The sequence below is a fragment of the Chenopodium album genome, chromosome 21 (assembly GCF_948465745.1).
Source record: "Chenopodium album chromosome 21, dcCheAlbu1.1, whole genome shotgun sequence".
Taxonomy (NCBI): Eukaryota; Viridiplantae; Streptophyta; class Magnoliopsida; order Caryophyllales; family Amaranthaceae; genus Chenopodium; species Chenopodium album.
Window position 1 is genome coordinate 35,972,697 of NC_137854.1, and position 59,820 is coordinate 36,032,516.

The window sequence follows — 59,820 nt, forward strand, 5'->3', positions numbered from 1 at the left end:
TGATTTAGTACTTAGCCTAGCTTATACTTAGTTCAAACATTTACTTAGCTTCATACATATGGGTCGAAAGCCTTTCAAAGTCCTTCATGTTTAACATGGTAATTTCCTTTACTCATTTAAACATTTTAATTAAGTCTATACCATAGAACTTAATTCCCAACATGTACTAAGTATTGTCTTTAGCTCGGTCCATTGTCGAAAATACTTTCAAATCTAAGCATTTAGCATTTGATAGTTGTTTCACAATAGAGTTTGTAAACATCTTGTTGGACCATTACTTTTGCTCCCACTAAACTTCTTGTTCATCAGAATTTCTATGTTTCTCCATAAGTCAATCCTCTTATTAACTTTATGAGAAAACACGTTCCAATTTCTTCATGCAATGCTTTCTTTAATCCCATGACGGATTCCATGTGCTTGCTTTCAAATCTAGCATTATTTAGATTTTCAAAACCCTTAGACTATTCCATAGTCACTTCCAAAATTCCATTTTGGGAAGGCGGTTTTGGTATCTATTTTGCCATATTTCATATGCGCAATTTTGCTAGATCAATCACGAAAAGACTTGAGCATTCCGATTGGTGAATGGGATTTTATTAAAATCAACTCCTTGAAATTAATTATATCCTTTACAACCAATCTAGCTATGTATGCATATACATTTCCACATTTGTTAGTTTTCTCCTTGAAAACTTATTTGCAATCGATGGGTCTTTCACCTTTCATGCAGATTAATCAAGTTTCAAACATGATTTTCAAACATGGAGTCTATTTCGGATTTTCATGGCTTTTAACCATTATTCGGAATTTGGATTTGTCGTAGCTATCTTACAAGACATTATTCCTTTACTATCTAATAGTAAATAGTATGCTTGTAAGTCTTAGGTTTGTTTCTAACTTAATAGAAAATTTATAGGATTCAATCCAAGCCTTTGGTGAATTCTATACCTATACGAGGTAATTGCATCAAACACTGAGTTTTAAGGCGCTTTCAAAGCCCTTTTATTATGTTGATCTTACTCCAACATCTTTAATGTTTTGTGAGTAATGAATTCTATTTTAAGGCACTTATAAAGTCCTTTTGAGTATTCTTGATCAAGCATTATCACGAAGTCCTTTAAGGTCTTCCGAGATTCTCAGTTCTAGTTTGTTGCTAAGCTCGATGGTCATCGAGTTCATTTTCCTCCCACTTGTCGTTTTGGAAACGTGTTACTTTCCAGAAAGACACTACTTAGAGCAACAAACAATTTTTTTGTCCTCAATTAGGATGTGGAGGTAATACCCGTAGTCTCACTTGAATGCTTACAAAGAGACATGTATATTGTCTTTGGGTAAAAGTTCGTTGTGAAGCAAACAGTTAGCTCCTACTTGAGCTATCTTAGTCTTTATTGAGCCATTCAGCTCCCACTGAGCCACTTTGCTCCCACTGAGCTAGTGAACTCCCACTGAGACTAAGAGCCTTAGACATATACTTGAAAAGACTTTTAGAAGTTATTTCTATCCGTAACTAAATGTGGCGTCCTTTCTTAGCTTCGACATTTTGTTTAGTGTAACATTAGTCATTTGTGCAAATCTTTAAGAACTTTATAGGAAGGGTTGTGAACCATCATCGTTCGAGTCATTTTCAAATGACACCGAGGTCTCCGTGAAGACACACCATGTTCTTTGTAGAGTTATTTATGAAATTTTCCATTCATAACTTTGAGATAGTCACGCTTGGCTCAAGCAAACATCGCTCGATCTAATCTAGACGTTTTGATATCTTGCCAAGTCGATTCTGTACTTCACTGAACTCTTGAGCTACTCAAGTCAAGTTTGTTCACATTTGATGAATATAGCCATATCCTTTCAAATTCTTTGTGAAACGTTGAAGTAATTGAATCCTCTTTAGCCTTCGGAGTCAATTGTCTATACCGAGAACAATAGCTCTCTGCTTTGTCGGTTTCAACAAGTAAGACTTTCTTGTCTTAGAACGATTCCAATTCGAGCAACTATCAAGAGCCTATCTAATAGAGCCTTGAGTACGTTCTTGTCGATGTGACATTTCTAAAGATGTTTGGAACGCAAATCAAGCCCATAACTTGAGCTTAGTGAGTTTATCATGTTAGGGAAATGTTTGTTTATAATCAAGCATTCTTGACTCAACGCTTGGATAGCCATGCCATTCAAATAAATCTGGCAACTATTGCTCATTATTTTGAATGTGAGTCTTTCCGTGTGTAAACGGATCAATTGCTGATTATGGAACATAATAACCATTACTTGTTCCAGCCTTTGGCTTAAAAGGTCTTTAAACAAAACATACGACCTTACAACTGATGTAGCTCTTCTTGCTTCATTCTAAGCTTGTAAGTCGATAACTTAGCTTAACTTCAATAGTTTGAGGTCACTATCATAGTGGAACACTCAAGCAGTATCCAATACTTGTGAAGATAACGAATTGCTAAGTAAACTACAATAACATGAACTCATGAGTTGAAATGAAATCTAATTCCTTTTCTTCGTTCCTTCTTTCCTATATTTCTTATCATACAATATCTCATAATCTTACTTTAAGAATCATTTCTTTAAGTACCTTGACTCTTATACTTTGTTGGGCATAATCAAGCACCTAGTGCGCCGTAAAACAAAGTTCCATCTTTTCCAAATTCTTACTCGAATTACTACATCAATGAGTCCTACTCAATTATGTATGATGCGAAAAGATACGTTGGTTGTCAAACATTGACAATCTTGAGTTTTCAACTCAATACCTCATGTTTTATCAAAACTACCTAGTATTTTGATTACATGATGTCCAACCGTCCTTTCGGACTTAGTTATAAAAGTCATTTATGAGAATTGTATTTTAGAAATGCTTTTCCTGTCTTAGAGAACTATTCTCAAGGATTTCCTTTACCAATCATGGAAACAATATTATTTGATTTAGAGTACTATGAATATAAGTGCAAAGTATAACCATTTATCAAGAACATAATAAGTTTGAAATTTAATAGCATTCATGCAAACTTCAATCTTATTAAACGTCTTATTTACACGTAAAATTGTCCCTATTTGGTGAAAATAAGGCGATTCCAAGATCCGAAGAAACAAAGAGTGGTTAAGCATGCTTTGGCTTGTCTTAAACACTCAATTTTCTCGGTAAGCATTGCATTGCTAATGGCTCTAAGCCACTCTTGGTTAGACAATCGTCGCATCTAGTGCATCTTTGACGATGTGTCTCTTTTGCCACGGTATGTGAGGACTCCTCTCTCATACCGATGAGTTAAACCAAAACCAACGTGCACATCCGGTGTGCCTTATGCCCCTTAGAGGAGTGATGACACCTCGCTTTGGCGTAGCCTACCATCACCATCGTCCGGTTAGTAAGTGTTGTTTCGGAAAGGCAAGTTTTACTCAATATTATTAGGGACCTAGGATTTCTATGTTGGTTGATTTAAGTGAACTTAACTAATCATCGCAACATCAAGAAAACCTAAACATGCATCTAACGAATATTTCACACACATATATATAACTATAAAATATAAAGCGAAATAATAGATGCATATTGGCAACTAGCATGACCCCTTGAAATCTTCATATCTTTAAAAGGTCTTCATTTGCATTTCAAGGCTTTGTCTTCCAAGATATGTCGTCTTCAAGACTTAACCAAAATATGCAAAAACTAGTGTCTATAACTAGGAATAATCTAAATATTAAAGTACAAAAATATTTAACGGTGCGTAGACCGTATTTAGATTTACAAAAATACATAACGGCACGTAGTCCGTATTTACTATCCTAGTCGGGTCCCACTAGTTGCCATTTCATAAAACCTGTGAGAGAGAGAATATATATATATTCCATTCATCCATTCACTATTTGTGAATGGCCCATGCAATTTACAAAATTAACAACAAGTAAAATGCATTCAAACAACGCGCGCACTAGTAACTAATCTAGGTGGTTAATCCGATTAACACGCCTAATTAAAACTAGTCAAAGTTGTTTAACCGATTATATAAATTATGTCATTAATAATTGAAGCTCCCACTAAATTCCGTATTTCCTTAATTAATCCAATTAATTAAGTCGGTAGCACCCAAACTTGTCAAAATGAAATTTTGCCAATGCCGCTCAAAACCCGAGGCCTAGCCTCCCAAAATTTTAATTAAAATGAACAAAATTAATTAAAATAAATAAACGGAAAAATAATTAACATCAAGCCTACTACGGCTAGTCACCTCACCGCACCAAGCATACGCACATGCCAAGACCACGAACACACGACCCACGGCACACGGCCGCGAGCCGCTGCCACAGCACAGCTGCGCGTGGCTGCTGCTGCCGCGTGTGAGCTGCTGCTGTGCGTGGCTGCTGCCGCGCGTGTGGCCCACCATCGAGGCGGCGCAACCACCGTGGCAGCCACATGCGGGCTGCTGTGCAGCCCGGCTCGCCATGGTGGTGCATTGCCTCGTTTTGCATGCCACTACCTTGGGATTTGATCCCATTTCCGCGAGACAAAAATAATTAATTCTAAATTAATTTTAGAACTAATTTAGTGAGCAAAGTAAAATTTTAAACAAGTCTAACTTAATAAAATTTTCAAAGTGGAATAACCAAAATAATTCCAAGAACCATCTTTAATTAAATTGGTTTAGCTTGGTGCAAAATAAAATTGAGGCAATTTCTCACTTTCAATTTAATCATTTTAAATTAAACTTGAGAATTTGACACAGTAAAGGGAGTTGGAAAAATATGAACTTTAATGTTCAAATGAAAATTCCAACATCTAAAATTTGTGAATCCTTGAAAATTATATCTTCCAACATGAAGATAGCCAAATTTCTATCACAAAAATCGAAACTTTATGTTTCTAATCAACTCAAAATGATTAAAACAACAAAGTTCAACTCAAAATAACATGGAATTTAGTGGTTTTCAAAGTTTCAATCACTTATCATAAATAAAGATTGAATCTTTAACACTTAGGAAGCCTCAAAAATAAAATTTTCACACTAAAAAGCAATTAGTTTGCAATTATGTGAAAATAAATCAACCTTTAAGCATCAAATACTACCAAGTAAGTGTGCTTTAAGGGGACATAAAAGTGCAGAAAATTATGCAAATAATTAACCATATAATCAACAATTTATGCCATTGATTTCAAGGTTAGAAAAGACTTAAATTTTTTCGTCAAAAACGAAAAACCCCTCGAAAAAGACATTTATGGTCAGAATTTGGCTAAAATCACAGCTCCAAAAGGGAAAAAACCTTTCCAGAACACGTTTTCCACCCAAAATTCACTAGTCTTGGGCGAAAATCTGGGTTCTGGGCCAAATTCGACATTAAAAACGGGATTAAATAAATAAAACCGAGCTACTAATCTAATTAGCAACATAAACCAGAAAATTAAGCCAAAAATAAACCTTGAAAAACATGATTATAAAAATAAACGAGCGGGGCTTCGATACCGCTGTTGGGGTTTGGTGAGTCCGACTCACCGCGGAAACAACCCCTCCCGAGGAACCACTCGCAATAATTAAAATCACAAAGCATAAATAAATATTCACAAAGAAAAGATAACGAATCTTACCCTCGAAGCGAGCTTCGCCCAAAACCCGGGGCTCTTACTTGAAAGCTACTAGCACGTCAAGCGCCGCGCCTCCGACGGTATCCACCCACAAATGTGCGAACACAACTTTAAGGTCTACTACCTTGGGGTTAGCAAGGTCCGACCTAAACCCGAGTGTTATGTGAGTTTAAGAGTTTTCCCAAAAATTATGGAATGCTCTTTTTAACTCCCACTCAAGCACTTTACTCTAAATCCCAAAGTTGGTATTTATAGAGGAAAGTATGAGTGGGAATTTCTATCCCATCAATGTGGGATCATGAAATTCCACAAATTAATTTAAAGCTAAATTAAATTAAAATTGCAAACTAATAATAAATCTACAAGTGGCATTACCATGTGAGATGGGTTGGTGAGGACCACATGAAGAGTAGGGGACCATACTTGCTCCCCACTCAATACTCTCCTTGTGCCACATGTCCTCTCCCACTTACTCCCATATTCCAAGATTCCCCTTATTCATGGCCCTATGGCCCGAGCCAAGCCACGAGCCAAGGCCGAGCCCGGCCGCGCCAGCCCGCACCTGACCCGAGCCCAGCCCGCACCAGCTGCTGCGGTTTGGTGCGGCTGCGGCTGCTGCCGTGGCACGATGCGGCCTAGCCGCGGCTGCTAGCACGGTGTGCTAGCTCGTCTTACCCCTAGCATTCGGATGCTCGGGGCACACCGATGCTAGGGGTATTTTCGGGAATATGGTCGATTTATTATTATTTTGCGCGTCTCGTCTTTTATCATTTTAGACTCGACTTCCGACGATCGGTTTCGACGCTCTAAGCTCGAATTACCGACGTCTAAATATTTAACACTCAGGCGACGAATTAATTTCTTCCGAATTAATTCGTCGAGTTGGTTCGCATATATTTGCTTGGGTGTGACCCGAAGGGTTCAGTCAAGATTAAGCTGTAATATTAATTATATTAATATTACTGATCGGAAGTGGCCTCCACCCAGGCATTCCGATCACTTGACCTTACTGAATATATTAGCTTTCTAATAATTCTGAACCCGCTATCAGAATAATACACTTGTTCGAAGGACACCATTCCTTTCAATCTCCCACTTGTCCTTCCGGGCAAGTGTGCATTTAGTGTATAGCCCTTATCCTATGTCTCTTCATGAACTATAGAGTAAGATTACTAGTCATCTCTGTTACGTCCAGAAGTGTTTCTCGAAATCTGAGTTTGACTGTCAATAAGCAGATGATTTCTAAAATCCATCTGAGCACGGCCATGCATTTTTCACAGTCTCGCTCTTCGAGAGGCCTTGTAAACAACAAGACATGTTCCCTATTGTTAGTAGGGGGACATTTCCAGTCTTGTAATGTAGCTTCTCTTACTAAGAGGACTCACCCGCCCGATATCCGTCTTTATAATCCCCAATTACGGCAGACGTTTGGCGGATACCAAAGCGGTCCAGTACTCAAACAAGAGATCTCCCACTACTCATGGTCAAAGGAAAAGAGTTTCGATAGTAATAATGAGAAAATACTTATGACGATTTTTAATCTCTTAAAGCATCCTCATAGGTCTGTCCAGTATGGTTCTAAACCAATACCTGTGCAAATGACTTGTATCCTCATAGCACAAGAAACGGTGCTACAAATCATACTACACACTAATCTCTGATGGTCATTATTCGTCCACAAAATACGACCTTGATTAGGGATAATTTTCGATTAAAATATTCAACGTTCACTTAATAGGTGTTTCTTTATCCAAGCCATTGACTTGATACCCTATTTTGAATATTTATTAAAATCGAATGGAGTCATTATTTAATTCTAAACCACAACTAAATAGTTTTGTGGAATATTTAGAAATATTTTATTCCACTATGAAACTTCACAATGTTTCATCTTATAATAAATGGTTTTTTTTCAAATGTTTTAAGAGTAGTACTCTTCATAAAACATTCATAGAAATCACACTCATATTTGATATGCTTGATTTCTTTCATGCAATTATGAATGTTGTCGTTCACTTATTGCATAGGTTTAGTTATAATTACTTTCCAAACCTTAGCATCTTCATTATCCACCATTTCCATAATAAGATGATAAAATTTTGAGAGTGTTAATGAATTACATGTGATTCAGGATTTATTGTCCAAGCAATGGCTCCCACTCATTTTCATGATTTGAGACCTTCTACTTGACAACCTACAATCATTAATGTTCAACAACGAACCTTTCCATTTAACATCTATCTTATTATTGCCTTTAAGGCAACAATATTCTCAACATATATTTTAGTAGACTCCCCGATGATGCCTTGCTTGGGTTTTACTCCAAGCGACTCACAACGATTTGAGATACCCTAATCACTTGTGATCATGGAAATTTTCCTTAAATTCCCGCACATTATACATGGATGCACATCCATGTTACCATTCTCAAGCCACGACACTTCTTGCCTCGTGCTTATAAATGGCTTCCTTGCTAAGGAACTAATCCTTGTTAAGGTTTGTGCTTGCAACATCAAAACTCAAATTATATTTGTTTCCATGCGTCAAGAACTCATCCAACTACTTATCTAAGTTCTTTGGATGTTCTTGACTATAATCTAATGATCTAATACTTAGATTAATGTTGATTGGTATTATATACGTACTTCACATGCTCTAAGCATGTAAGTCATTTGACGATTCCATATCATAGCTTTACATGATGGATTTAATTCTAGAATTATTCTCAATTTTATTCCATCCATGTGACATTTAGCTCATACAGTTACACCGAGTCTTGCCAAATTGTTCGCTATATGATATGATTGAAAGTCTCTTACTAGAGTCTTTCTTGTTTGATTTAGTACTTAGCCTAGCTTATACTTAGTTCAAACATTTACTTAGCTTCATACATATGGGTCGAAAGCCTTTCAAAGTCCTTCATGTTTAACATGGTAATTTCCTTTACTCATTTAAACATTTTAATTAAGTCTATACCATAGAACTTAATTCCCAACATGTACTAAGTATTGTCTTTAGCTCGGTCCATTGTCGAAAATACTTTCAAATCTAAGCATTTAGCATTTGATAGTTGTTTCACAATAGAGTTTGTAAACATCTTGTTGGACCATTACTTTTGCTCCCACTAAACTTCTTGTTCATCAGAATTTCTATGTTTCTCCATAAGTCAATCCTCTTATTAACTTTATGAGAAAACACGTTCCAATTTCTTCATGCAATGCTTTCTTTAATCCCATGACGGATTCCATGTGCTTGCTTTCAAATCTAGCATTATTTAGATTTTCAAAACCCTTAGACTATTCCATAGTCACTTCCAAAATTCCATTTTGGGAAGGCGGTTTTGGTATCTATTTTGCCATATTTCATATGCGCAATTTTGCTAGATCAATCACGAAAAGACTTGAGCATTCCGATTGGTGAATGGGATTTTATTAAAATCAACTCCTTGAAATTAATTATATCCTTTACAACCAATCTAGCTATGTATGCATATACATTTCCACATTTGTTAGTTTTCTCCTTGAAAACTTATTTGCAATCGATGGGTCTTTCACCTTTCATGCAGATTAATCAAGTTTCAAACATGATTTTCAAACATGGAGTCTATTTCGGATTTTCATGGCTTTTAACCATTATTCGGAATTTGGATTTGTCGTAGCTATCTTACAAGACATTATTCCTTTACTATCTAATAGTAAATAGTATGCTTGTAAGTCTTAGGTTTGTTTCTAACTTAATAGAAAATTTATAGGATTCAATCCAAGCCTTTGGTGAATTCTATACCTATACGAGGTAATTGCATCAAACACTGAGTTTTAAGGCGCTTTCAAAGCCCTTTTATTATGTTGATCTTACTCCAACATCTTTAATGTTTTGTGAGTAATGAATTCTATTTTAAGGCACTTATAAAGTCCTTTTGAGTATTCTTGATCAAGCATTATCACGAAGTCCTTTAAGGTCTTCCGAGATTCTCAGTTCTAGTTTGTTGCTAAGCTCGATGGTCATCGAGTTCATTTTCCTCCCACTTGTCGTTTTGGAAACGTGTTACTTTCCAGAAAGACACTACTTAGAGCAACAAACAATTTTTTTGTCCTCAATTAGGATGTGGAGGTAATACCCGTAGTCTCACTTGAATGCTTACAAAGAGACATGTATATTGTCTTTGGGTAAAAGTTCGTTGTGAAGCAAACAGTTAGCTCCTACTTGAGCTATCTTAGTCTTTATTGAGCCATTCAGCTCCCACTGAGCCACTTTGCTCCCACTGAGCTAGTGAACTCCCACTGAGACTAAGAGCCTTAGACATATACTTGAAAAGACTTTTAGAAGTTATTTCTATCCGTAACTAAATGTGGCGTCCTTTCTTAGCTTCGACATTTTGTTTAGTGTAACATTAGTCATTTGTGCAAATCTTTAAGAACTTTATAGGAAGGGTTGTGAACCATCATCGTTCGAGTCATTTTCAAATGACACCGAGGTCTCCGTGAAGACACACCATGTTCTTTGTAGAGTTATTTATGAAATTTTCCATTCATAACTTTGAGATAGTCACGCTTGGCTCAAGCAAACATCGCTCGATCTAATCTAGACGTTTTGATATCTTGCCAAGTCGATTCTGTACTTCACTGAACTCTTGAGCTACTCAAGTCAAGTTTGTTCACATTTGATGAATATAGCCATATCCTTTCAAATTCTTTGTGAAACGTTGAAGTAATTGAATCCTCTTTAGCCTTCGGAGTCAATTGTCTATACCGAGAACAATAGCTCTCTGCTTTGTCGGTTTCAACAAGTAAGACTTTCTTGTCTTAGAACGATTCCAATTCGAGCAACTATCAAGAGCCTATCTAATAGAGCCTTGAGTACGTTCTTGTCGATGTGACATTTCTAAAGATGTTTGGAACGCAAATCAAGCCCATAACTTGAGCTTAGTGAGTTTATCATGTTAGGGAAATGTTTGTTTATAATCAAGCATTCTTGACTCAACGCTTGGATAGCCATGCCATTCAAATAAATCTGGCAACTATTGCTCATTATTTTGAATGTGAGTCTTTCCGTGTGTAAACGGATCAATTGCTGATTATGGAACATAATAACCATTACTTGTTCCAGCCTTTGGCTTAAAAGGTCTTTAAACAAAACATACGACCTTACAACTGATGTAGCTCTTCTTGCTTCATTCTAAGCTTGTAAGTCGATAACTTAGCTTAACTTCAATAGTTTGAGGTCACTATCATAGTGGAACACTCAAGCAGTATCCAATACTTGTGAAGATAACGAATTGCTAAGTAAACTACAATAACATGAACTCATGAGTTGAAATGAAATCTAATTCCTTTTCTTCGTTCCTTCTTTCCTATATTTCTTATCATACAATATCTCATAATCTTACTTTAAGAATCATTTCTTTAAGTACCTTGACTCTTATACTTTGTTGGGCATAATCAAGCACCTAGTGCGCCGTAAAACAAAGTTCCATCTTTTCCAAATTCTTACTCGAATTACTACATCAATGAGTCCTACTCAATTATGTATGATGCGAAAAGATACGTTGGTTGTCAAACATTGACAATCTTGAGTTTTCAACTCAATACCTCATGTTTTATCAAAACTACCTAGTATTTTGATTACATGATGTCCAACCGTCCTTTCGGACTTAGTTATAAAAGTCATTTATGAGAATTGTATTTTAGAAATGCTTTTCCTGTCTTAGAGAACTATTCTCAAGGATTTCCTTTACCAATCATGGAAACAATATTATTTGATTTAGAGTACTATGAATATAAGTGCAAAGTATAACCATTTATCAAGAACATAATAAGTTTGAAATTTAATAGCATTCATGCAAACTTCAATCTTATTAAACGTCTTATTTACACGTAAAATTGTCCCTATTTGGTGAAAATAAGGCGATTCCAAGATCCGAAGAAACAAAGAGTGGTTAAGCATGCTTTGGCTTGTCTTAAACACTCAATTTTCTCGGTAAGCATTGCATTGCTAATGGCTCTAAGCCACTCTTGGTTAGACAATCGTCGCATCTAGTGCATCTTTGACGATGTGTCTCTTTTGCCACGGTATGTGAGGACTCCTCTCTCATACCGATGAGTTAAACCAAAACCAACGTGCACATCCGGTGTGCCTTATGCCCCTTAGAGGAGTGATGGCACCTCGCTTTGGCGTAGCCTACCATCACCATCGTCCGGTTAGTAAGTGTTGTTTCGGAAAGGCAAGTTTTACTCAATATTATTAGGGACCTAGGATTTCTATGTTGGTTGATTTAAGTGAACTTAACTAATCATCGCAACATCAAGAAAACCTAAACATGCATCTAACGAATATTTCACACACATATATATAACTATAAAATATAAAGCGAAATAATAGATGCATATTGGCAACTAGCATGACCCCTTGAAATCTTCATATCTTTAAAAGGTCTTCATTTGCATTTCAAGGCTTTGTCTTCCAAGATATGCCGTCTTCAAGACTTAACCAAAATATGCAAAAACTAGTGTCTATAACTAGGAATAATCTAAATATTAAAGTACAAAAATATTTAACGGTGCGTAGACCGTATTTAGATTTACAAAAATACATAACGGCACGTAGTCCGTATTTACTATCCTAGTCGGGTCCCACTAGTTGCCATTTCATAAAACCTGTGAGAGAGAGAATATATATATATTCCATTCATCCATTCACTATTTGTGAATGGCCCATGCAATTTACAAAATTAACAACAAGTAAAATGCATTCAAACAACGCGCGCACTAGTAACTAATCTAGGTGGTTAATCCGATTAACACGCCTAATTAAAACTAGTCAAAGTTGTTTAACCGATTATATAAATTATGTCATTAATAATTGAAGCTCCCACTAAATTCCGCATTTCCTTAATTAATCCAATTAATTAAGTCGGTAGCACCCAAACTTGTCAAAATGAAATTTTGCCAATGCCGCTCAAAACCCGAGGCCTAGCCTCCCAAAATTTTAATTAAAATGAACAAAATTAATTAAAATAAATAAACGGAAAAATAATTAACATCAAGCCTACTACGGCTAGTCACCTCACCGCACCAAGCATACGCACATGCCAAGACCACGAACACACGACCCACGGCACACGGCCGCGAGCCGCTGCCATAGCACAGCTGCGCGTGGCTGCTGCTGCTGCGTGTGAGCTGCTGCTGTGCGTGGCTGCTGCCGCGCGTGTGGCCCACCATCGAGGCGGCGCAACCACCGTGGCAGCCACATGCGGGCTGCTGTGCAGCCCGGCTCGCCATGGTGGTGCATTGCCTCGTTTTGCATGCCACTACCTTGGGATTTGATCCCATTTCCGCGAGACAAAAATAATTAATTCTAAATTAATTTTAGAACTAATTTAGTGAGCAAAGTAAAATTTTAAACAAGTCTAACTTAATAAAATTTTCAAAGTGGAATAACCAAAATAATTCCAAGAACCATCTTTAATTAAATTGGTTTAGCTTGGTGCAAAATAAAATTGAGGCAATTTCTCACTTTCAATTTAATCATTTTAAATTAAACTTGAGAATTTGACACAGTAAAGGGAGTTGGAAAAATATGAACTTTAATGTTCAAATGAAAATTCCAACATCTAAAATTTGTGAATCCTTGAAAATTATATCTTCCAACATGAAGATAGCCAAATTTCTATCACAAAAATCGAAACTTTATGTTTCTAATCAACTCAAAATGATTAAAACAACAAAGTTCAACTCAAAATAACATGGAATTTAGTGGTTTTCAAAGTTTCAATCACTTATCATAAATAAAGATTGAATCTTTAACACTTAGGAAGCCTCAAAAATAAAATTTTCACACTAAAAAGCAATTAGTTTGCAATTATGTGAAAATAAATCAACCTTTAAGCATCAAATACTACCAAGTAAGTGTGCTTTAAGGGGACATAAAAGTGCAGAAAATTATGCAAATAATTAACCATATAATCAACAATTTATGCCATTGATTTCAAGGTTAGAAAAGACTTAAATTTTTTCGTCAAAAACGAAAAACCCCTCGAAAAAGACATTTATGGTCAGAATTTGGCTAAAATCACAGCTCCAAAAGGGAAAAAACCTTTCCAGAACACGTTTTCCACCCAAAATTCACTAGTCTTGGGCGAAAATCTGGGTTCTGGGCCAAATTCGACATTAAAAACGGGATTAAATAAATAAAACCGAGCTACTAATCTAATTAGCAACATAAACCAGAAAATTAAGCCAAAAATAAACCTTGAAAAACATGATTATAAAAATAAACGAGCGGGGCTTCGATACCGCTGTTGGGGTTTGGTGAGTCCGACTCACCGCGGAAACAACCCCTCCCGAGGAACCACTCGCAATAATTAAAATCACAAAGCATAAATAAATATTCACAAAGAAAAGATAACGAATCTTACCCTCGAAGCGAGCTTCGCCCAAAACCCGGGGCTCTTACTTGAAAGCTACTAGCACGTCAAGCGCCGCGCCTCCGACGGTATCCACCCACAAATGGGCGAACACAACTTTAAGGTCTACTACCTTGGGGTTAGCAAGGTCCGACCTAAACCCGAGTGTTATGTGAGTTTAAGAGTTTTCCCAAAAATTATGGAATGCTCTTTTTAACTCCCACTCAAGCACTTTACTCTAAATCCCAAAGTTGGTATTTATAGAGGAAAGTATGAGTGGGAATTTCTATCCCATCAATGTGGGATCATGAAATTCCACAAATTAATTTAAAGCTAAATTAAATTAAAATTGCAAACTAATAATAAATCTACAAGTGGCATTACCATGTGAGATGGGTTGGTGAGGACCACATGAAGAGTAGGGGACCATACTTGCTCCCCACTCAATACTCTCCTTGTGCCACATGTCCTCTCCCACTTACTCCCATATTCCAAGATTCCCCTTATTCATGGCCCTATGGCCCGAGCCAAGCCACGAGCCAAGGCCGAGCCCGGCCGCGCCAGCCCGCACCTGACCCGAGCCCAGCCCGCACCAGCTGCTGCGGTTTGGTGCGGCTGCGGCTGCTGCCGTGGCACGATGCGGCCTAGCCGCGGCTGGCCGGGGCTGCTAGCACGGTGTGCTAGCTCGTCTTACCCCTAGCATTCGGATGCTCGGGGCACACCGATGCTAGGGGTATTTTCGGGAATATGGTCGATTTATTATTATTTTGCGCGTCTCGTCTTTTATCATTTTAGACTCGACTTCCGACGATCGGTTTCGACGCTCTAAGCTCGAATTACCGACGTCTAAATATTTAACACTCAGGCGACGAATTAATTTCTTCCGAATTAATTCGTCGAGTTGGTTCGCATATATTTGCTTGGGTGTGACCCGAAGGGTTCAGTCAAGATTAAGCTGTAATATTAATTATATTAATATTACTGATCGGAAGCGGCCTCCACCCAGGCATTCCGATCACTTGACCTTACTGAATATATTAGCTTTCTAATAATTCTGAACCCGCTATCAGAATAATACACTTGTTCGAAGGACACCATTCCTTTCAATCAATACCCAAGCAATCAAATTTACAGCAATACTTACTTACTTAAACCTTCAAAATCCAATTAAACAACACTTTAAAACCTTCCCTTTAGTTAAAATTAAAGGCTTATATATAGTTCTTTAAATTTTCTTCATAAAAACCTTAAAATAGACTCTTATACATGAAATTACAGCAAGTTTAAAGTTTAATATAAATCTTAAAATTATTTAAAAACCCCTAATAATCTTCCTTTTTAATGGGTGATTAAACCCTCTTTATAAAACATCAAAAGTAGTACTTAGAAACTATTTCCAGCACTTTAGGATAATTAAAAACCCTTTAAAACTTTATCAACACATCACTTTTATACTTATTAAAAGTCTCTTAGGAATAATCACTTCCTAGAAAACAACCAACAATTAATATTACTAACCCAAGTAATTTCCAACAATATAATATGATGAAAAACCTCTTAAAACTTCAATAAAAACATATATTTATGTTTAATTAACTTTAAACATAATTAATTTTATTAATCAAACTCAAGGATAAAATTTTAAGCATAAAAAAAAACTTCGTTAAAAATCAAAAACTGCCCAAAAATCATATTTAGCGGCTGAATTTGGCCACGAGAGGGTGAGTCTTTCTTAAAACGTTGTTTCCACATGGAAAACACTACTTTTTTATCATCAAAATCGGATGAGTTCAGAACCTGATCGGATTAAAACGGGATTAATATTAACGAAAGGATATCTAAAAATTAAAACATGAATTTACGTGTTCAAAATAATATGGAATTAAGTTAAACTAATCATTATTTATAATCACCAAAATTTCAAAATATCATTACTATAAAAGCCCTAAATCAATTGTTCATAAAAACCCTAAAATCATGAAAAATCAAGGTTTAAACCCTAATTTATACATTATATGAAATCTGAAATTTTGTATAATAAATAAAACATATTAATATTCATAAATTTTATAATCTTTTGCAAATTATATGCATAATCAAATCATAGTAATAACAATTTAAGAACAATATTGAAATAAGGGTTAATACTTGAATCAATTTAATCAAAACAAAAGAGAAAAGAGAGAAGGAGAGAGAGAAGGGGCGGACTGTCGAGGTGGCTGGTGGCGTGCGGTGGTCGGCGGGAGCAGAAGGTGGCCGGAGAGGTGGGGCGTTGGCTGGCAGCAAGCAGTTTCGATTTTTTTTTTTTAATAATCGTGAAATAGGAGGAAGAAAGGGAAATTGAGGTTTCTCCTTTTTTTTTGTACGTAGAATAGGTGAGGGTTTAAGGAGTGTTATATTTGGACCAAAGTCTCATAATTTTATTGGAATTGTGTGGTTTGGGGCTTGAATAAAAATTAAGCATCGGGCTACTAACTTAAAAGGAGTTATGATTTAAATTAAAACTTTATAGTTTTAGCTTACTAATAATGAAAATCTTATTACTTTTACATCAAAATAATTATACTATAAAATTGAAATATAAATATTTGTATAAATAATAAATAAATATATTTTAATTGGATTGAAAATATGGGAGTTACATTATATGCAATATGTTTGGTACTTTCAGATATTAGTTGTTGGATGTAACTATGTAAAATGACTTAAAGGACATGATTATGTGTCCTTGCATATATTATGAGTATTTATAACTAATTGACAATGCATACTTATTTATTAAATATATACTACATCTGTATTTTTTAGTTGACACATTTTGACTTTAGCACTATTCACACACTTCCCTTTGACCATGTTTTGTGCTTAATACGATATGAAAAATATAGTCATGTGGGATCTTGTTAGATCGATTCGTCACAATATATAGTTTCAAAATATCAACTTTTCATAATTTTTGCTTATTGGTAATTATTGATATGAATGGTTGAAGTTGTGCACCGGCAAAACGTGACTAAAGAAACATGTCAACTAAAAAGAAACGGAGGAAGTATCTATTAGGTCATATCAAATTAGTTTTTTATTTTTTATTTTTATTTTTTATTTTTTGAAAAGAATATCAAATTAGAATTATTAACGATTATTTATCTATTAGGTTATATCAAATTATAGTTCTTTAAAAAAAAATATAGTTATAACTAATTATTTATAAATCTTTTAATATAGTTAATCTATTATTGTAAAATGATTAAAAGAGAGTATTAAGCATTTATATAATTCCCTAAAAAAAAAAGCATTATTGTATAGTTATTAATAATAATTAGCAGTTATTAGTGAATATTAATTATTTATGTAATTAGTTTGGAGTAATTAATTAGTGTGTTTTTTATTAATTATTATTAATGTATTACTAGTTTACTACTAGTTTTTAAGTACTTTAAAATTTTATTACTTTGGTATTAATTAATTTTTTTTGAATAAAGATTGATTCATAAATAAAAAGTCATACGACATCTACAAAGAGATTTAAATATAATAAATTCATGACAATTGAATCAAATAAAAACATCTTTTTTTTTTTGAAACAAAAGATAAACATTCTTTCAGCAGAGCTATGATTTTTGTTAAATATAATTTACTAATTACAGACTATTAATCATTAATTATTAATTATCAGTAAAAAGTAAGGACATAAAAGTAGTTTCAAATAATGAAAGTCAAAAGCCAACTCCAAAAAGCTAGCCTTTGACTTTTTACCAAATACATAAAATGGCTATTTAATTAAATAAAAAAGCCAAAAGCTATTGAAAAAGCTAAGAACCAAACATTTGCCTATATATACCAATTAAGGGTCTTTTTTTGTTCACCTTACTTTCACTTATTTCAGGTGTAATAAGTTCAGATAAGTTCAGTTAAGTACATATCAGATTTAATAAGTTTTGATAAGGGTTATCCAAGTACAAATTACAACTAAAATAAGTTTTTATAAAGTCTAATAAGTTCAGATAAGTTCAGATAGGTTCATATCTCTGTCAAAAAAAAAAAGATAGGTTCATATCAATAAAAATCAACACACCCTAAAGTGTCAACCCTTATTAATAAAGAAAGGATTGAATGGTATGAAACTATGAATTTCCATAATCAAATCTTGGGTAAAAAGCTCACAACTCGCAAGTTGATAAGTAGAATTGTAGAACCATTGAAATAAACGAACGTATAAATATTTTCAAAAAACGCGCGCGCTCAGATTCTCTCTTCTTCATTTCTCCCTCACTCACAAACTCTCCCTCCAAAGTTGAACAACACAGCGAAAATCCATCAACAGCAACTTTCGACGAATTGAGAAATCGGAAAATCGGATTAGGGTTGGTAAATCGGCACCAATTTCTGCTCCTACTCTTTCTTTAATCATTTTTCCCAAATTTTTCGTTGTTAAAGAGCTTCTGAATTATGCTAAATTCAATGTTTTGTGATAACGGGATTTTCTAGGGTTTGATGTGATTTATTTGTGATAGTTGGATGATTTAGTATGTTATTTAGTAATTTATTTGGTTCACCGTTCAATTTGTTAATAATTTCGAACAATGAACTTGTTTAAGAGTTAGGGTTGTCTTTGCTTTATTAAATAAAATCAGTGATTGATTGAGGTGATTGTGTGAATTAGTATTTAGTGAGTTAATTGTTAATTTTTTTTTTTTGAAGGCATAGTGAGTTAGTTGTTAATTGAGTTGGTGTGATTGTTGGATTTATTTGGTGATGAGCTATTTATGATTTGATTGGTCAATTTTTCCCCAATTTTATGGTAAATTAAGGGATTTCATGTTAGCGATGATCGATTATTTTGAAATTTGCTGTGGTTTTGCAGTTGCAAATGTGGAATTCTTGAGGATTAGGAGTAATGATTATTATGAGATGAACTTTTACTATGAGATGGAAACTGTCACCCATTGAAACAGCCAAGAGAAGTATTACTTAGGGATAGTTGTGTTAAGAAAATCAAATATAAAATCACATGAGTTTGATTGAATTATAGGGAGAACAACCAGAAAACTATTGCAGGGTAATTCTACTTTCTACCATTTGCCGGTGATGTAAAATGGTTGATTGCATTAGAATTAAATGGCATGATTTTCATCCTCATAGAAACTCAATTTTAGTGTGGAAATGGCAATAATTTTAATGAGACTATGAAAATTCAGCAATTTGTATTGATTCCTTGAACATACATATCTTTCATTTTTCAGTCCCTCTGTGTGTGTCTTGCTATGGTTAAGATTGATGATTTGATTTTCTGTATGATTGTTTCTGATAATGTACTGCTTCAATGATCAGTGCTTGAGCTAACCAACTCCTTACTATTCGCAGTAGCAATGCAACTCAGCACGATGCCATACCTCAGAAGGTCTCTATGTCAAAGACTCCTGGGTTTAAGCTCTGATTTGAACAAGATTAGGGCAACATGGAGTAACATCGATGATATTCAGAAAGCAAAGGGAGAATCCGCTTCAGTTGAAAGGTATACACAATTAGATTCAACTCAGGAAGCCTGATTGCCTACACTTAGTTACAGGAAGGTAGAAACTAGCGGACTATCATTTGTTAATCTTTGCATCTATGTTGTGCCTGCAGGATTAGGTGGAACACATTTGACTGTGTTTGGAGTTGAGGGCTCATTCGCTGCTAATCTGCCACTTACTGTCGTTTCTCAAACGATATTGCTCAGTGATAAAGGAGGCACAAGTACAGCTTCATGCGCACATGGTTTCATTTACAATATTGGGGAGGATAGATATGGTGTTAATGTTGTTCTAAAGTCTCAAAATGGTGGTAAACTACTCGTACATAATGTAAGTAAACTACTACATATTTAGCTTGGCATGAGATGCATAAATTGACATATGGAGTATTATGTTTGGAAAAGAACTTCATACTAAAAGATGAATATATTGCCAAAAAAGGTAAAGATTTTTAAAAAATGATGAACTAAATAAAGGTGAACAATGGAAAATCAAAAGATGTAATTGTATAATTTGATAATAAATGTGAACAATGGTAAATCAAAAGTTATAATTGTATATTAATAATATCATTGGAAAGATTTGATGAAGAAAACATCAAGGCTCCCAAAGATTAGAAATACAAAAGCTTGAAGTGCTTGAAGATTGAACTAAGAAAAGAAATATACGTGTTTAAGAAAACTAAAACTAAAACTAGAAACTAAAACTAAACTACTTGAGGTGACTTGTGTTAACCTAAAAAATTAACACAAGTGAAAATGTCTAAAGAGGCTCTCCTTTAACCCTAGAATACACAATGGTATTTATAGGGGAGGGGGAAAATCCCAGAAAATATAAGTAGCTGTTGAAGAAGCAGCAGTATGAAACGATCTTTTTATGAGAAACAACTGTTGAGCTTAGTGATTTCTTCAAAGACAACCAACTCCTCTGAAAATGGTTGTTTTCTTTAATAGTTAGCTCTGTTTTTCCAAATTGGCTCTCGGAACGGTCATTTTTCTCTTGGTCATCTCTTCTTGGTTTCCCTTAGGCTAAGGGATTTTCATTTGGTTATTTGGACTGCATATGGGCAGGGATGACCTGATGGTTCTCTTCTCTTTTTTCCTCCTACTTATGATGAGATGATGATGATGAGGTAACTCCCATGAGCTCCATTTCTTTTTCATCTTCCAATTTGACTCCTTAAACCTCCAAATTTCTCCAATGCATGACTTCTTATAGCTTGAATCTACACGAGGACGAAAATTTTCTCCAAGAAACAAATACAAGGAAAACCAAAGAAAATAAAAAGTATGCTAATATGCCCTGAATGAGTTAAAATGATCTAAACTACATGACTCCTTATCCTAATGAGCCTAAGTGAGTATAAAACACACATTTCATTGCCACTGAGAAGTCGTGGTGAAGTTATTGTGAAGTTCTGTTAGAAAGGTAGTGGATTAGTTTGTGAGAAACTCTTCAATTCCTGGAGGTCTTATCTTCTGCTATCTATTAATTTAGTGTGCAGCTGAGTAGCTATCATGGCTGAGGAACAAGCTGTTCATAGTCTTTCAAGACTTCTAACTGTCAGGATTTTTATAGGTGGAGCTGTGGATCCCACACTTGAATAAAACTTAACTTTGGACCATCTTGATGAAAACATTTTGGAAGTGGCAGGACTCTTCATTTTCAGTTAAGACTGCATAGCTCTCAGAAAGGTTTGAATAGAACCCAAACAAACTATTGCATTCAGGAGTTTTGACTGGAGATAACACTTAAGATATGGTTACATCTCAGTGGATGATCTAAATGACAGAAAATATATTGTCTATTGTTTGCTGATCCGTCTTATGACAGAATTTAAAGATTAGAATGTTATTGTCTTTTGTGCTTTGGATTACATCAAGAACTCTGAATTTTGGTTTATCTTGTCGAACTGCAGATATGTTAGGGACTGAAAAAGAATACAACTTTTTTTTTTTGAAAGAAAAAAAAAGAATACAACTAGTATTGCTGGAAATCGGAAAGATTTTATATTTGCTTTTGTACTCTTAAGGATCATAAAAGTTATAGAATGTTGCTTGTTGTACTTGCATTTCTGTGGAAGTGCTTTCCTCTTGCTCAATTTTGAAATTTTGTCGTATTTTGAAGATACATAGCTGTTGATACTTCTATTCTGTATCATTGTTGCTTTCAGCTCACTGAACACAGTGAAGCTCACAGAAAGTGTAGGCAGATATTTACTGGACTTTTGTATTATTTATAAAACATCTATATCAAGCTTTATGTAATATCTTACACCGGGATAATGCCCAAATAAAATGACAATTCCTGGTAAGTTATAATCACACTGGAATGTAACTGATATAGCCCTACTAAGTAGGGTTCTAACCTACTAAATTTAATCTATATAGTTATATACTCTTCAGCTATCTAGCCAATAGTGTGAAAACGGTCAGAACAAACAATCATCTGACCGACCACAAAAGGAAAATTGGAGTACTTTAAGAGTAGCTATGATGTCCTCAACATATATCATAATCAGTCTGAACCCTATTCTTCAATGGCTTTCCTATTTGTAAACAACCAAGTGGAGGGACAATCGGAGCCATAAGCTCACCAAACGATTGCCAGCAGTATGGATCGTACAAGTGATAACGTGTTTTCAGTGGCTTTAATTGTATGGTATTTAATGATATGTCTGTGCATGGTAGCTCATCACTGCATGCCAAATGTACAGGCTTTACCGTGTATGTGCCTTTTATATTTTGATATGTGACACCTGATACAGCAACCGCTGTTGTTTGATTCTTGCATGTGCTTTTGTCACAATAATATTGGTCGATTACAATCGGAAGCTGAACTTCACTAATTTGAATGTTTGAAAATGATACACCTTGCACAGATCCCGAACCACCCTGCAAAATACAGCAGCCAGAGGCATATAGATTAACTTTCTTTGCATATGGTGATTGTCTTGCTCAAGTAGAAACCAGATATAAAATGCTATTTGGGTCTACTTTATAAGCTACATTTCTTTTTAAAGCTTTGAAAAATCTGATATTTTTTTTCCATTTGTGAGTCTCGAGCCTTGTTTGAGAAGCCCTGTTCTTTTCACTTGATTATTATTGAAAGTTGATTTTTGTTGATTAAATTGGATTAACTTTTTCATAGCTGGTTTTCTTCGAAATTTAAGAGTACAAGGCCTTTAGTAATAATACAAAATTACTCTGCTATGTTGTCAACAATTGTGTAAATGTAATTTTACCTGCCATGTCTTTATGCGAACTCCAGTCATTGTGCCTTGTATGTTTACGTCTCGGACAGTGACATTCGAGACACAAGCTTTAGTGTTAAACTTTCCAAGACTTCCAATACTAATGCCATGTCCAGGTCCACAATTTACACTGTGGATGTATACATTCGAACATCCTGTTTGTATGGATATACAATCATCACCTGCATTCAGTTGTCCGCCGTTAGATACAGTCAATTTACCACGTGAACCTGTTTCATATTTAGTTGTAACTAGAATTAATTTTCTTGTTTGAGCTATCTAAAACTTTTATGGCAATTGTTCATGGGCTTTGGTTGGGCAGAAGGATTAATTATAAGGTTCTAGCAGATATCTTTTTTTGTGGGTTTCTTGTTGTGGTCCTGTATTCATTGGTATCCTATCCCTATGGATGTAGTGGTGGTGAGTGGTGACAATTGTTTTTTGGTACATGGCTGTAGGTGGTTGTAGCCCCAGAAGGCTAGAACATATTTTACACGGAAGATGGCACTTGCTAGGTGACAATGGACTAATGGTTGAACTCCATTGCCAGGTTGGTAATTTGGAGGTAACTCTCAGATTTAACCCCATGTAATCCCATTTGCTGATTTTATTAATGCCAAGTTTTCTCTATAATTAATAGGTTTAATTTTCTTGATCAATTTTTGGCTACTAATAGTAAATAGTCGTGATAAAGCTACTATTGATCCAGAATAATAAATTTACCACAGGCAAGGCTGCTAGAGTGAATGAGCACATCTTTTGAATTTTGGAGGTGGATTCCATCAGTATTAGGACTGTCACCGGGTGACAAGACACTAAATGAATAAACCAAGACTCCATTGCAATTGTCGAACTTGAGATGACATTGAGGACTGTTCTGAATTCTGATCCCTGTGACTGTCACGTTAATGCTGCCATAAAATCTTAGCGCCTGTGCAACATGAGAAATGGAGTTAGGAGAATCTGGTGATCGTGAATTACAGAATTATTATTATATACAAAGTACTTAGCAATACGAAGTTTATAATTGGTCATTACCGTTGGCTTGTTACTAGGCATTTTTCCACTGAGATCATTTCTCTCCTATAACAAGGTTGGCATATATAGTCAGTTTTAATGGACTATAAACATGGTTGGGCAGAGAGTGAAAGAGTGTATATAATTACCGGCATTGGGGGCCTTTTTAAGACTGTGGCATTTAATGGGTTTATAATTTGCAATTCATGTTCCTTTTCTGGATCATCATATGGAGCGTCAGTCCACCAAACAGAGCCACTTCCATCTATTACGCCCTTCCCCTGTATGGTAAGTCCTACCAGCTTTGTGAAGTCCATCCACCACATCAGATTAGCTTTCCAAGCGTTAGGACTTGTTGGAGCAATGATAGTCCCGTCAAGCTGGAGCATATTTTAAGAAGCCAGGTTAGTACAACTCGTCAACTCCTACAGATTATTACTTCAAAACTTAAGTGTCTGTTCTATAGTGTTGCTTATATATTCGTCATAACCTGCAATACCTGAAAAAAAGAGAACATTGTTAAGCTGTTAGTGATTACCTGAAATATAATGTTTCGTTGGCAGTAAGGACCAGAGAATGAAATGGGTCCCACAAGGAACTGATATCCTGATGGAATCAACATTGTTGATGATTCAACTTTACAAGCCGCTGCCCACGCAGCTTCGAATGCCTGCAGTGCACAATAACAGAACATATACAAGTAAGCATTAATACATTCAGTGTATCCGTAAAATATTTTTTTAAACATAAACTTTATGGTTGGTTCTCGTGTGGCAGTTTGTGCATTTGCGCATATAATTATTGCTGGAATCTATAGCCTAACTGCCATAACTAGAAATTTTTTCCTTTTACTTTACAAATCTTGTCCTTTTTTCCTTGGCCCTCCTCTCCTCTCCACCCCCAAAAAAGCTGAGTGACCTATAGTTTTCACGATTTTCGAGGAACATGACGGACTGTTTTGCAGTAAACTTAATCAACTATCTCACTAAACTACACTTAAATTTTTGTTTGCTATAATTAATACTTCCTACTATCTTTGTATCTCAATAGATGCATCATTTTTTACTTTTTTACACCCATGTATTGATGTAAAAATTACATAATAGTAAAAATTATAGAATTTTGATAATTTTTTGAAAATATGCATTGTGAATATCCTAACAACAAATAAAAATTATGACATTTATCATTTCATGTAAGTAATTAAACGGAGGTAGTAGGTTCCTGTGAAGGGTCTTAGCAACAAAACTATTGTAATTATGGAGGTAAAGTTATCTCTGCATTTTTTTTTTGGAGAAATATTTATTTGCCATTGTGATTTTTTTCTTTTTAACCTTTGAAATTTTATATTCTATATTGATTAAATATACAAAGTGATATAAATCATCGTTATTTCTAATGTAACATACAGATGATACTCTGTTTTACCTAGATTAGGTATTCTATATTGTGCATAATGGCATTTATGCTAATGTGAAGGCAATAGTGATACAAACAGGGATAATTTTGCTACATAAATACATTTCACACAAAAAAATAATTAAAAATTGATTTTTTAAAGAAAATTTATAAAATTCCCTGTTATAGACAGCTTTTAGGAAAACAGAACAGACATTGTGTTCTGCCCACTGAAGTATTGAAACTGAGTCTAGTTCAGCTCTTCAGGAGTCTCTGTAGTCTGTATACAAAAACCAATACGATTTTATTTATCTGCATTATTCACTATCTTTTTAAGTGTATAACTAACCTAGACATCTAGTCGTATATGCTCTGCTCCAAATTGTCATTGTCTTTAGACTTTTAGAGTTTTTCCCTGTTCTAGATTATTAATCTAAATAGCTCACTTTGTCATTGAAATTTCTCGTGTTTCCCTGTTCTAGCAGTGTATTTCAAATTTATTATCTTTCAAGTACTCACATTTGGACTGAGCTGTTATGCTAATTGGCTAAAATCTAAACAAGTGAGTTATTGTGGAATTCAAAATTTTACCTTAGTGTCATCAGTAGTACCATCACCCTTTGCTCCATAATTTAGCACACTGAAAATGCTGGAACCTTTCTCTGGTTCGGGTGACGGAACTTCCACTATTGGTGTAGGATTTGGTGGGGACTTGGTTTTAGGAGGCAACCCTTTATGGTATGGAGCTTTATGAGCTGGCGGAGGCAATGGTGACGGTGTATCTTTTCCCGGACTCGGCTTTGGTGGAGAATGCAGTTTTGATTTTGGCTTACTGCTGTGGTGGTGATTGGGGCTGTGATATCCATGACTTTTACTTTTTTTCTTTAGTAATGAGGCTGAAAGAGGTCTACTATGTCTCCAATGTCTGTCTCTTCTAGCATTGCATATATCAAAATTTGTAGACCAAAGGAGTATAACAGTGAGTAGCATTAATGTGAGATTTTTGAAGACTAAACTACTCATTTTTATGATTTTATAGCACGAATAATGGGGAGAGAGAGAGAGAGAGAGAGAGAGAGAGAGAGAGAGAGAGAGAGAGAAGAGGCTGTATGGGAGGAGGGATGGGGAGAAGAGAGAGAGAGAGACACAGAGCAGGTGTTTCTTCTGATAACTAGAAGCAGAGGTGGTTGTGGTTTTTATAACTGGGGAATTTTATAACAACAGAAGACTATGCATACACGAGCCAATTTTTCCATAAGGCAAGGCGTATTTGTTTTATTCCTCTCCTCACTTCTTTAAAGCTACTAGCTTTTTCATCATCATTCTTCATAAATTTAATTATTTATTTAAAAAATGTTTTTGGGATAATTTTGTAATGGCCCTCAAATGCTTGACATGTGTCGCTTTCTTGTTTGCATGTTAATCATCCAGTTGTTGATACTTGATACTGATTTCTAAATTCTAATACTTGTATAATACTCCTTGGTTTTATACAAATCTCAGCTAGGCAAAGGACTTTGCATTAGCATTCTCGTGAAACTTTCTATGTAAGCATATAATTGATGATGAAATGTTTATAAAATTTGATATTGTTTACAGGTTAAGATATTGGCCTCGTTTCCAATGTTATGTACAATACAATTATCATTAAGATGTGACATTGCATTAATATAAAATTTATTATGGGGCAAAGAGTATTTTGTATTTGTGTTTCTACTATGATATGTGTTTGTGTTTTTACTATTTTGATTTGATTATTGATCTTGTTAAGTATGCTCGTTTTGCTTATTTCTCCATGTGTTTTCATCTTTTGTGTTTCATAATGAAAATGATTATGCATAATACGCCGCAGTATTTTGATTGATTTATCACAATATTTTTAATGTAAAGTTAATAGGTGCTGCCTCAAATTCTTAATCTCCCCTGTTATTTTTTATTTCCATGGTTTAGGATATATTTTCCCACTTTTCTAGTGGTTTTAAATGCCAATGAGTGCACGTGACTGGATATCATCATATGGCTATAAGTTTTCAAGGGCTCTGATTGTAACAGCTCTCTATTGATCACATGCAACATTCACGGGCAAGAGTTTATGTACTTTGTCTTCTCAACCAACAGCAAATACGGGGCCAGAGTATCTGTAAGTCAAGTTTTTAATACTCTTTAAGCTTTGGTATTTTCTTATAATTTGCAATTTTGCATGATTTAGTAACAATTTTCTCAAGATTAATTCCTATAAAACCTCCCCAAGCACGTTTAATGTTAGATGGAGAATTTTATTAACGATACATTAAGGGTTTAGCTCATATTATTGGAAGAAATTATCAGTAAGTATTGAATTATCAGCTTTCACAGGCAGTTGGTTCAATTAGTAGTGTACTTTGCTAGCATGTTGATAAGATAGTTACATCAAGTGTTTCATTTAATTATATCTAAACAATAATGCTTAACATTTTAAGCGAGATTTTAAGCTTAGATAAAGATATATAACATTTAAGTATTGATTATAGTTTAGAGAGATCGATAGTTTGTGTTAACCACTTATTGGAACGACATACGTGATAAAGGAATTAAGCTGATTAGCTGAAAATATGCTATTAGTTGTCCAATTTATGACTTAGATTAACATCAGCTACTGCCTGATCTTGGCAAAATCTGTTCTACACATAGTAATTACTGCGCTTAGGATCAGAATAGTTCTATAATTTAAAAATACTGTTACACAGCTATTATAGCCCATTGTTTTGAGCTTTGCCTGGTTTGTTAGGACAGAGAATGCTCTATTTTTGTAGTACTGTGGAGAGTGGAGAATGCAATGCATAAAACAAATATTTCACTTTTCAGAATGTCAGTGATGTCATATGGACTATGTGCTATTAATATGTTATAATCAATTAATCATCATTTTGGAGTAAGTTGCTGAATAGCAGCTGTTGAAGACCATTTTTAATGTTTCTTAATGGCTGAAGATTCAGACAATTAAATCACTGAACCCAGGTTTTCAAGCTACAAAATCAAAGTTAGAAAAACTCAAATCAGAAAATACCAGAAGAGCTTTAGTACAATTTAGCAACCCCAACAAAAATTAAGGCATCCCCTAAATGAACCACCAAATTGAGTCATAAAGGCCCCCTAGTACAAACATCAAACCACTTTGGCCACCTTTATTGATACGAAGTAGTAGAGTAGAGCTATAATGTTACACGGACTCGGGTTTGGTGTGTGGGGTCCAAGTGTCGTACTTAGCTATTAGTATGAACTTATGTTCTTGTTATTTTGATCCAAAATGAAATGAAGTGTCAAATGTCCATACATATCGGAAGGTCAAGGGTCCCGAACATCGGGACTTGGGAGTCATTTGAAAGTTTAACATAAAAGTTGAGACTTATCAAACGTATGCCAGGGTTTGGGGACATTTGATGAACTCAACCACCAGTAGTCAGTAGATCAACTGTGTATTAACACCTTTTTTGTGCATTGCTTGTACGATCAAAGAGCTTCCAATCACATGCAGGCAATATTACTCTGTAGTTTCAAAGATTACTTCTTCCGTCTTTATGTGCGTAAGTTGTGGGATTACACAGTCAATTAGTATCTGTAAAGGAACTGAATGAGTGTGAATGCCAGTGTGAAATTATGAATAATAATTCATTACCATCAATTATTGTTACCATAGAGAAGACATGAATAAGAATTACAAAATTTTTTATAATTTTATTTTAAACAAGGGCATTAGAAGATTTCTATATTCTAGCTCGGAGCACAGCATATTATGTCAGGTGCAGACTTTAGGTGCATATTTTATAATAGTTATTCAAACATATTTTAAAGAATTCATTAGTTCTAACTGCAAGCATGTTGAGTTTTGGTATCAAGCAAGAAAAATGCGACAACTTGCACAAGTACATAATTGACCTGATTTATCAAATTTTTTACTCCAGAAATTGACTAGTAAACAAAGGATTTAGAATCTTATAATCTTACGTGCCTCCTGATATAGTAGTGATTGCTACTTTTAGCTGACAGATAATTTGCCTTGGCAAGCTTGTTTTCTTCCCCATACTTTCATCTCTAGACATCAAGATTTTGGTTGTGATAGTTATTAACTTATCATATTGTCACTTGCGAATTATTGAGACTCGAATATCTAGCAACTAGAATGAATTATGTGCAAGTGCGTACAAAGTATGAGCATTTGTGTTGTACACATCTCTACTATCGATTGCACATTCTTCTCTCATGTATACATTATCTAATTAGATAACCACACTGAGGCTTTAGTTGATGCAGGCTTTGTTAGGTGTATTGTATACTTTAGATTATTCATATATTCTTGATTGGTAATTTGTTAGGTGTATTGTATACTTTAGATTATTTATATCTTCTTGATTGGTAATTTAGTCTAATTTCGATCAACTTAATAGTTTTCAGGGTTTTAATGATTTATTCTATAGTTTGTTGTTGCTCTCATTATGGTCATAAAAGCAACATCCTGTATCCACAAGTGAGGACTGAGTGTTCTTTTACTATAACTGTTAGTGGTATATGCTTGAAATAGGGCCATGACTTTAAGTTTGCAACTTGTTCCTTTTTGACAGTGAGAAAGTAATGGAAAGAATATTTTCCCTCTTTACCTGGCATTGAAAGTGAAATTTTTATACTTTTAGTCTCTTATGTTATTGCAAAAGACACCAACTCACTTATTTGGTGAATTATAGAGAATGAGTTTGTCTATATCGTTGCCTTTTGTGATTGCCTAAATGTCCTTGTTGATAAAAAATAGGCAAGAGAATTAAATTGCGATGTCAAAGTTATGTGTAGGGTGCTAAGGAGATCTAAAGTCCGAGTCCTCTAAGATTTGATTATTTAAATTCTCTACATATTTTACCAAGTTAGTTAATAAGGTGGTAATGTAGTATAGATCTAAGAGAACATTGCAACATAAAAATTGTAAACTGACACTAAAAAGCAGAAATGATGGTGTAATACTGTGAGGCTGGTAGCTCAAGAGATTTTAACAGGGAGGTAGCACATCAGGTCACCCCCCAACAATCTCTCATTATCCATAAATATATGTTGTCATTTTTTCTTTTTGGTCTATAGGGAGCCGTAAAGTATACATGATTGCAAAGATGTAAATGGGTAGCGTTTACGTATATCCAAAATATATTTTTTTAATCAGACGGGTTAACATCTAAACGACCACACATTGTTAGGCTAGTTATCACCCATACATTATTGTGTTGCGTGTGTATTATACTATTATTGCATTTAGTTATTTACCCAATTTAGGTAGCGAGGAACCCTATAATACGAAGCATATCCTAGTTTTACCAAGTAGAGTATCACGGATAGAATCGTTGAAAAAAAAAAATAATGAATGTATGACCATCATAAAAGAATAATGTAGTGTAAAAATCCAGAAAAGAAATAATGGAATATATAAAGATGTGACTTAGAGAGCCGTCTTTTTGTGGGATCACATGCTCGTGAACTTTAGGGTCCCTCTCGTGATCTTTAATGGGAGGGTGTTAAAGAGAGAGATGATTGGAGGAATGCGTGACCTTTTATTTACTCTGTTCCTGAGCTTGTATTATTATTATTATTATTAATTGTAAAACTGTAGATGGAAGTGAAATGTGTTTCCTTGTGGTTAGGGAATTGGTTGTTGAAGGAAAACTTTTAAGATATCATGTCCTTATTATGATATGCCTTGAAAGGCATGCACTAGACACACAATGACATTATTTCATCCTTCATTGGGTCCAAAGAAATCATATGGATTTTATGAGGTTTGTATTTCCTATTATATCCTCTTTCTTATTAGGGGTGTGTTGTGGGTGGTTCAAGTTGAAGATGAAGATGAAGATGATGAGTCTTTAGAAAATATGGATTGATGCATAATCCACAACTCTTGGCTATCATCCAATGTTAGGTCTAAAATGTTACCGAGTGCCTTGTGTTTTTGGCCTTTGTAATCAAGTATTGATCAACGGTGGAGCCATATGTTTTTTTTTATTTTGTTTTGCTCAATGGCGGAGCCAGATGGTTTCGTATGAAGGACTAATGTAAGAAGAAGTGAGTTTAAAATGTATTTGTGCACTCATAATAATGTGAAGCACGTAAACTTAGAACTTGAACCTTTTAGCCTTCGTATGTTTTGCTCAATGGCGAAATCAGAAGTATTCATCTGAGGGGATACTAAAAAAAAGAAAAAAGCAGAGTTTATAATGCATTTAAGCATTGAATAATAAGATGATGCTTGTAAAATAATAAACTTAGAACTTGAGACCTTCACCTTTCTCATGACTAATGATTACCTTACTACCTCCAATCCAAAGCTATTTTGCATCACAAATGAAAATTTTAAGTAGGGTTGTAGCTAGATATGGCATTGGGTTGGATAGGTTTGAGGCATGACATGACCCATCACATAAAAAGCACTACACATACATGGTGTAGGCACAACATGACACGTTATTAGGCATGTTAACTTGTGGATCAGGCTTGAGTAGCCTTTATTCGGGAAAAGCACAATATGGCACAAAACAACAAAGTACGCTAAAGCTAAATTTTGTTGTAGGCACGCAAGCCCACCACGGTGGCATGTAGGCTTGAATTGTACACGCATTGACCTTTTGTAAATTTAATATGACACAATAAGACACGTAGCTCGTTGGCTAGACCTAACTAACTCCAAAACTTGTGGGTTTGGCATGAACCACCACCATCTTTAGTTGTAGCTCCTATCCTCACCTCTAGTTTTGCTCTTAGGTAACTTTATTGTGAAAATTATATTTGAAGTTGGTTAATTATACTTTGGCTCAAAAGTAATCTTTTAGTGCAAGGAGGAGAAGGATTGCTTTGTTGAATCTTGTGTGGGGGTGGTGGTTTGAGGGGGACACTATTGCCAATTTAATGTTTGATAAATGAAAATTAAGGAGTGGCTAGTGAATTTGAGATTGAGTTTTAATGTTTGTTTCACTTGTATTCCCTTGTTTACTTGATGGCATGAGATCTTTCTGGAGATTAAAACAACCAATTATCTTACGTGTATATTATATGCTTACTCAATCGATAAATTTTATTGACCAATCAGTGCTTTATAATTAAATTTATTAATAATAATTAAGATATTGGGATTAAACTCGATTAAGGAATAAAGACTATATATTTCAAACCAACCTATTTAAATTTTCTTATTCTCACCAAAAAAAAAAAAAAGCCATAATGAGAAATGACCTCTTCTTTTTATCCCAAACCCTCAAAGTTTGTAAAACAACGAAATAATTTCAAATGTAGAGGTGCTTTATATGTAGTACTTTGTATAATATAGCAACCAAAATTATTACTTGGTACTTGGTAGCATCCAAACCATAATGTTGTTAATTGTATTCTCCATATCATTATTATTGTTGCCTCAATCTAGTGGACCCCACCTTAGGTATATTTATCACCGTTGTATCTTCCTTTGTTGTTAGTTATGAATTGTTAATCTAGTTACATCCAATTAATGTGAAAAGGGACACCAAATGTTCCAAAGTAATCCAACTCGATTCTATATGTTGAATATCATGCTTCCTTTCTTTGGATTTGAGGTCAATTGCAATCCTTTGTTTGATAGTTCACATGCATATGGCATTCATCACCTTTGTTACCTTCTTCAAACGCAGACATTGACATAAAGTTGTTATTCCTAGAGATGTCTTGATCATCTTGTGATTATCAGTTGCCAGCCTCGAAGCCTTGTTTCATTACTTAAAATATGGAACAGTAAAAATCAAATGTACCTCCTTCGTTTTTAAATTCTTACAATACTTGTCTTTTTTTTTTATTCTATTTGAATACTTGCATTAGTTTTTATTTTGACAAGGTTTCCACTCCCTTTGTTTCACATAGGTGCATGCATTACTTGTTTTATTCCACCGTTTATAAAGGAAAATTTGCCATTTCCAGCCATTTAAAGTTTATATTTGCAGTCATTTAAAAAAAAAATTACAAATTACAGCCCAAAGTACTAATAACTTGTTAATTGCCACCCAATTCAATTTTTTCCTCATTTTGCATGCTGAAAAATATTCCGTTAAAGTTTTAAAGGTCACTTTAGTTCTTAAGGGTCCAAATTGAGCTCAAAATTGACAATTAATTAATGTGACTTGTTTTGCGTATCAAAAAATGTATTGTAATTTTTTTTTATATATAAAAAAAATGGGGTTCTACTTGTCAGCCTGTTTATTGTGATCAATATTCTTCTTATTGATATGTATAACCCTCAATTTATTTTTATGACCCACCATCATAGCATCATAGTTTTTGTGATAATAGTGAAACGGAAGTTGTTATAAAAGAGAACAACATTCATCATTGTTTTTGACATTAGTTAACATTCTTATCTTAATATATACATCTCAGCTCAAACAGTAACAAAAAACAAGAAATGAAATAAAAACAAAGAGGGACAAAGTTAGTTCACGGATCATCTTTGAAATTGGAGTTTAGATTGTGTTAGAAAAGAGAGAGCGCAAGTAAAAAGCTTCCAAGGGGGTTTTATTCTAGCTCACTATTATTAGTTTTTGAGTGTTAGACATGTGAATATTCAGTACCAAAATCAAATGAGATAAATTTGTTTTGGATTTTCTCTCTAATAATTCTCTTTTATTTTGACAAAGATCACTAACAAAGAAACAAACAAAATAAATTCTCTTTTATTAATAATTCTCTTTTATTTAATTTTTTTACTTTTATTTTTATGCCTCCTATTTGTACGAATTCTATTGATGCACGTACGTAGTAATATAGAGAGACAAAGTGGTATTTGTCTGTTATTAATTATCTATTCTTTAGAACAGAAAATCGAGGGACATTGACAGTGTTGAATGACCTACAAGTTATAGGCTGTTTTTTTCCTTAGAATTCACGGATCCAAGTTTGAGGTTCAGTAATATGTCATTCACATTCACAATTCACTAAATTTATGCTTTGAGAACATAATCTCTGTTACACTTTTGACTTGCATGATCTCTATGCTTCTCCTGCCATAATGTTTATGTGAATTTGAGCCAGGAACATATTTGGCTTTTTACCTTTTTTTAGGTGTAAACTGTATTTCTGAATTCTGATGTGTATATATTTCATATGTTGTAATATGGTCCAAATTACTTGTGTTTTAAAATGAAGTCACTCTGTTTCTCATCGAAAGTCATTGATTTCAGTAATGTGTCAAGTGAAAAAGCTACATGTGAGTAGTCTAATGTGTTAAGTTTGGTCGGCTACTCCACATATAGGCGTAACACTTTAGCTATATGAAAAAAAGACATCTTATAGAATATATCATATACAAAATTTTTGTTGTATCTTGTATGTCAATCATACAAACGATTTGATCTTTCATTTTGTTTGAAAGATTGAATGATCGTTTAGTAAAGATAACTTTGATTGCTTAACTAGTTACTTATTTTTTTTAAGTTGACCTCGAGTATCATATCGGCTAATAAAGCTTATTACTCCTATTTTCTACACCTATAAGTCAAAGGATCACACCATAGTGATATATCTTAAACAATTGTATGTGTGTTCGCGCATTCACTTGTTTTACCTCAGCTGGTAAAGAATTGATTCTAGTGTATATGAAAGTACGAAGTATGAACTACGGAGTATATAAAGTTACCTACACCAGAAAAATGCCATGTGTTGACGTGTTTAGTACTTTAGTGTATGAGAATGACTACACAAAAAAAATTCAAGGTTGCACCAAAGATATTTCGGGGTTCATGCTCATTATGTAGCACACAAAGTCATACTCTTGTAATAATCTTTGTTAGGATGTTTATGCGGTTTCGTATGTCAGGGTTTAGTAAGAAAATGTGCTTCAACTTGTGAACATTAAAAACTTTGCTAATTAGACATTAATGCAAGATGAAATTATTGAATGGTTCAAGTCTGAAGAAGTGCAGATTCTTAGATGGTCTAAAATCAATATATAAGTTTGTGGTCAAAATGATAAGGTTAACTGGTATTACAATAGGGGTGATAAACTGATTATTTGATCTGTGTGCATTTGAATTTGTTATTGTTAGAATCGTAAAAGGTGTGGTGGTCCCTTGTTATGTTTTGTCAATCGTGTTGTCCGGAATTAGTAGTCATAATATAGGAATAGTTTGTATTAATATGAGACTTTTTGGGTTAGTGAGAGGAAGAAGATAGTATTGTACTATTGACCCATCTATTATAAGGAGTCTTTCGTGAAATCATGTCATATTCTTAATTATGGTGGTTGAGACATGTATTCTACATAGAAGGAGTTGGTTAATTTTTTTTCCGACAAAGGGATTGACTTCCTAGTTTCTAGTCTAATCTATTTTCTCATATGACTAAAATTCATCTTGTTTGGCCTATAATGCATTACCATGTCCTTCATATCCTTCTACAGACCAACAATCAAACATAGCAATGATAAAAACATTAATTATTGTCTTTGTAATCCTTCCCATTGCCCCTATCCCCATACTTGGTATAAATGGAAACTCTTTAAGTAAGGGTTCATCTCTTTCTGTAGAGAATCCAAATGATGTATTAACCTCCCCAAACAGTGTTTTCTCTGCAGAGTTTTATCCTGTTGGTAACAATGCATATTGCTTTGCTATCTGGTTCAAAAATTCTGTTGACAAAGCTGCTGTTTGGATGGCAAATCGAGATCAACCAGTAAACGGGAAATTTTCCAGGCTTAAGCTCTTGAAAGATGGCAATCTCAACCTCATGGATGCTGGCCGAATCACTGTATGGTCATCCAACACATTTGGAAGCTCAATTCTACAGCTTCTTGACTCGGGTAACCTTGTTCTTAAAAGCTCATCACAAGCCATCCTTTGGCAAAGCTTTAAATTTCCATCCAACACTTTACTTGCAAACCAACATCTTACTCGGGAGCTCACCTTGATCTCCTATAGAAGCCAAAAAAACTATTCTTCTGGTTTCTACAAACTTTACTTTGATAATGATAATGTTTTAAGGCTACTCTTTGATGACAGAATGGGGATATCTAGTGTTTATTGGCCTGATATTGGGCTTGTTAGCTGGGAGGCAGGTAGGACCATGTTCAATGATAGTCGAGTTGCTAATTTTGATTCTAATGGTCATTTTCAATCATCTGATGGTCTGCAGTTCAATGCCATTGATTATGGAATGGGGCCTCAGAGAAGGCTCACTCTTGATTTTGATGGTAATTTGAGGATGTACAGTTTAGAAGACAATGGTCAATGGTTGGTTACATGGGAAGCTTTCATTAAGCAATGTAATGTGAATGGTTTATGTGGACCTTACAACTTATGCAAGTATTCACCTTACTTTGGAAGGAAATGTGCTTGTTTACCAGGTTTCAAGCTTAAAGATCATTCAAATTGGATGCATGGGTGTGAGCCAGAATTCGAAATTCCTAATAATATTAGCCAGGTTGATTTCATTGGTTTCTCTAATGTAGAATTTTATGGCTATGATCTTAATCACCTACCTAACTACACGTTGGATGGCTGCCGAAACCTTTGTTTACAGTCACCGGACTGCCAGGGTTTCTTGCTCAAGTTTGATCACAACACGTTTAATTGTTACCCTAAGGTGCGTCTGCTCAATGGATATCAAGCACCTTATTTTCATGGCACTATGTATCTCAAAGTTCCCAAGAACATTAGTGCTTCTATTTTATCTCCAAATAGCACAACTGAAGATCAGTCAAAGCTCTATTGTGATGCAGGTGACATAACGATCCAGCTGCAAAGAGATTATCGGACAAAGGATGAAGGAGGGCTATTGAAATTCTTGCTTTGGTTTGCTGTTGGAATTGGAAGTGGTGAAATAATTTGCGTTCTAATGGTGTGGTGCTTTCTATTTAAGGGTCAGCATGACCCAAGCAAGGTAATCCAAGATTATGAAGCCATTTTTGGCTTCAAGAGGTTTTCCCATGATGAGTTAAAAAAGGCAACTAGAAATTTTCGAGAAGAGATTGGGAGAGGATCGTATGGAGTTGTTTACAAAGGTAAGTTGGAAGATGGTAGAGTCGCTGCAATCAAGAAGCTTGTAGATGGTAGTGATCAAGGCGATGCAGAGTTTTTAGCGGAGGTAAGCACCATAGGGAGACTCAACCACATGAACCTCATTGATATTTGGGGATATTGTGCTCAAGGAAGGCAAAGGTTGTTGGTGTTAGAGTACATGGAAAACAAATCTCTAGCAGAGAAGCTATCCAAGACTTCATTGAGTTGGGAAAGGCGGTATGAGATTGCTCTGGGAACTGCAAGAGGCTTAGCTTATCTGCATGAGGAGTGCTTGGAGTGGATCCTACATTGCGATGTCAAGCCCCAAAACATCTTGTTAGACGAAAATTTTCATCCAAAGGTTGCTGATTTCGGTTTGTCAAAGTTGATGAATCGAACTGGAACAACTCATTCTAGTTTCTCAAGGATTAGAGGAACAAGAGGTTACATGGCTCCTGAATGGGTAACCAACCTATCTATAACTTCAAAGGTTGATGTTTACAGTTTCGGGGTTGTTTTGTTAGAGATAGTGACAGGTGAAAGCCCTGGCATTGTTGATGTTGTTACATGGGTAAGGAAGAAAAGGATCGAGGTGCCAACGTTGGAGGCATGGGTTGAAGAAATCGCGGACCCAATGATGGAAGGCAATTACAATGCTGTTCAGATGCAAACCCTGACTTTAGTAGCTTTGCAGTGTGTGAAGGATGACAAAGATGCAAGGCCAACTATGAGTCAGGTGGTTGAGATTCTCCAAGGTGATCATTCCATACCCTAATTATTATGTACATAGCCATATTATTAAAAAAAAAAACAGAACTGATTATAATTTAATACCCTTTCATTGGCATTTTCTTAGGTCTAATCTATACGAAGTATATCAGTAGTATATGTTTAGAAATTTAGGGCATCAAGATTTTTTTTTTTTTTTTTTTTTTTTTTTTGGTTTTGGTTATGTTACATGTAAAATTATCAATTACTTCTATATGAACAAGAATTTCATTTTATAACTCTGATTGTGATGTATCAATTAAAGGCCTAGGGTTCCAGATTATGCCCTTGGGCTCTTGTTTTGATGGCCTTACTACGGAGTATTGAATAAGACTATATTCGAAATATTACGTATTGTACTCCCTTTGTCCCTCAAAGATTTGTTTAAGTATGTGGAGTAGTATATGAAGTATAAATGTAGTGGGTTCATCCTAACTAAATTGAAAACAGGTCAATTTTTTTCCTATATCCACAAAGGGAATTAGATCAATCTTTAAGGGACAGAAGGAGTAGGTAAATTTTTCACTCTTATCTTGTGTATAGTTTTTAGTTTTGAATCCTTGCTTAGATCGAGGTACCCATAAAAGTTGTTCTAGACACACGTGATGACGTGAAGATCAAGAAGAGTAGTTCAATTGCGTACTACAGTAACAAGCTCAACTGATGATGGGAGTGTAAACTTCCCTAACTCATAATGTGTGACTATGCTCTCATTTTCACCAATATGGACAACTCATATGCGCACAACATATTTGCAGCACAACAATAACAACATACGTAGTATTAGGATGTCGACTAATATGTTAGATAACAATGAGCCAACTAGTAGCCAAAAGGAACTAGCATGGAGCCCTCTCTATGTAGGTGCTCCAAAATTCTAGGGTCCAGCATGGGCTCCTCTCATTATCAATACCATACAAGAAGTAAGTAAAATACAAGCAACTTGATGGTATTCTACACTTGATGGTAGGTTCTTGCCAACTTGTTAATTGGAATTGACCACTTGAGGATGTAAATGCTTAGAGAACGTTAGATGCATTCTCATTGGGGTAAATACGGTTAAGTTCGTTAGTGATTTTGTATACTTGTACAAAATTTTACTTTTTATATTTTTTTTTTGCTTTTACAAATTTATATAGAATAATATGTAGTACTACCTCCGTTAATTTTTAGTTGCAACTTTAGGGTATTACTAGATGAAGCCCGTGCGATGCACGGTTTGTTTAATTTTTTTTTTAAAATTTATGTGCTAAAATTGGTTATATATATTTAGATAAAATTCCTAATATGTAAAGCTAATATTTTATATTTAATTAATTTAAATTTAAAAATCTCATTTTTCAATTTTGCTTACGTGGCATTTGAATTATTTAATTATAAAAGATTATAATAATCTCTTATTTAACTGGCTAATACTAAAATTTATAATCTTACGTGGCGCACTAAGAAAATTAGATCCTACGTGGCTCTCTAAAAACTCAGGAAAAAAACTCCCCTTTATATATATATATATATATATATATATATATATATATATATATATATATATATATATATATATATATATATATATAGGGGAGGGATCCGGTAAGAACCCTCCTATATATAAGAAACCAATCTTATATAAGAACTAATCTCAACCGTAGAATTAGATAGGGATGAGTGGTCAGGATTAAAATAAAAAAAAAAATCAATTTTATCTTTCCTACAATAAAAAAAAGCAATTTCTCTAAAGCAATTTCTCTCTCTTCATTATACGTTTATGGCTTTCTCTGAATTCTCTCTCATCAAAACTCCCAAAAATCTCCATACAAGTTGCAATTTGAAGGATTTCAAATCAGGTATGTTTTTTTATTCGATTTTGTTCAAATTTTCATGAAATTCGCGTGATGTTCAAGTAGATTTTGCGATTTTTCAATTTAATTTTTGATTTTGATTTGATATTAGTGATTTGGTTTTTGTGATTTAATTTTTGCGAATTTTCTGATTTGTTTTCATTAATTTTGTATGAGTTCAAGTCGAATTTTTTATTTTTTTGATTTATTTTTCGGCGATTTTAGGGTTCATACGATTTAAAGGCTGGAATTTTCAGCGGATTTAGGGCTCGTAGGGTTCGAATTTCAGCGATTCCAGTTTTTGAATTTCAGCGATATTAGGTATTTTCAGCACTACTCTTGATTATTTATTGTTTGATGTTTTTTTTTTGGCATCATTTTAGTAGTTTTTTTGCGATTATTTTTTTCAATTTATGATGATTTATTGTATATCCGTGCAAAAGGTGATTTGTCTATTATGTTTTGCAACTAATTATGTAATTTTAGAATTTCTAGATGAATTAATTCACTTATGTGAATTGTAAATTAGCTTAGCACGTTCTAAACTCTTTTTCATCATGTTTTAAACTCTTTTTCAGCATGTTCTAAATTAGTGATACTCTTGTTGTGTTCTTCATTAGTGATACTCTTGTTGTGTTCTAAATTATAGCTTTCATGACATCTCATTTATTTAGAAAAAAAAAATTTAGAATATACAGAGACAAGTTTTAAAAATAGAACATAGGCAAAAAAAAATTTAGAACATAGAAAAAAATTTAGAACACGGGCTTAATAACTTTAATTAGAACATAGGAATAAAAATTTAGAACATAGGGAAAAAATTAGAACATGGCGTAAAAACTTTAGAACACGGGAATAAAAATTTAGAACATATGCAAAACAAATTTAGAACATAAGCTTAAAAACTTTAGGTTATAGGAATACAAATTCACAACATAGGCAAAACAATTTTAGAACATAGGCAAAACAAATTTAGAACATAGGCTTAAAAAATTTACGTCATAGGAATACAAATTTAGAACATAGGAAAAAAATTTAGAACGCAGGCCTAAAAAATTTAGAATATAGACTTAAAAACTTTAGAACATAGGACTAAAAAAATTAGAAAATAGGAAAAAAAGTTAGAACATAGGAAAAAGGGAAAAAAGTTAGAACATAGGCTTAAAAATTTAGAACATATAGGAATAAAAATTTAGAAAATATAGGAATAAAAATTTAGAACATAAGGAAAATATTTAAAACATAGGAAAGAAATTTAGAACATAGGCAAAAAAAATTAGAACATAGGAAAAAAATGTAGAACATAGGCTTAAAAAATTTAGAATATAGACTTAAAAACCTTAGAACATAGGAATAAAAAATTAGAACATAGGAAAAAAATTTAGGGCCTGTTCTCATTGACTGAACTCAGCTGAGCTGAACTGAACTGAACTGAACTGAACTGAACTGAACTGAACTGAACTCAGCTGAACTGAACTGAACTGAACTGAACTGAACTGAACTCAGCTGAACTGAACTGAACTGAACTGAACTCAGCTGAACTGAACTGAACTGAACTGAAATGAATATTTTATAAGAGAAGGAAATTAGGAGCTGAACTGAACTGAACTGAATTGAGCTGAACTGAACTGAACTGAACTGAATTGAGTTGAACTGAACTGAACTGAACTCAGCTGAACTGAACTGAACTGAACTGAATTTCAACGTAAGAGAACAGGCCCTTAGAACATAGGAAAAAAAAGTTTAGAACATATCGGAATAAAAATATAGAACATAGGGAATATAGTTAAAACATAAGAAAGAAATTTAGAACATAGGAAAAAATTAGAACATAGAGAAAAAAAATAGAAGATATGCTTTAAAAATTTCGAACATAGAAAATTTGGAACATAGGAAGAAAAATTTAGAACATAAGCAAAAAAATCTACAACATATATTCTATACTTTATGTTCAAAATTATATACTTTATGTTCTAAACATAGGAAAAAAGTCCAGAACATAAGGCGAAAAAAATTAGTACATAATAAAAAAAGTTTAGAACATAGGGAAAAAAATTTAGAACATAGGGTGAAAAAATTTAGAACATAGGAAAAAAGTTTAGAACATAGGGTGAAAAAATTTAGTATATAGGAAAAAAGTTTAGAACATAGGGTGAAAAATTTAGAACATAGGAAAAAAATTTAGAACATAGGGTGAAAAAATTTAGAACATATATAGGAAAAAAGTTTAGAACATAGGGTGAAAAAATTTAGTATATAGGAAAAAAGTTTAGAACATAGGGTGAAAAAATTTAGAACATAGGAAAAAAATTTAGAACATAGGGTGAAAAAATTTAAAAAAGAGAAATTTTAAGATTATAGATAGAAAAAATTTAGAACATAGGGTGAAAATTTTCAGAAATATACGAAAAATTCAGAGCATAGACAGAAAAATTTAAAGTAATGGATGAAAAAGTTTAGATGATAGGAAAATAATTTAGAACATATAAAAAGGCGTAGGTAGAAAAAATTAAAGTATTAGCAAAAAAACTTTTGAAAAATTAAAGTATTAGCAAAAAACTTTTGAACATTTACGGTAAATGAAAAAAAAAGAACATATGCTAAAACCTATTAGCTCAATTGGTAGAGCACTATGCAAATGCATAGAGGATGTAGGTTCGATTCCTACATAGGTTATCTATATATAAAAAAAAAAAAACTTTCGAAAGTAAACCATAATAACTTTGTTTTAAATTTTTTCTGCTTATGTTCTAAATTTTTTGCAGCTTATGTTCTAAAATTTTTCCATGTTCTAAATTTTTTTCTATGTTCTAAATATAAACTCTTCAAAATTACAGAAATGTCATTACTAAAGGATCATTTTAGATGGTTAGATCAAAACTAATAAAGGGCTGAGATTGGTTCTTATATAAGATTGGGTTCTTATATAGAGGAGGGTTCTTACATGAGCCTTCCTCTATATATATATATATATATATATATATATATATATATATATATATATATATATATATATATATATATATATATATATATATATATTAGATTTGTGAGATATAAAATATTCCAAAGTTGCAACTAAAAGTTAACGAAGGTAGTATTATTTTTTAATATCATAAAACATACCGTATAACTTTTTTTTTTTTTTTCTGAGGGGGACATATCGTATAACTTATCCAAGAGGAAAAAGGTTAAAGATATCCCTACCTTATAAAAAGTGGAACAATACTCTTATGAATAGTGCAGACATTTACATCCCTAAAAATGTTCTTTTACATATTTACAATTTTACCCCCATTGAATTCAAAAGCCTTTATGTCTCTTTTTTTTTTTTTGACAAGGCCTTTATGTCTCTTGAATCACCAAAATTGATTAAATTATTTGTGTTTATTTTAATATTCAAAGCATTTTTTAGACTCTTTATTTTTTAAAAAATATATAATTATATTATGACTTGTTTAATTTATTTAATTCGTTTCATCAATAAGTACTTAAAAATAACTATGCAAATAGATATAATAAAATATCATGCAAATATGCATTAGGCATAAAGACCAACAGTAATAATTCTCCTTAAACGACTAGCCATCTGCGCGCATCGCGCGCGTAAAAATCCCTAATAAAGTATAAAATTACACTCAGCGTTTTTCTTTGAAATTAATTGTGTACAATGGACACTTTTCATTGTCCTTGCATAGAGATACCGAGATGGGGTTTCTCACTTTCTCTTTCACACTCCCAAGTCCCAACCTCACCAAACTTAAGGTATAAAAGATAAATAAAGAACTTAAGTGAACTTAATTTATCATTATATTGGAAAATATACCCCCTTTTTAATATTGTGTGAAAGAATGTTGGAAGTAATGAGTTTCCATTCTAATAAGTATTAAATAACTAGTTGTGCTTTGCCTCCTCTTTAAGCAAAGGCATCCTACTTCACCTCCTACTCCTTTCAGTTAGATGGCCACTTTTGGCTCTTGTTAACCGAAATGAATAACCTGACCCGACTAGCCTTTAGTCACATACCAAACTGAAATCTTAACGTTTTTATTAGACATGAATATTATCGATTACAAGAATACAACATGTATTGTTATAACACTAACAACCCTTGATAAATATAAGGGTTTTGTGGGGGGGTAAACATAAAAGTTCGTACATAAATTGTGCTACAGACGGTTGCACGGGGTACTTCCAATTCTTACTAAAAGAAAAAAAAAAAAAAAAAAACTTAAATTACACATTCTTTCTATAATGACAAATAATCAATTATATTTCTATTGCATCATTACAATCCAAATTAGAAAAATAGAAAATAGGAAAAGTTAAAATTTTAGACCTGAAACTCATCAAGTCTGAAGTGACACCCTTCCCTAAAGTATGTATTCTACATCATTTAAAATTCCATTTGAGCATTTAATAAACTCAATACTAAAGTGTAATACTTTGTACCTATAATATGATAGAAGCAAAATCACAGCTCTGTATGAACTAAGTGATCTTCTATTGATTCCCCAAGCTGGGAAATTCTCATGTCATCAGGACTGGAATAACCTTTGTCACTGGAGGTAAGGCAATCAGCAGGGGGGTTGATTGTTCCGAAGCCAAAACCAGTGACAGAGTTGCAATATGTCTCTGTTGTGCCATCCTTCCGGTGCAAGTCAATATTTGTGAGGACAATGTTCTCGCAAGGAACTGTGTCGCTGCAAGCAAACTTCATGGCTTGCTTGCTATTCGTAGTTCCAGTAATATTCCGGTACATCACCTGACTTATTTGCACAGCAGTCGACTGAAAAGGAAGAAAAAGAGAAATCAAGAAGAGATTAGGTATTTGATCATGTGATCACAATGAGAAAGGGGAAAGGTAAGAAAGAAAGACAGAAAGAAAGAAAAGGAAAGACACATCATTAGACTACTACTGCCACTGGAATGGCTACCTTTATAAAATGAAGAAAGAAGCAAACAAGCAAAATTTCTCATTCCCTGGAATAGCTAAAAAGGTTTTACCATTGTTTAATTAATCAATATCTAAGAGCTTAAATTAGTAGCACGCGGATTCTTGACCAAACCACTGTTCTGTTCACTTATCAGAGCAGGACTGCAGTCTTAGTAGAGAGGGAAGAATAACACTACAGCCCTTGAGATTCTTTGCTTAAGCTTGCCCTTTCTAAGGCATAACTTCCTTGCTTGTGAATTGAGTCACAGATTTCTTGTGCAGAATTGATTCCTTTATAGCTTCTTTCAGGTGCAACAAGAGAGTAAAAAGACCATGAAGCTGGAGCTAAGAATCATCCACACCCATAAACTAACACACAAAGTACCAGCTACAACACTACTGAAATTTAGTTTTCGTTGCCGGAGAAGCCAAACCAAATATTTCCCAGAATATACCAAACTCACTTACAGCCAGTTGCTACACTTCCTTCTAAATGAAATCAAATCCCACTGCAAACCATCCATAGAAGACATCTACAAAAGAAGTAAACCTACAGCAGGTAATAACTGTGTAGGGAAAAAAAATCATCACTTTTTCCACAGTAGAAACTCATTCTAAATCTTTGCCTATTGTAAGACCATAAAACCAATCCACTACTTCCTTTGTTTCAGAGTAAACTAACCTGACACCAAAAAAAAACCATCTCCCAATTTCAAAAAACTTTCAACAACGATGATCCGCATCAGACAACGAGGCTCTGTCGGCCATGAACAACAAGGCTCTGTCGGCCACGAACAACGAGGATCTGTCAGCCACGAACGAGGCTCTGTCAGCCACGACAATGACTACAAGCTAAAAGAAGCTAACCCTCAGCTAGGAGAGCGGTGGCCCAATGGAGGAAGCTATGGTGGACGAGCATGGATGAATAGTGGAGAGAAATTCAGTAGTACTTATGATCTTGTTGAGCAAACATACTACCTTTATGTTCGAGTGGTGAAAGCCAAAGATCTTCCCCAGAGTGGTGTCACTGGAAGTTGTGATCCTTATGTAGAAGTCAAGCTAGGGAACTATAAAGGGCGAACCAAGCATTTAGAGAATAAAAGGAATCCAGAGTGGAATCAGGTTTTTGCTTTCTCAAAGGACCGTATCCAAGCATCTACATTGGAAGTCTTTTTAAAGGAACGAGAGATGGTGGGGAGGGATGAGTACATAGGGAGGGTGGTGTTTGACCTAAGTGAGGTCCCAACCAGGGTCCCACCTGATAGCCCATTGGCACCTCAATGGTACAGGCTGGAAGATCGAAGAGGACATGGGAAGGTAATGGGGGAGGTAATGCTGGCTGTTTGGATGGGCACGCAAGCTGATGAAGCCTTTCCAGAGGCATGGCACACAGAAACCGCTTTTGTTCAGGGAGAAGGGTTATTTAGCATTCGTTCGAAAGTTTACATGACCCCGAAATTATGGTACCTGAGAGTGAATGTGATTGAAGCTCAAGATGTGATTCCAAATGATAGGAGCAGAGCGCCAGAGCTTCTTGTGAAAATTCAAGTTGGCAACCAAGTTTTGCGGACTAAGATAAGTCCACCAAACACCATGAATCCGCTTTGGAATGAGGATCTGGTTTTTGTAGTTGCCGAGCCCTTTGAGGAGCAGCTAGTCCTCACTGTTGAGGATCGTGTTCATCCAGCAAAAGATGATGTGCTAGGCAAGATAATGCTACCAGTCAACATCTTTGAGAAGCGGCTAGACCACAGACCAGTTCATTCTCGTTGGTTCAACCTGGAGAAATTCGGATTTGGAGTCTTGGAATCGGACAGGAGGATGGAACAGAAATTTTCCAGCAGGGTGCACCTCAGAGTCTGTCTTGAGGGTGGGTACCATGTATTGGATGAGTCAACAATGTATGTCAGTGACACACGCCCAACATCACGTCAACTTTGGAAGCCACCAGTCGGGATTTTGGAAATGGGTGTTTTAGGTGCTCAAGGTCTTCTTCCCATGAAGACAAAGGATGGCAGAGGCACCACAGATGCATACTGTGTGGCAAAATATGGTCAGAAATGGGTTCGGACCAGAACAATTCTGGATTCTTTTGCTCCAAAATGGAATGAGCAATACACATGGGAAGTTTATGACCCATGTACAGTAATAACATTGGGAGTGTTTGACAATTGCCACTTGGGCGGATCTGAGAAGCAGGGTACTGCTGGTAGTTCAGCCAGAGATTCACGAATTGGAAAGGTAAGAATAAGACTATCCACACTTGAGTCTCATCGTGTTTATGCAAATTCCTATCCTCTCCTTGTTCTGCATCCAGGTGGGGTGAAGAAGATGGGAGAACTCCAGCTAGCAGTTAGATTCACCAGCTTATCCTTGGCCAACATGATTTACATGTATGGCCATCCCCTGCTCCCTAAAATGCATTACCTCCACCCTTTCACAGTAAACCAAATAGACAGCCTTAGATTCCAAGCCATGAACATAGTGGCAGCAAGGCTAGGCAGAGCTGAACCACCATTGAGAAAGGAGGTGGTGGAATACATGTTAGATGTGGATTCCCACCTGTGGAGTATGCGAAGAAGCAAAGCTAATTTCTTCAGAATCATGGCAATTTTGTCAGGCACAATATCAATAAGCCGGTGGTTTGGTGATGTTTGCCATTGGAAAAATCCTATTACTACAGTCCTAGTTCACATTCTCTTCTTAATATTGATATGGTACCCAGAGTTGATACTACCAACGATGTGCCTCTACATGTTTTTCATTGGTTTATGGAACTACAGGTTCCGCCCACGTAACCCACCCCATATGGATATCAAACTTTCATGGGCAGAAGCAGTACATCCAGATGAGCTTGATGAAGAATTTGACACATTTCCTACTTCTAGGCCACATGAAATCATTAGGATGAGGTATGATCGGCTTAGAAGTGTGGCTGGAAGGATTCAGACAGTGGTGGGTGACTTAGCAACTCAAGGGGAGAGATTCCAATCCCTGCTAAGCTGGCGGGATCCAAGAGCGACTAGCTTATATATAATGTTCTCCCTTTCTGCAGCTGTGCTTCTTTATGTGACTCCATTCAGAGTAATTGCTCTAGTAGCAGGGCTGTACACCCTGAGGCACCCGAAGTTCAGAAGCAAGCTGCCTTCTGTTCCTAACAACTTTTTCAAGAGATTGCCTTCTCGAGCTGACAGCTTGCTCTAAGCAATAGGTGCTAGTCAATTGATTGACACATCTGTTGTTTCAATGTCTTTTCCATTTTTACTTCTTATCAAAGTTTTATATATTTGCTGAATATAAAAAGTATGTTTCACGTTTCTAAGCTATTTTGCTATATATAATATATAATTTTTTTTCTCTTAACAAGAGAGGCAAAACCGCAAAACCTTAGCCCTACTTCTGAAAATGACGTCTAGGATTATCTAATATTCTGTTTTTAAGACAAGAAACTAGAAAGAACTTTGTTTTTTGTATGGAAGACACTTGAGACCAGTTTATGTAAACAGGAAACACACCATATTTCTAGCTGAAGAGCAAATAAAAAATGGACACCTTAAATTTACCTGGTTTCCACAAGGATTGGGAGAATCGCAATAGAATTGATCGATAATTATAGGATTTGCAACGTCTTCCATCATCACATTTTCAAAGCGTATTGCTTTGACATAACCAGATCCTCCCTGCATGAAGAAGGCAAGTAGAGATATTCAAGTTCTGATAATTTAAACTCAAAGGAAGAATCAAAAGGTAGATTTTAAAATATAGTACCAGAGCTTGTACAAATAGATTTAACTATGCAGTAAATTCAATTTTTAGAGCAAGGATTTATAAAACAATATTGAGAGAGAAGAAATGCATGCAGTCCTACTTCTACCGTATACACGCAGCAATGTCATGTTACTCCAACACAGTAAGTCAGCTCTTTGAGATAATCGTTTTATCAATTGTCTGTTCCATTATTCTGTTCTCAAATTTACCAGAAGGGATGGCACATCAAGAACTTACCTTTTTTTTTTTTAATGGAATACATCAAGAACTTACCTTGTTCCCCATCAAAGTCATTTCTTTTTTCATTGTTTGAAAAGGGGAGGAGGGGGGGTTGAAGGGAGTTGGAAATGACATCTGATTTTTCAATGATTACCTGCCAAGTCTTAATTCTGAGTCCATTACTTGCACCCTTTATAAATGCACCACTCAGGACAACTTTTGTGACAATGCCAGTTGAGTTATCCTTACCCAGGCTTCCTATGCTGCAGTAGCAAATCAGATTAGTGAAATACAGAATACGCCAAGATTTAAGAGGCCACATCACAGAGGCAATCTAATAATTGAAAGAAATACCTAATTCCATGTCCAGGACCGCAATAAATCTTCTTCATCTTGATAGCTGAACTGGCGTTTACAATTGAAACACAATCATCCCCTAGTGTACAAGCGTCAGCACAAAATTTAGTTAGTTAGCAGTCTTAGCATGCCTGAATCAAATAACGTGTTTTGGTGCATATTTAACATGGTACACACTTTATTTTTAAAAAATTTAATATATGTTACAGAGCACTACTGTGTGTCTTAAACTAAAGGACACAATACAATATGAATCCTCTTATAATCCCAAGTATCTACTTGTAAAAGGTTCAGATTATGGTAGCAGCAACATTTAAGGATGGAGCAGCTCATAGTTGCAAAATTACCTGTTCCGATTTTACAGTCGAGGAGAGCAACATTTGTTGATTCAGTGATATGTATTCCATCAGTGTTAGGGCTGTCTTCTGGGGAAGAAACTAGCACATTGGATACTCGCACAGAATTGGACCGGGAAATAACAAAGTGCATTTGTTGGCTGTTCTGGATAGTCAGACCCTTTACCCTTATAGCAGAGCTTGCATCTATTGTCAGTGCCTTCAGCCAAACAAAAAAAAAAAAAAAAAAAAAAAAAAAACTTATCAGCTTGTTGCATCCTTTAGATTCTGATAATTACGATCTACTAATAACTTGCTTAACAAAACCATAACTTCAACAACCCATCATACTTCAAATCTAGATTTTTCCAGAATAACATAAATAGAGTATTGTAGAACCAGCCCACAATCCATGCGTAATAAATAATTAAATATGCAAATAGTTCCAACATAAGGCCGATAAGGGATACGTACTGTTGGTGCTCCTTTGCATGGCTGCAAGATCAAGGAAAATTGACAAAACAGACAGATGGATTAGTATCAATACAATCAAATTTATCAGTCAGTAATACAAAAAATCAGATGATGACAATTGACGAAGAGTTACATTGGTCTTGTTCTTTTTGCAGGATGCAGCCCACCATTTACTGCCAGATCCATCAATTACCCCTTTGCCTTGGAAAATAACACTTGTTAAGTTGTGAAAATTCAACCAAGTCCGGGAAAATTTTGGATCCCAGTCCTTGGGCTCTCCTGGTGCAACTATTGTACCATCAACCTGCACACCAAGCACACAACAGTAGCCAAAAAAATTCTCATCAGAAATAGTTACATTCTGTGGGGTTCACATCAACATATCAGAGATCACAGCTAGATTGGAGTGTAGACATATTGACATTTCTGGATAAAAGTTTACCTGGATGACTAATCTGCCTGCACACGGTCCTTCAAATTTTGTTGCGTTGACAAGATAACGACGCCCTTCAGGAACTAAGAGGACTGCTTTTTGTGAAGAACAGGCCTGCTTCCATGCACTAACAAAGGCCTGAAAATATTTTCATAGAAAAATACAAGTTTAGTAGCATTGTCAGAACTTACACATGCAGGTATAAGATTTATCAATCAATGAAGTTTAATGCTGCATCAGGATTACCTGGGTATCATCAGAATTTCCATCTCCATTAGCACCAAAGCTATCGACATTCACAAGAACATGTCCAGCATTCGTACTGGTCCATGAAGGCATTTCAAAAGCTTCTATTTCATCTTCTTCATATATGTCGAAGCTTTCAAGTTCTCCAAGCATAGCAATTTTGTCATGTACCTCATATTCTGCAGTCCCATGAGCTGTTATTAATAAGCTAAGGAAAAGAACATAGAATAATTCCATAATTTGTGAGTTTTTGCAGGATTAGAAAATTAGAGTATGATAAATTATGAGCAGACACTGGGTTTGCATTTATATGCAAGATTAGCATTCAAAATGAAGAGATTTATGAAAATCTGGCTTGGCTTGAAAGTAGATGAAGAGCCAACACTTTCTTAATGCCTACACTTCAAGTATAAGTGAAAAATCTTTTACATATCTTTGCTTTACTCTTAAACCAGTAGACCTTAGTTTCACCAGTCAAAAAAGCTCATAAACTTCTCCAACTAGCAGACTAGCACCATATATGCATTTCTATTATAGACCTTCCAATAATGGATTTAAAAATTATAATTTCAAACTTTCCCATATATATTACCCGTAATAAAACCATTAGCTAATTTTTTAAGAAAGGCAACATTGGTGTAGTGGAAATGTATAACTATAAATAATAACAAAATAAATTAAAAATAAAATAATAACAGCAATGATGGTTTGCAGCTTGAATCCTTATAAATAACCCAATCAAATGTGGCCTATAAATTAGGGACAGAAGGAGTAATAGTTTTTGGCATCATCAGGTAGACCGCCCAACAACTGTACAGATCTGAGTGATACAAAAGGATCAGACAAGCCATAAAACCAGATATAGATAAATCAAGAATAAGTTTTGGTCAACTATATAATTAATCTGTACTCTTCCATACTAGAACAGCTTCTAGATAGTACTTTCCAGACGTCCCAAATCTAGAAGCCAAATTCCTTTCCTTTTCTAGAAGGAAAGTTGGTCCAGGCTCATCAAAATGCAGGTAATCAATTCATAAAAATGCAGCTCAAAAATAAAATATTCTAATCCTGTACTTTTTAAAATATAAACATCTTGCAATAAGATTCATGGCCGATTCTGAGACATTACCACAATTCAAACGATAAAGCTGTGACCAATCTCCCTAACCAAATGTCTTGCCATTCCCATCTCTCTGTAATGCATGGACAATTCAGAATCTCCAACTTCATGATAAAAGTTTGAAACTTGCAGACACGCTCCAGAATTTTCGGGTTCAAGCTCCATCAAACGTTTTGCAACTCTTTGTCCAACAACTTCATTCTTGTGCATCCTGCAACTTCTCAGCAGTGAGCTCCACATGAAAGAACCATCCTTTACAAAAGACAACTTCAACAATTCTTCCGCTTCATATACCAACCCCGCACGTCCTAAGAGATCAACCATGCATGAATAATGCCTCTGATCTGGTTCAATACCATGGGGTGATTTCATGGATTCAAAAACCCGTCTTCCATCCTCTACTAAACCTGAATGATTACACCCTGTCAAGACACACAAGAATGTCACCTTATCTGGTTTCAAACCCTTTTGGAACATCATTTCGAGCAAATTTAGGCATTCTCTTCCTAATCCATTCCAGGCATGCCCATTTATAACTGATGTAAAGGAGACAACATTGGGTGAACGTAAACCTTCAAATATACTGCGTGAATGTTCAACCTGGCCTAATTTGGAATATATATCAATTAGTGAACATGAAACCACAATATGAGATTCCAATCCATTTTTTATAGCAAGAGAATGAAGCAATGTGCAGCTTGTTAAGCTCACAAAAGAAGATCCTGACAATGCTTTCAGTGTGGTGGACAAGGAGAATTCATCAAATTCAATCCCCTCGTCAACCATGAACTTAAACAGCTCAACCACCTCTTCAGTATAAGTACAATGTAACATAGATGTCAAAAGAGCATTGCAGCACTCCCTAGTTTTATAAGTGCACTCCTCATATATATTAAACGAACTCTCAATCTCGTAACATTTTCCATACATATCAATAAGAGCAGACTGAACATGGATGCTTCCACAATCAAAACCCAATTTTAGAACACAGCAATGCAACTGTCTTCCCACAAAAAGATTCCCACTTTTGCTGCACGAATTCAAGAGCGCAACAAGTGAACGAACAGATGGTTTCATACTCCAATATTGCATCTGTACAAAACATTCAAGTGCATCAAACAACACCCCATTATTAGCATATGCATAAACAATTGAATTCCACGAAATCACAGCATTATAAGGAATAACTTCAAATGATTTCAGAGCATCACTCAGAGTCCCACAAGCTGAGTAAAAATCCACCAATGCATTAGCTACAAACCGATTCGATTCAACCAACCCAGCCTTGAGAGCATGACAGTGCAACTGTTCTCCTTGAATTACAAAGTTTCCATTACAACAGCCCTGAAGCAAATAACAAACCATAAGATCATTCAACACAACCCCATCAAATTTGACTCTAGAATACTGCCTTATAACTTCATCCCACAAACCCAATTTACAAAATCCACGAAAAACCGAATTCCAAACACCATCATTTCTTTCAGGCATCTCATCCAAAAATCTCAACCCATCATCAACAAACCCTGATTGCATATAAAGGTCCACAATAGAACCCCCAATAAACAAATTCCCACAAAACCCAAGTGAAATCACTCTACAATGTACTTGAATTCCCTCAAAATAAAACCCATTATTACTACAAATGCTCATAACAGACGAAAATGTTGATGGGCTTTCACTAAAACCCTGAAATACCATTTCAGAATACAATTCAAAAGCTTTCCCTGGCATTCCATAGCGTTTGTACCCAGAAATTAGCAAGTTCCAAGAAACAACATCTCTCAGAGACATTTCATCGAACAGTTGGTGGGCAGAGGCTAAAGACCCTGATCTGATGTTATTGTCTATAGCACGATTGTTTAAGAAGATGAGCTCAGAAGGGTCAGTCTTATAGCAGGAATCAAGATGCAAGCGCCGGAAAATTGCAGGGATTTTCCGGCATAAAACTCCCAATAATTTGGGCATATGAATGTGATACGGAGTAGTTGCTTTATTTTATTTTATTTTTTTTGATCCAAGGGAGGAACAAGTCCAAATAAAAACAAAGCAAAGAAGAAAAAATAACAAAAACAAACTAAAACAAAAACACACCTAAGGAGGAACTAGACGAGGGAAAGACATTCCCCTAGCATCCTCACTTAAAATACTACCTAAACCAAAAGGAACATAATTAAAAATGAAAAAATCCGTGTCTAATAAGACTCCGCGGTTGGTCAACCAATCCGCCGCGCGATTTCCCTCCCTGTAAATGTGAGTGACTTTTACTTCCCAATTTGCATTCCTTAGCTTCGAAAGACAGTGATTGATATCATGGATGTTTGCCCCACTCCCTGCTTCACCATTGCGCATAAGCTGAACATAGGCTAGATTGTCCAACTGAACTTCAAGATGTGAAATCTGTAGATTGTGTGCCATATCTAAGCCCCTTGCAAGTTCTAGTATCTCAGCACGAAATGCATTGCAGTGACCAAAATTGGCTGCAAATGCAGTCACAAATCGTCCCTCTTGATCTCTAATGATACCTCCCCCCCCCCCCCAGCAGGACCAGGGCAGCCTTTAGAAGCACCATCACAATTAAGTACATACCATCCCATAGGGGGAGATTTCTAGGAAATGTTACTTTGTTGCCTTTGGGTTACATTAGCATTGGCACCCCCATTTAGCTTCATGTTGCTGAGACGAGTCTCTTCGAATCTGATGTGCAAGAAGGCATTAATATCAAGTGGGAGATCATCCTTTCGATCAAAAACATAGTTGTTCCTCCACCTCCATAGCCACCACACCGTAATGCTAAACTTCATATCCCAATCCTTAATTTCTTCAGCAAAGGCATTTTTCAGATTTCTAGTAATCCATTCTTTCAAATTGCCACGAAAAAATATACTTGCTGAGCAGGATTGAGGAATTTTTTCCACACACTTCTAGCCATTGGACAGTCACGAAGAATGTGGATGGTACTTTCTTCAGGATGGTCACAGATGTAGCATTTAGCATTGTCTTCTAAGTTGCGTTTGAACCTATTCAAGTTCCCCATTACTCTGTCATGGCAGGACAACCAGAGAAAAGCACGAATTCTCTGTTGGACAGGAGCATGCCAAATTAAATCCCAGCAGTCTTCATCAAAAATATCAGTTTCATGGCGCATTATACTCATTGCTGATTTAATTGTAAACTTGCCCTTGGAATTGCCTCTCCAATAAACTAAGTCCCCAACATTCGGATCCATTCTCACCTCATGGTTTCTGATCAACTTAAGGGTATCTTGGTTAAGATATGGAGCAAAGATAGTCCACTTCCAACCACACTGCTCTTCCCACATTTCTTGTACAGTCGCACCAAGAATATCATCAGGAATAGGATGAGCAGCAAGGTCACTAAGGGGTTTGTCAGTCACCCACTTATGATCCCAAAACAAAGTGCTTACACCATTTCCTATAGCAATTTGCGTGCCCTCACCAATTAGCTTGGCATTATCAGTTATACCTCTCCATACATTGGACATACCAGGTTTAGGGACAAACATATCAATGTCACATCGTCCCTTACAGTACTTGGCACGTAGTACTCTAGACCAAAGCGAATTAGGCTCAGTTAGAACACGCCAACCTAGCTTCGTGAGGAAAGCAGCATTAGCCTGCTTTGCCGAGTAAATACCCAAACCACCCAATTCCTTTGGTCTTTGCAACACCTCCCATGATAAAAGATGTACCTTTTGCTTTTCATCATTCCCTCCCCAAACAAACCTTCTCGTTTTTTTTATCAATATCATCACAAATCGAACGAGGAATCTTGGCGGTTTGCATCGAATAAAGTGACATGGTTGAGAGGGTAGATTTAGTTAGAGTAATTCTACCCGCCAAATGAAAGATACTTCGATTTCCAACCAGCAAGGCGGCGATCAATCTTCTCACAGAGATGGCTAAAAGTCTCCTTAGTAACCCTGCTAGTGAGGGTTGGCATACCAAGATAGAGACCAAGATCGAGAGTAGCCTCCATGCCCAAAGCAGAACTAATGTCCTGCTGCACATTAGACCCCACGTTTTTAGAGAAGAAAACGCGAGACTTGGACAAACTAACTTTTTGCCCTGAAGCATTGCAGAACCGATGTAAGCAAGTGTGAATAAGTTGGGCTTGCTCGACAGTGGCTTCTGCAAACAGCACAATATCATCCGCAAAAAATAATTTAGAGAGGAGAGGACCATCTCTACTTGCTCGGATGGGTTTCCAATGACCATTAGCAATTGAGGACTCAATTATCTGATAAAAACGTTCCATGCACATCACAAAGAGATAGGGGGAGAGAGGATCGCCTTGCCGAACACCTCTACTTGGTTTGAACTTCTGAGATGGTTCACCATTCCATAAAACTTGAAGAGAGGCTGTAGAAACGCATTCCATAATAACATCAATCATTGTGATAGGCAAGTTCATTTGGACCAGAGTATCCCTAATGAAAGACCAACGAAGTCGGTCATAAGCTTTTTCGAAATCGATTTTAATTGCCATGAAACCTTTTGCTCCTTGCTTTCTGCCCATTGTGTGAAGCACTTCCTGCATTATAACAATGTTGTCTGTAATTTGACGGCCCGGAACAAAGCTAGATTGAGTGTTGGAGATCAACTTGGGAAGAATAGGCTTCAAACGATTGATGATCACCTTAGTGATGATTTTATATGCAACATTGCAAAGTCCTATTGGACGGAATTGTGATGCCAACTCGGGTTGCTCCAGTTTAGGTAAGAGAGCAATGAAAGTGCTATTAAGATCATCCGGAAAACCTTTACCTTCTAATATTGGAATAATTGTTGCATACACATTACTAGCTACAATATCCCAATTTTTTTGGTAAAAAAGAGCTTGAAAACCGTCAGGCCCCGGAGCTTTAAGGGAACCCATCTCCTTAACAACACTGTCAATTTCGAATTTTGAGTAAGGACGGCAAAGAGAATTCCAATCATGCGCCAACAGCTCAGGGAAGACATCTTAAGGAATGTCCATAAAAGATGGTTCACCCTCCTCTGTAAACAACTTAGAAAAATACTCAACAATATGGTTTTGAATATCCACCTTATCTTGAATCCATACACCATTATTATCTTTAAGAGCCACAATTTTATTCTTCCATCTCCTAACAATGGTACTCAAATGGAAAAATGTAGTGTTGCGATCCCCATCTTTTAACCAATCAATTCGGGATTTTTGATACCACAGAGTTTCTTCCCTGCTCAAAATCTCATCAAGTTCCCTTCTGAGTTTAGCTTCCAATTTCAGTAAGCCCCTATCAACTCGAGTAGCCAGAATTTTTTGAGCTCCACCAATACGAGCGAGTAAAGCCCTCTTTTGTTTGAAGATATTACCAAAAACCTCACGGTTCCAATTTTGCAAGTCACCAGAAAGTTTAGAAAGAGCAGGCATAAGTGGACTGTCAATTTCCCATTTTTCTTTGACAAATTCCTGGAAATTCTCATGTGAAAGCCATGTTGCTTGAAATCTGAAGGGACGATGAAGGGATTGGAGAGGAGCAAAACCATTCGGGGAGATAAAAATTGGACAATGATCAGAATACACAGCAAAGAGATGTTTCATAGAAGCCTTTTCAAATCTCATTGCCCAATGAGAATTACACAGAGCACGGTCCAAACGGCCACTCCTCCGAGTTTCAGGGGTTAAACCACGCGCCCAGGTATGAGCAGCACCAAAGAATTCGACCTCTAACAAGTCCATATCCTCTATCCAAGCATTAAAACGCTCAGACCTCCTTGTAGTCTCAGAGCAAGAGCTATTTCTCTCAGAAGGAAACCTTGTGTCATTAAAGTCTCCGGCTAACATCCAAGGTTTGTTATGTGTGCTAGCAAAATTTTTGAGTTCCTCCCATAACTCTCTTCTTTTCATTGGATCGGGACTTGCATAAATCGCAGAAAAATACCACGGAGTAGCACCAACTCTTGATATTTCCATTGTAATATGTTGATTATGTTTCCAGATGGGACTTACAGTGACAAAATTGGGACGCCAGTACACCCAAATACCGCCACTAAAGCCCACTGCATCAACCCTTGAGTGACCAGAATAGCCAAGAATGGATGAAATTTTGAGAGCTTGTTCCCCTCCCATGTGAGTTTCCACCAGTACGAGAACATTAGGCTGGTTAGCTCTAACTAGGTCCTTCAACGAAGAGATAAAGTTATTATTTCCTGCACCTTGAACGTTCCACACCAAGCAAGTTATTGGTAACGAATCCGGAGCTAAATTAGGTAATCAATTATCCATAGAAACAGGTATAGAAGGAAGAGTGGTCATGTATGCTTGAGTAAGCAGCCTAATCAAACGATTAATTTCATTGGGAGGCTTCATTGTCACCACCAAATCCGGGGGATCCGAGATTGGTGGTAGGAATGAATCCATCTGAACTTCTAGTACATGAATCAGGGGGTTCGTGGTTACGAGGTAAGGTTGATCCATCACCTGACCCACGCACAAAATCTTCTCCAGGGGCACATTGAGCTTGATCGGGGATGGAGTCAGAGACATGAGAAACAGAATTTTCAGGCACAAACAAATCTTGAGATTGCTTACTGATAGCTTGGGAAGAGCTTGAATTGGCTTGTGGTTGTGCTTCTTTATTTGCTTCGAATTCAAATAAGGAATTTTCTTTTCCTGGATTCGAAATCACAACAGGACTGGGATTGTGTAACTTCACATTACTATCAATTTCCTTAAGAGGAGTAGCAATATTTTGTGCGGAATTAAATCTTTTTTCTTGATAAACTTTAGGAGGAGATTTCTTCTGCTTTGACTTGGCTTGACTGGAATTGATATTTTTTCCTTTTGCAAAAGATTGGGATCCTCCAAATCTTTGAGAATTATCTCCTAAATTAACTGTGCTAGGAATATTTCCATCCATATCACTTCCAAAAATCTTCAAATCCTCTGTTTCCTTATTTTTTTTCCTTGAATATCTCACCTTCCACTTCAACTTGATCCTGGAGAATCGCAAATCTTGATCCAATCCCTTGATTCTTGTCAACCAAATTATTAGGAATAATATTTCCATTTCTGCCCCCTTCCAAAAAGGAAGGATTTCTTGCCACCTTTGCACCACCCGTTGTGGTTGTGACACCTCCTAAACCACCCTTCTCCACCCTTGGAGTTCTTTTTCTCATTGGTTTTTTCACTAACATCCAAGATCCAAATGCTTCTGTCTCTTCAGGTTTATGAGAATGATTATGAAGTGGATTTTCATGAATTACCAACTCAGCATCCTTACTTCCAAATTCAGTAGTAAGACACACATCCTCAGAATGTCCAAGTTTACCACACTTAAAGCAAACCATTTTTATTCCTTCATATTGCACTCTCCAGACACGACCTTTCAACCAGAATTTTGACAGTAAAGGCTTGGTTATATCAATCTCAACACTCAAACGAGTAAATTGGCCACGTTCAGCTTGGGCAGTTGTCTTGTCTACTCGTAAAACTTTCCCAATTTTAGAACCAATTTTATTTAAAAAATTGATGTCAAAGTATTCGACAGGAAGATTAGGAATACGCACCCAAGCAGTTAAGACCTTGATAGGAGCTTCATCAGGGACAAAGTTCGGAACCCATTTCCGGATAGTAAGGTAATTGTCATCAAGAAGCCAAGGACCTTGAGTAAGCACATAAGAATAGTCTGCTTGATTTGTGAATCTTGCAATATAGTAATTGCAGCCAATATCAGTAAGAGAAAGCTCCCCTCTGATGTTCCATTTTTTCTTGAGCCTACGCATTAAGCCCATGTAACCAAGTTTAGCACTGAACATTTTAATTATCAAGGAGTCTCTCCAAGGTTTGCGCAGCCTCTTCTTCTCCTCCTTTGATAATTGAATAACAGGGTAACGTTCATCATTCAGGATTTCATCAGGAATTGCTTCATCATTAGAGCTCTCCTCATCCTCTACCACATCAAAGATATTAATCTCATGAGGATTCTGCCCCACCTGTTTTTCACGTTGCATAATTTCCCTAAATGACAGAGATCCTCCCTGAATAGCAACTTGACTTGGTGGAGAACTAACCACAGGATTCCTTTGAACCCCATCCATCTCTTTTTCAGCATCAAGCATGTCTTCATCATTTCCATTTGATGTATTAAATATGA

General features: G+C 35.4%; 5 protein-coding genes and 1 long non-coding RNA gene across 6 annotated transcripts; 3 read left to right on the top strand and 3 right to left on the bottom strand.

Moving 5' to 3' along the window:
* Nucleotides 1–19,397: 19,397 nt before the first annotated feature.
* Nucleotides 19,398–23,462, top strand: LOC145600876 (uncharacterized). Its single transcript, XR_014104326.1, has 3 exons — nucleotides 19,398–19,491; nucleotides 19,605–19,822; nucleotides 23,204–23,462. It is a non-coding gene; the product is annotated as an uncharacterized LOC145600876 (long non-coding RNA).
* Nucleotides 21,686–26,419, bottom strand: LOC145600875 (polygalacturonase At1g48100-like). Its single transcript, XM_081656732.1, has 7 exons — nucleotides 25,752–26,419; nucleotides 24,301–24,432; nucleotides 23,912–24,142; nucleotides 23,784–23,828; nucleotides 23,469–23,676; nucleotides 22,737–22,927; nucleotides 21,686–22,386 (listed from the first exon to the last, which is right to left on the bottom strand). The coding sequence occupies exons 1-7, from the start codon at nucleotides 26,181–26,183 to the stop codon at nucleotides 21,994–21,996; spliced, it is 1,632 nt and encodes a 543-aa protein (XP_081512858.1). The 5' UTR covers nucleotides 26,184–26,419; the 3' UTR covers nucleotides 21,686–21,993.
* Nucleotides 24,368–38,073, top strand: LOC145600874 (putative receptor protein kinase ZmPK1). The gene is made up of 3 exons (XM_081656731.1): nucleotides 24,368–24,462; nucleotides 27,111–27,300; nucleotides 35,764–38,073. Exon 3 carries the CDS (start codon nucleotides 35,841–35,843, stop codon nucleotides 37,959–37,961), a length of 2,121 nt encoding a protein of 706 aa, XP_081512857.1. The 5' UTR covers nucleotides 24,368–24,462; nucleotides 27,111–27,300; nucleotides 35,764–35,840; the 3' UTR covers nucleotides 37,962–38,073.
* Nucleotides 38,074–43,929: 5,856 nt separating this feature from the next.
* Nucleotides 43,930–50,867, bottom strand: LOC145600196 (putative polygalacturonase At1g80170). Its single transcript, XM_081656098.1, has 9 exons — nucleotides 50,558–50,867; nucleotides 50,321–50,449; nucleotides 50,012–50,182; nucleotides 49,879–49,899; nucleotides 49,417–49,624; nucleotides 49,067–49,148; nucleotides 48,867–48,975; nucleotides 48,289–48,405; nucleotides 43,930–44,578 (listed from the first exon to the last, which is right to left on the bottom strand). The coding sequence occupies exons 1-9, from the start codon at nucleotides 50,792–50,794 to the stop codon at nucleotides 44,264–44,266; spliced, it is 1,389 nt and encodes a 462-aa protein (XP_081512224.1). The 5' UTR covers nucleotides 50,795–50,867; the 3' UTR covers nucleotides 43,930–44,263.
* On the top strand, nucleotides 45,095–48,215 carry LOC145601300 (FT-interacting protein 1-like). The gene has a single exon (XM_081657297.1). The coding sequence runs from the start codon at nucleotides 45,458–45,460 to the stop codon at nucleotides 47,927–47,929; it is 2,472 nt and encodes an 823-aa protein (XP_081513423.1). The 5' UTR covers nucleotides 45,095–45,457; the 3' UTR covers nucleotides 47,930–48,215.
* Nucleotides 50,604–54,021, bottom strand: LOC145600195 (pentatricopeptide repeat-containing protein At3g13880-like). Its single transcript, XM_081656097.1, has 2 exons — nucleotides 51,687–54,021; nucleotides 50,604–50,736 (listed from the first exon to the last, which is right to left on the bottom strand). The coding sequence occupies exon 1, from the start codon at nucleotides 53,643–53,645 to the stop codon at nucleotides 51,693–51,695; it is 1,953 nt and encodes a 650-aa protein (XP_081512223.1). The 5' UTR covers nucleotides 53,646–54,021; the 3' UTR covers nucleotides 50,604–50,736; nucleotides 51,687–51,692.
* Nucleotides 54,022–59,820: the final 5,799 nt, after the last annotated feature.

Excerpts from the sequence above, each read along its gene's own strand:
- LOC145600874 (XM_081656731.1), top strand. The coding sequence starts at position 35,841 with ATGGCAAATCGAGATCAACCAGTAAACGGGAAATTTTCCAGGCTTAAG.
- LOC145600875 (XM_081656732.1), bottom strand. The coding sequence starts at position 26,183 with ATGAGTAGTTTAGTCTTCAAAAATCTCACATTAATGCTACTCACTGTT. Across the intron at positions 23,829-23,911 it reads TAAAAAGGCCCCCAATGCCG|GAGAGAAATGATCTCAGTGG; the intron begins GTAATTATATAC and ends ACCTTGTTATAG. Across the intron at positions 22,928-23,468 it reads CTCTAGCAGCCTTGCCTGTG|GTGATGATTGTATATCCATA; the intron begins GTAAATTTATTA and ends AACTGAATGCAG.
- LOC145601300 (XM_081657297.1), top strand. The coding sequence starts at position 45,458 with ATGATCCGCATCAGACAACGAGGCTCTGTCGGCCATGAACAACAAGGC.
- LOC145600196 (XM_081656098.1), bottom strand. The coding sequence starts at position 50,794 with ATGGAATTATTCTATGTTCTTTTCCTTAGCTTATTAATAACAGCTCAT. Across the intron at positions 50,183-50,320 it reads CAGGCAGATTAGTCATCCAG|GTTGATGGTACAATAGTTGC; the intron begins GTAAACTTTTAT and ends CTTGGTGTGCAG. Across the intron at positions 49,149-49,416 it reads CGACTGTAAAATCGGAACAG|GGGATGATTGTGTTTCAATT; the intron begins GTAATTTTGCAA and ends CTTGTACACTAG.
- LOC145600195 (XM_081656097.1), bottom strand. The coding sequence starts at position 53,645 with ATGCCCAAATTATTGGGAGTTTTATGCCGGAAAATCCCTGCAATTTTC.